The sequence below is a fragment of the Falco cherrug genome, chromosome 15 (genome assembly GCF_023634085.1).
Source record: "Falco cherrug isolate bFalChe1 chromosome 15, bFalChe1.pri, whole genome shotgun sequence".
Classification (NCBI taxonomy): domain Eukaryota; kingdom Metazoa; phylum Chordata; class Aves; order Falconiformes; family Falconidae; genus Falco; species Falco cherrug.
Window position 1 is genome coordinate 6,198,056 of NC_073711.1, and position 72,089 is coordinate 6,270,144.

Consider the following 72,089-nt stretch of genomic DNA (forward strand, 5'->3'; position numbering starts at 1 on the left):
TTTGTCCATTGCCTTTTCACCCAGCGTGGCAAAATTCCCCCAGAATTCTTCACAGCTTTCCCTGAAGTGGATCTGTTATTTGCAAGTACTGCTGCCTCATTGTTCATCCCTGCTGCTGTTAAAAAATATATTAAACATTGGATTGAATATGAAACCTTGAGGCATTTTACTGGTCAATACATTATACTTGTCACAAATGATTAGCTTGTGAAACTATGATGCTCTTGGATCATTAATCCTTTTTAATGTTTGCCTTGTTACTATATTTTATTGACAACAGACGACATTTCTGGTGCTATGCACATATTTTATTAAATACTGGGAAAAACCTCAAGAACAAAAACTGCTTCCTAATCCTTTTTTTGTTAAATCCTTTTTTACTTGGAGCAATGTTGTTAGTTTCATCACAACAAAATAAATTGTTTTTTACATGCTGAAGCGAGAGTGAAAATTTCACTTGAACATGGCAAACATTCAGAATGAAATCATATTTTATGAAGGCACATTAGCATTGCTGTTCCCCTTTCCCTATAAAATGCTACTGATGGTATTAGATAACTCTAGATCCACTGCAAGCTCTTACTCTTTTTTTCCTTTATTCTATTTGGAAGGTTAAGCCCAAATACGAGCCCAGAGGACCTGATCATCACTGCTGGAATCTAATGAGCTTCAGCTAGGTTATGGGTCTCTTAAATTAGCAAACAGCCCCATGGCCTAACAATGCCACCTGTTTCTAAGATGAATTCTGCTGAATCCTGAATTCCCTTGAAACTGGCACCTATATGCACCCTGCGTTCCTGACAGATGGAAACTGAGGGCTCTTGCTCTCTAAAAACGCACTAAGGCAAAAACTTTCTTTGCATACAAACTGTCTTCATGTCTTATAATCACTAGAAAGGACTTGTGGCTTTCCTTCACTTTAAAATTAAACTCGTACCCTTAGATGGCATAAGGAATGACAGGTGAGGCCTCATATGTAATGAAAAAAGTCCTGCATTTTATTCGGAATGAAAGGACAATCCTCCTCCCTGATGGTATCCCTGCATGTCCCCTCAGTAGGGACCTGATGGTCTTCCCACTGCCTTGCCCTAGTCCAGTAAAGTTAGTTAGCTTATCCTGCTAGACTACCACTTGCATACTCAAGGGTGCTTATTGTCCTAAACTCACTGCTGTTTCCAAGTGTAAATTCCTGACAGCCACAGCTGGAAAGAGGGAAGGCAAAAGGAAGTACCAGACATGAAGTGCTCATAGAGCATATGATAGACGTGCCGTTAAGAGAAACGCCATGTGAGGGAACCTTATCTAGCTCCTCCAAGGCAGTGAAAATAAGTGAACCTTGATTCTAAGTGAAATGCAGCAGATTGGTGTTCCTGATTATCTTTTTCTATAATCAAGAGAAGAGGTGACCTGACAAGGTAAAGAAGAAATGTTATTAATTCGCTTGGTGGACTTCACAGTCTCTTTCACGAGGAATGAATGAGCTTAAAACCCTTTGATCCCTGGCATGTAGAGTAAAGCTAAGAGTCACCTGCTAGTCTTTTGCCTTACTAACAAGGCTGCTTCTGATTCTGAAGCCTGGTTGACACCGAAGGACTCTGCTGGCCGCATGAGCCTGTGATGTTACAGTATGGGCTTGTCAGGACAAATGTCAATGCTAAGTTTTTATGTGCTTTTCTGCCCTTTTGTTTTGTTCTGAAATGCAAAATGCATGTTGTCATGGTTTTAGCTGGGACAGAGATAATTTTCTTTCCAGTAGCTGGTGCAGTGCTGTGATTTGGATGTAGTATGAGAATAATGTTGATAACACACTGATGGTTTCAGTTGTTGCTAAGTAGTGCTTGCCCTAAGTCAAGGACTTTGCAGCTTCTCAGGCCGTGCCAGTGAGAAGGGTGGGGGCACAGGAAGCTGGGAGGGGACACAGCCAGGACAGCTGACCCCAACAGGCCAAAGGGATTTTCCATACCATATGATGTCATGCTCTGTATATAAACTGGGGCAAAAGCTGGCCAGGGGCTGCTGCTCAGGAACTGCTTGGGCATCAGTCGGAGAGTGATGAGCAATTGCGCTGTGCATCACTCAGTTGTATTGTGAACTGCTTTTTTTTTTCTCTTGAGTCTTAATTCTCTTCCTCTTTTTGTTATCTCCTTTTCCATTACAACTATTATTAGTAGTATTATATTTTACTTTATTTCAATTATTAAACTGTTCTTGTCTTGACCCATGGGTTTTACCTTTTTTTCTGATTCTCCTCCTCATCCCACTGGGGGTGGGGAGCGAGTGAGCAGCTGTGTGGTATTTAGTAGCTGGCTGGAGTTAACCCACGATACACATGAATAGAAATTCTTGTTAACAGTGTCCTTGTAACCTGCTGTATCTTTTACAAAACAAGTTAAAGAGGAAGGTATTTAGAAATATGGTTACTTCCTTTAGCTGTTCCTTAATGACTGTTTCAAAGATAGCAGTGTCTGAACTCTTGAAATACAATTATTATAAGGTTCCCAATAGTTGTTTTCCTCTCATAAGAACTAGAGGACAAAGTTATATGTCTTTATTTTTCCATCACTCAAATTTCATTTTAATAAACTAATTTTTAAAAGCTACTTTGATGATTGGTATCCTTTAGACATCATCAGGTATCACTTTCTAAACCATTTGAATTAGGCTTTAATATTAACCACTTTTCCTTCTTATCATATACCTTTAAAATATTGGCTTCTAATGATACCTCTATAGAGTTTTTCTTTTACCTTTTTAGGGTAGATACAGTTAGTGCTGCAAAGTAGAATTTTACACCTGTGGCTGCTCGTTACCTTTCCTTTTTTAAGTCCAGCAAGCATTCAACACCTGCTTGCTTTCTTTCTTTCTTTCTTTCTCATTAATAAGATAATGATGCATTTTGTTGTGGCTCTCCCACCCCTCAACAAACACTTTTTTGAACTGGATCATCAACTACACTGAGCTCATTTCTAAATGAAAATTACTTTCCAGGTGTTGAAATTCATTATCTCACCGCAGTGGAAACAAACATAGAGGTAGTTGGGTTATATTTAAGTGTAAAACACAAAAACCTGTGGTGTAATTAGACAATTCCATCCCTACCACTGGGAGTCATCAAGATTTAAGCGTAACCAATTAATTAATAAATTAATAAATAAATTAGAAGTGCAAGTAAAATAAAAGGAATTTGAATGATTTCTAGCCTAAGATAAAGTAAGACAATAAAGATTTTATGGTGCCAGAAGGACACTGCTTCTCCAGGATGTTTTATTTGAATTTTTTTGCGACAAAAACCAGTACTTGGAGGACTACTTCTCAAACAAGGTAGGTCATTCTGATCTTGCAGAACTAAACAAAGTTGAAATGTCTCAACTGTTCTATGTACTTAAGAGCAAATTAACATATCTTTATCACTGTGTCTCCAGTTGTAAAATTTGGATGATTCGGCTTTTGTAAAAGGACTTTACAACACTCAGATGAAAAATATTGGGGTTTCTTTTAACAGATACAACCATTTTAGAGATTATGAAGTGTCCAGATTATGCTTTCTAATGTTTGGTCAACTACACCTACAAGTGCATAAAATTATGGGTTAAAATGTTAATATACACTAAAAAAATATGTTCAGAAAATGGTCCTCATTCAGCTATCCCCAGTTTCTATTGAAGTCTATGTGAATGGAAGACATAACAGCTTTCAGAAACTCTTGGTATTAAGTAGGATCAGATCCAAAGAGTTGAAATAATAAAAATAATAAGGATTACCTACAGCCTGGGGGTGCTTATAAGCAGTAAGTAACATTAATGCCAATACCCCCTCAGGCAGGTGAAAATGGAATTGTAACTGGTGTGATGAGAGTTCTTATTGTTAATAAATTCGTGTCAAGGCACACTCATGACTTTGAGTATCTCATGCAATTTATATGTATATTTTTATTAGTGGCTTCAGATGGAATTCATCTTTCTCAAAAGCAGAGGAAAAGTTTAACACGAGTTTGTAAGGAGACAGCAAAGAAGGGTGAGCCTTGGAGACAGTAGATAGAAAGTTATCTCGGTAACAGTTTCAGCGAGTGATTTTTTTTTTTTTAATGTGCTATATACGTGACATTTAGTTTGTGAGCTGCATGGATGTACTGCTATGGCAGCACTGGATCTTGGATCAGATGGCACTGGCATCCTACATCATTGCTTGGTGCTCTGCATGCACATTTTAATAATACAGGAGTTATTGGGCAATTTTAATGATAGAGATGGTATGAACCTGTGCTTCAGTTCCTCCTCTCTCTTTTCTTCTTTTCTCTCACTCTCACTTTGAATCCCCTTGGTAAACTGAATCTGCAAAAGAGGACAAGTGAATTCAGTGTGTCTGATGAGTGAAGACAGCTTACCAGTAACAACAGGACATCTTTAAATTCTGCAATTGTGAAGTGTCAGGATCTGGATCAGAAAAATGCTTTTTCTTGACTCACTCTGATGTTCTCTTTCAAAGTATGACATGTGAAACTGCAGCTTCTGTTTCTTAAGTTCTCCAAGGCAAAAGGAAATCTGTAAAAATAGAGAGCAGGTACTTGTGATTTTTGCACTGCTTCACATTTAGACCCACACAGATGAGTTTACAGTGATACCTGTAGAACTGTATTTCTGGATTGCTTTAAATAAACATAGCTCTAGGAAATCAATAGAAGTATCTGTACTTTTATCAACTGGGAATGTTTTGTAAACCAAGTGATATTAAACTCAGAAATATAGGGCAGCTGTTGAATTATACAAAGATCTGCATTATTGCAAATGTATGCACTAAAAGTAGTCATCCTTATAGTTTTTAATACTATATATACATATTGCAGATTTTTTTTATTATTTATTTTATTAAGAAAGACTGATGTCTTCTGTGTCTGTCCAGGGCATATACTGTTTCAGTGTCTTCCATTAAGTCCTGCTGCACCACCTTGAAACATGGACAAAAAAACCCCAAAAGTCAAAGAGCATAATGATTTTCCACCAGGATGGGCAAAGCGTGATTACAAGCAGGGAACCTGCAGTAAATGCCTTGCACCTTCTATATGAAGGAAAACACTTTTTTGTCTTTACCACATTTTTTCCAGGAAAAGCCATATTTACAATTCACCAACAGCCTCTCCTGAAATCTGAACTGTATTTAACAGCTGAGCTGAGCTTGTAGAACTCCAGCTCCACCTAAGCACGTGCTGTGGGAATCTCCAGAGCTGGATGCTGCAGAGCAAGGCAGAGCAGAGGTCACCAAATGCCCACCCTCAATGAAACATGTCCAGCATCACCACTGAGGAGGGTGACAGCAGTTTTGCTGTGTGTCTGAACGCTGGCTCTGGCTCGTGTTGTTGCTTCCTCTGAGTACAGGGGGCTATTGCTTCTGCTTTGGGCTGCTCTGTTAAAGCCTACCCTTTCCTCCTATTGTGGAATTTTAAGTCTGGAGAGCAAGGATAATTTAAGAGAACAGTTGACAGCTGTTATTTTAATGTCTTCACTACAACACTTACCTACCACCATGACATTCTCATCAGGTATTCATCATTTACAGATTTGTAACAGTTTGTAGAAAGTCTTTGTCATATGAGAACATGTGCAGATGTGCAAGGGATCTCTAGCCATACCCAGGAAGCCTGCTGGGAACAGCTAGTATTCCCTGTCTTCTGCTTTCATAGGGGGGAAAAATGCCTTGCCCTTACCAGTAGCAGTAAGCCATTATTGCTGTGTTACAGCAGTTGGTGAGATAAGATAATTATGAAGGCATTAACAAAATGCATGCAAAATTAATTGTAGCTCACAGAAGGAAAGAGAATTCGGGAAACTATTCAGGGTATTAATTTGCAGCCAATCCCATCATGACTGCAGAAAGAGTGAAAATACTAATGAAGCATGAATATGTCAAAAAGTTGTAAAAAGAAGAAATGGTCAATTTGCTTGAACACAGTACATATCCAAATAATAAATACTCTAGGCAAATACATCCGAATGTCACAGAGCTGTAAAATAGTTTTGTTTCTGGGTGCACACATGGACATAAATTCCATAGCAAGATGAAATCTGGAAGCAAGTTCAATCACCCATCCTCTCAAAATCTCCAGAATTTACTGATTATAAAATTCACTTTTATTACATAAAGTGAATTAAAAAAATAAGTCCAGAGGTCTTTCTATGAGATTGCACTGTATGCATAGAGGATGAATGCTTGTGGATGTAATACTTCCCACACATTGTAAAGCTGCACAATAAATGGGCCTCTGAACTTGTACTGAATTTTGGCAAGTTAAGATGAGTCACACCCGATGTACTGTAACATTAGGAGCCCCAGCCAAGCCAGGAATTTATGTAAAACCAAGCAGTATTCAATCTACGCAGAAAACTCTGCTATCTTAAAAGATGAGTTTTGGTTGTTTGGGGGTTTTTTTATTTGTTTGGTTTTGGTTGGTTGGTTGGGGGGTTTTTTGAGAATAGCGGAAGTTCTTAGCTTTGTATTTTTAATAGTCAGGATATTTTGATTTAGATTAAAAAGGATAAAATTGTCTAAAGTATGTGGGGTTTGAACCATCTGAACTACTTTGTTATGAATACGTTTTACGTGAATGTAAAACAAATACTCCATTGACTAGGAAACCTGTTTGCTCATTCTAATCCAATGTGAATCTGGTGCCACACGAGAGTTTTTAATTTCAATTAATCATCATACTTGAGAACCTTTTTTTAACTCAACACAGAGGTGCATTCCCAGCTCTTCAGTAAGAAGAAATTGTCAGGTGCCCAGGAACTCACAAATATTTTGCTAAATCTTGGATTTTTTACTAAGGCTTTTATATAACTGCACAAGAGGACTATTACAATTAATTAGATGACTGCTACCTTTATGATTTTAGGCATGGTCTTTGGATAGTGTAATGCTTATAGAAACTTTAATTTGTATGATGCACTGACTTACTGCTCTGTGTAATGAACAGTAACAACATCTTGAGATACTTGATATTTTTGGCCACAGCTCTTCTACTTTCCTTTATTGCACCATTTCATTCCACTTTCAAATATCATAGTGTAGAACGCAACACTTCAGGCAAGCTGTTTATGCAGCATGGAGAGGGTTTGAAGCTGCATTAGTAATTTTGGGCATATGCCCAACTAAGGTTTTTCTGCTTAACAGTCACGGATATCAGATTATGTCTATAATGCAGCTATCAGGTATGACTGCACATTGAGACTGTTAAAAAATGTGAATACACAAACAGCTTACACAAAAAAAAAAAATTGTCATTAATTTACTTTTCAACCCATGGTGAAGTACTGCAAACTCAACTGTTCTGTCTGAAGTTACGACTTTTCTTAGTCTGTGCTGCTTTAATGTTCTCAGACACTGTCCTTAGATTCTTAGCTTTGTGACTTTTACCATGCAACATATATTCCTCAACATTTCTAAAAGTTAGACTGACTTTTTGCCTAGCATCAAACTGATGTTCTGCATATTTGAATAGCTTGTTGGTAGTATGCAGTTTAGGCAGTTTCCCATTTAGCTGAAAGTCCATCTTCATGTAAACCTGACATCCCTAAAACTGGGGATAACTGTAACGCAAGAGAAACTCATGAATTGCCTGTATCAGCTCAGCCTCTGCGTAATTCCTGCTCCTTCTTTATTTTCTGACAAACTAATTAAATATCTCTAAGTGGGCTAGCTTAGTATTTGAGAAATTTAACTTGAATCATGTTAGCATATAATATTTGAATATGTAACACAGATGAGTAAAAATCCATACTGTATAATTAAATCAATAAAGCATGGAAGTTTCTGGATGAGACAAGGACACAGAAGAACAGGGTTGAAATATCCTCTGATTAGTGATTTTGGTGATAACTAAACAAAGACTAACAAAATCAGGGAGAGGTGAGTTTTTTTCTGCTTAGCATACCTAGTCTCAAGATGCTGCACATTCTCTTACTTGTTCTTTAGACAATCTTTTTGTGTCTTACCTCTTGACAATGTTCTCTATTCATAAAATACTCCTCCTACTACTTCTTCAGCAGATGGAATAAGAATATGGGAATAACTGTTAAAATGCTGTATGTCTTATGGAAAGTGAGGGAATGGTACTCGTGAAAATATTGCTTCACTGTGATGAAGAGCAGAGACAGAACGGTTTAAGCAAACCATCACGGCTGGCGTACCACCTTACTGCAGCGCTCTAAAAAAAGTATGTTCTTTACAGAATGGTTAATATGCAGCACAGTTTTGAGAAACATACTTTCTGATGTGCATTTCAGAACTGATAGTCACCCAGCAATCAAGTTCACATGGGACTCCCACATATGCTTGTGCAGGTATGCAGGGAACGTCTTGAAGTTACAGCATAAAGCAGTTCCCTTATCTTTACTTGTGGATTGTGTATGTATAATGTGATGCGTTCTTGAAAATGTGTCTGACACCACTACCTGGCTAACGCCTCAGGACAGAGAAAACAAAGAGCTTAGTGCTATAATGTGTTTGAAAATAAATAAAATTATTTATAAGGAAGATTGAGGACAAATTATTTTCTCCAAGATTTTACCATAAATCATTCTGCTGAAACTACTTTGCTCACATACCTTGAATTTAGCTTAGTGATACTGGCACAATTTCTTTTGTCTTTCTAGTCAGCTGCTCTGTAGCACTTTCTGAATTTTGTTCAGATGAGCCATTTTCAAGTATTGTTTTGAGAGAGATAATAATCTAACAGAAGGGGAAATAAAGGCAGTTGGCTAGACTCTTCTTCAAATAACCATGGCCAAGAAAGTCATTAAAGCAAATTAAAAACCAAATACGGTTTTCTCACTTCTTTACTAAATGCCACAGTTACTCATCTCTGAAAATGGACAAACACAATCTCAGTCAGGCTGTCATTATGAAGAGGAATGGACAACTTATAATTTGAATGCTAATCAAATTCTTATTTATCAGTCTCAGCTGTGCTGGTTTGGTAGGCATATGCCAACAAATTTAACAAACATTTCTTCTTCCAAAGAGCAAAGTCTATGTTTGCTTGTCTTCTCCATAAGTGGTTTTTAATACATGCTATTAATGAAAGACAAAATAAAATACAATGAAATGAAAAGATTGGGTTTGCTGAGGGCACATTTTGTGACACAATATTGACAGAATAGCTGTGTTAAATCTGAACAGAAAAAAATTGATGGTAAAACCAGTCAGTGATGGAGAGGGATGCAGCTGTTTGGCATCTGCCTTAGGTACCTGATGACAGGAAAAGAATGATCACAAGGACAAGTGAGTCAAAAATTTAGTGAATTCCTCCACGATGCATAAAAATGCTTTGAAATCAGAATGTTTTATTGCTTTATTTTCTGTAGTATCACTACAACTACCATCTGAAGATCTGAAACAGCTTGTCAGTTATCTATTACTCTGTCTTGAGATGCCCATGTCTGTCTTGTTTTCCAGTGATGTTCATGTAAAACAGTCTTTAGTTTTTGGTGTAATTCAGTTTTTTGACCATGTGGGAGACCAGTTTGACTTTCTTCAGGTTAAAAGTAATTGATGTGTAATTTGATGTGTAATTGATGTGTAAATTGTCTTGCAATGTGTAAACTTTTTAACAAAACAGAGGGGGGGAAATGGGGGGAGGGGGCAGTGGGGTGGTGCGAGTAGTGGTGGGGTTCTCTTTAGCCTTTGTGGTGTGATAGTGCTGCCTGTTTCCTAGTCCCGCTGCCGCGGTAAGAGTGGGTTGCTTAAGCCTGTACAGAGATTTGAAGCCTTAGTGATGACTTAGCACAGCAGAGCACAGGGGCAGCTGTCTGTGACAGAGGCCAGAGCTGGTTTCCCCATCTCTGCTGTTGCTGTGTTGCAGCAAGGCTAGGGTAGCCCAAGCCTTGGGCTCTAGCCTCCTCCTGTGCACACTTAACTTGGTTTTCAGCACACCCGGACCTTGGGAGCACAAGGTGCTGTATGTATTGCATAATAAGCAAGTAATAACCACATCTCATGTTTTGATTACTTTGTGTCCTTTAAAAATAATCCTTGCTTCAAAGTCCAGACACCACATAACCATAGGCCACGCGTACCCACGTACAGCTGAAGCACTTCTGCCTACATTTTTTGGGTGTTGATGTTTTGACACAGAGAGGAGGCAAGCACAAGGTTGTACAGCAGACTAATAGGAGTCTTAAGAGTATACTGATGAGGTGCTGACTGTACAGCAAACCCAGGTCTGCGTGATGGCAGTCCTGTGTCTCCTGTGCACCTTGCTCACAGTCCCTTAGAAAATATTGTCATTGTCCAGAGTTTAACTGCTTTATTGATGTTAGTATTGAACACTTTTAAAATCCCCCCCTGCTGCTAATGTAGTTGACTTCTTTTTAAAACATTTGCTTTTAGCAAACATGTTAAACATCTTTTCTAATGACCATTTTGTAATCTGAGGTCTTGCTGAGGAGAGGCTGCCTTTTATCTTTGCCTTTCGAAAAAAAAAAAAACCCTGTCCCAGATTGAAAGCAGAGATTTTAAGTGGTAATTTCAGGATATGGCATGTGTGTAAGCATCATTGGTAATTATACAGCATCATCTGTCTTACTGGGTGTCCTGGTTTGGGGCCACGAATACTGTATATTTATGAGAAAAGAAAGCATTGATTTTGTGCATAGTTGATGTTTGCCTTGCTTCTGGAGCTTTAGCCTAACCCAAGTAGGATGAGTGAAGGAATTTACTGTCTTTGGTTATAGTAGGAATTAATGTTTTAAAGTTTACAAGTTCAGTTTCTTATGCAATATCCCCATTGACTTACATGGCAGAGATCAGAATGATTTACAATCACTGTTGCACTTGAGAATGATTCCCAGAAGTCAAAGCCCAGTAGTACTTCAATAAGCCACAGTAATAAGATATTTTATTATTATGGCTTTAAATGTCCTGCAGTGTACGGTAATTCAGATATAAAATAATTAAAGGCAATTAAAGACCATTATAGTAAGGATTACTTTGTGCTAATGACAGACTCTTTGAGTCGAGGAAGAATACCTCCTGAAGTCATTCAGGGAACATGATACCTAGTCAAGGTGGGAAAAGGAGCACATTTCTGAGATTTGAGTGGGAAGAAGCCAAAAGAGATGAGGACTTTTTCCTTCATCACTTTTTCCCTTTTTTAAGTGTCTCCCCAAATTACAATATATCTTATAATTATTTGGTTCAATAAACAAAGATGTTCATAATGTACAACTTTCTTCATGAAGGTCTGTTCCTCGACATGTAGGAGCAGACATTTTCTGGTTTGCTGCCGATTTTCAATAGCATTGCTTTATTAAAGGTATTAAAATCAATAATACTAATTTTACAACTCTGTCAGCAAAACTTTTTAATAAAACAGGTCTTTGGTTTGCTTTAAAATACAATTCAGCAACTCTCAAAAGTCAGTCAGGAGACAAGGCACTCGGCTTAGGCTGCTTGAAAAACTTAATACATACTACAGATATTCCAGGTCTTGAACACTTGGGATTACCATAGCTACTTCTAATTTTCTATTATTATGTTTAAAAGAAAATACTTCATATTGGTGATGTGACATCTGCCCTTGTGCAGAAGAAACAAAACACTCAAAAATTCTGACCTTGTACTACTGTTTTCTCCAAATTAGGCTAGGACACAATGGCTGGCTAAACATGAAAGGCATGTTATAAATTCAGGAAACGGCTAATTTAATTTATACATAGCAGAATAAGGCTTGCCTACTGAGTTACAGCAGTATGACATGTCTCATAGTAGTAGAAAATGTCTAACAGTTACTACATAACTGCTTTTTCTTCCCCCAAGAGCCCCCAAAAAGTACAGTTGGTGCCCAGTATGAGAAAGCTTCCTATCGGTCCGCTTCAAATTATTATCGTACTTACTGCTGGCCACTGCACTGATAGTAACTCTTTCTTGACTGACTTTTTCTTATATTGCAGGAAAGCATGTCTAGAAGAGACATGAACGAATGTAGAATGGGCAAAAAAAATTTTTACATACAGCTGTGTATCAGATATTCCTTGTCAGGCTGTTGTCCTTCTGAGATCCACAGCTCTGTCTCTCATCGCAGATTACCATGCAAGAATCCACTCATAAAGTCTTCCAAATAAGTAATTTTATCTTTTATAGATAAATATGAAAATAAGCAGTCTTGCAAACATCCAGCAGGAGAGTTGTACAAACATCAGTGCATCCAACTGCTTTAATATATCCTCTTTGAGAAGAATTCAGTTTTAGCAGTCTGAACACAAATAACATTGGCAGAACCTCACAATTTAGTGATGCTGGAGTCTTTTAACACAAAAACATTGAAAACTAAGTCAAAAACATTGCTAGTCCATGAAGAATGCAAATGTTAACACAGTTTTTATCTGAGGCATAGAGACAAGCATATCATTTAAATATTACTCTTTATATGAAAATAAGCAGTTTTGCCTGTGTTTTCTTTCTAGAACCCTTAAAATAAAGTGATTGCTTCTCCTCTGAGAAGCTTTTCAAACAAAAATGATAATATCTAATCCGTGCTAGTGGGCAGTAATTGCAAGTTTTAGCAATACTTTTGAAGAGGACCTGTGTATGGGATTTTCTCTGGAATCTTTTTGTGATGTCAAAAGTATGAACTCTAATTTCCAACACTTTGTATAGTATGAATGGCTGACTCCTGTGGAATAAAATCCTTTCAGTGTCCATATTTTCTAAGCTACAAGAGCATGACAGAGAGTAGCAAATTCATAAACTTCCAGAAAGTATTATTTTGAGTTTAGAGATGCAAAGCATCCAGTGCAAGAAAGGTTATCACAGTTTAAAATGTAAGTAAGAAAACTGTGTGCATAAAAAAAATTAAAGCAGTTGAGGATATTTCCAAGACTTCTTAGTGATGCTCTATTTATCAGTTTTGATCACTACGGCAGAAGCTATATCTGCTACATAGTCCTGTACTTCCTTATATCTGTTCAGGATTTAACATTATCTCCAGGTAGGGAACAACAGGATCTAAACATAATAAAACTTACAGTGAGGTGAAAAGAATCAGTTTTTCTAGTTTTATAGATGAAAGAAAGTGAAGCATTATCTTATTGGGTTAAAAGGCAATACATGTAAACCATTTAAATTGCCGCTGTGTCAACACAAAATCTCTGTCCTTAGATCATGATAGTGGTATCCATTTCCTACGGTAATTCTTCAGGCAACCACTGTTCTCAGAAAATCTTTCCCTTATTTTTCAAAGATTCACAAGCCTGGAAACTGATTTTTTCCCTTTAGCTGAAGGAATGGGGTTGGGAAGCAAATGCACGATCCACTGTTGTTCCTGGTAAGAGAATGTGGGCTTATCACTATAATCACAGTTAAGAGGGGGCTACAATAGCTGAAGGGATCTCTTTAGATCTGGTAAATTGTATATCTTGAATTAGATTTTGACCTCCTTACTTTTGATTAGATGCAAAATAATTTATTTTTTTTTTTACTCTTTGATTCAATAATAAAGGGGAAAATATCTTTTAAAGTAATGAGATTTTTGTATTGTAAACCAAACACCATACTGCTGTATTTATTTAATTAATTTAATGCCTATTTGTATTAACATTTTTTTGTACACTGGGTTGCTTTACAGTGTTAAAAGCAAGGCTAAATAAGCTTTGAAAAAGCTTTTTAAATTGATAACTGCAGGGTCTCTAGTGAAACTCTCCAAGTTCTTCTGGCTTATACTTGATTTGCTTTAATAAGGGTTATGGGGAAAGAAAAACTATTGCAACTCCATTTTAAAATGCCTGGCAACAGACAGGTGGAAAAGACTTAGAATTACTATTTTTCATTACTGAGGGCCCCTTAGGACTGCACTGGAAAGAATCCTGTCTGCCCCAGATAAGAGTCTCCCAGCAGTTTAATGTGCCAATCAGTTGCGCTCAGCAGCCCGGAATCATCATATTGCAGCTATTGAATAGTTCCAGACCATATGCTCAGAAGGATGGGAAATATGATATGTGTCACACTTCCAAAGAATGATGATGAAGAGCATTAATATGCTGATGAAGGAAAAGAAAAAAGGGAGAGGGAGAAATCGTGAGGAAGCAAACTCACCTGTGTTACAGAGCCTGACAGATACGCTGTTCTATGTCTTCCAGTTCATATATTTATAAGTTTGAGTTGCCATGGGGTCTACATCATACTGAACTACTTGGTCTTTTCCTCTCTTCTCTTCTGCTAATATGTTCTCTCTTTTGATTTTAAGAGAGAAAAGAATTAAACCAGGTTCAAAATATCTACAAAAGCAGCAATGAACGTTTTATCCAGCTGGAAGCCTGGAAATTATTTGGGTGCATTTGGGGTCTAATTACTTTACAAAAACAACTGAGTGTTGGACCAAATATGGCTCCATTAATTTAAAAATACACAATGCTAGCTTGAAAGAGGAATGCTAAAGAAGGTTCTGAAAAAAATGGGAAAGTAGTAAGGAAGTGCATTTTCATATACATCTTATCCTTTCTAAAACAAATACCTTCATAGCATCATGTAACATACAGCAGGGTAGCAGATGGGTAAACAAAACATGGATCACAAGGAGCTGATCTTCTAGCCAGCTTTTTCCAGATGCCTCACCATTGACTTTCAATGCACAAAACTGTAGAACAAACTAAGAGTTGGTAAAAGCAGCTGAACTGCCAGTGACTTCTGTATTTACCATGGATGATCTTCACACCCCTCCAATTGTTTATGAATTCTACTAAGCTTTATATTGGAGGAGCAGAAATATAATATGGGAAGAATTCCAGATTCATTGTTTAAAACAACCAAACAAAACATCTAGAATTCACTGTGCAAATGAGCTCCTTTAATCTATTAAAGGAATGTGCCCTTTGAGGACACACAGAATTCCAAGTCACCCAAACAATCATTTTTAGTTTAAGCTAGCCATACCAATGTCTTAAAGCATAGGTAGGTATTTAATGATTTTCTCTGATAACTTTATGGCAATAATGTCCCATAACATAGACAAACACACTACATTTCCCACGATTGTGAGGCACAACAGGTTGTAGAGTGTGCTTTACTACGGAGCACTGAAATCACATGCACAGATTCAGACAGCTTTTAAGAGCTGAGTTGTCTGCAGTCTGAATAAAGGTCTTCGTTTGGGAGGATGCTCTCATTTTCCTTTATCCTTGTAACAAAAGTCACTGATTAACAACGCATCGAATTGTTATGAGATAAATGATGGGGTTTTTTACATTTATTCTTATTAACATCATCCCTTTGGCTTTCTGATTACTCATGAATTTTCCTTAGTAATTTTCCGTATTCCAAAATAAAATTTAATGTTATGTATTTTGTTTCAATCCATATGAGGTTAAGTTTCAATGAATATTGGCTCTGGGTGTACAGAGGAGAGTACGAATTATTATTTTTTAAATATAAAATCTTAACATAAGGCAAATTCTTTCAAAGTAGCCCCTCTGTCTGATTTATGATCATTATGATTTGATTATGATTCAGAAAACAGATGGCCAAATGCAGATTTTGGATCAAAAGCTTGCACCAAAAGCCTGCAAAAGAATAAACTTCATGTGTTCTGGGTTTGGTTTTCATTCTCTTCTGAACTGTGTGTGTACCATTTAAGAGAGAGAGTTATGCATGTCCATTCTGTTCCTTAAGCTTTTCAGTGCTGTTTTTAGACCTAAGTTAACTTTAGTGATCAACTAGCTATGGTGGTTTTATTTTTATAGATTCTTACCAGGGTAATTGCTCTGTATTATACTGACAGAAGAAAGGCACCGTAACTTTCTGCGTTATGTACTGCGTACCCAGGACATGCTGCTTGCCCTCGGTATCGCTGAGGAACTATTTTGTCTCTCCAACTTGATGTTTTCTTCTTAGCCTCCAGTAATAGTTTATGAGAGTAACTTTTTAATTTGTATGGGGTGAAACTGTCTATAATTATGAGCAACTGATACAGAAATTAAGCAACAGAGTCTTTTACTTTAGATTTTTTAGAAAAAAAATGGAATTTTTTTCTGCTTAATTCAGTACTGTTTAATGTCCCACTCAAAATTCCTTGTTTTCAGTTGACTTCAAAAATAAACTCTTGAATTCTCTCTTCTACACTAGCAATTTCCAATTTCAAACCAGTGAAGAATACAACTTATTCATTACTGAATGGTTGTGTGTCTTCTGTAGATGCAGATGAGGGGGTCACTGCCTTTCTTGGCTTGTACTTTCCAACCTCTCTTTGTCTCATTGGGTACTTCTCAGAGATGTGAAATATCTAATTCAAAAAAGTAGATGCTTCACCATGAAGTATACATTTGTTTTTCTTACCACAGCTGATACAGCTGGTACATATTCCTGACTTAAAGTTCTCAGAATCTCTTCAGGACACTGGTGAGCCTTCCCTACTTGTGTCATTTTGAGGTTGCAGTGTGCTGCTTTGTGCTCATTTCCACAGAAGAAGGTTGGATTGGTTTTGGCAGACAGTGGTTTCACATCAAAATGCCTGGACTTCAATCTGTATGGCTTAACTTATAGACCATGCAACCAATAGTTAATGCTCTTACCTTCTTTGTCACTTGTTCATTGCAACCAGACAAAGCCTTGTCTTTAGCCAGGCTAAATACAAGTGTCGCTTGCTGTACATAGTTCTTTAAGACTAAAAGAGTGCACAGCTGACTAATAAAAAGTAGAAACTCTGCAGGTAGCTTGTGTGCTGACAGCTTTTTCTGGAACAATGATTAAAGGTATTAAATTCCAGATCTGATAAATATAAAAATTAGTCTGGTTGCTATTGGACCTGGCAAATATTTTCATGAGATTTGGCTTCAATCTGCGCTGAGACATGTTTACAGAAACAATTTCTAAATGCTTTTCTTATCAAAAATAAATTTGTATTCTTTTTGATAAAAAATGCCTATCTCCTTAATTGCATTATTTAAAACTGAAAGAGAAAGCTGGTTTTTTTTCAGCTCCTTTGAAAACACCCTAAGAACATGTCTTTAAATAAAATATATTCTCTTTGATTCAAACAGGCCTGCTTTCTGCACTTAATAAAGTATCATTGTAATAATGCAGGTTTTAATTCTATTTCCATTATCATCTTAATGCTAATCCTACCAGAGCTTCCTGTGTGACCGGTTCCTTTATTAGAAATGTGGCTTTGTCTTAAACAAAAACACTGAACCATAATTTTTAAATTCATTGCACCCTTGTTAAAAACCAGCTGTGTTGCATAGACCCAAATAACAGCTACTGAGCAGGAAGGAATCCAGGCACCAAAACAACAGAGCGGCAGAGAGCCACGTGTGTGAGTTCCTTTAGGGGCTGCAGCCACGCTTTCCTACTCATCTGAGCCAGAGCTACGGCTGCGTTCTGGGGCCGAGAGTAGCAGAAGGACCTCGATTCCCTCTGTTAGAGAAAAGCTTATTGCGTCTGCCCTTTGCACTGCGCAGCTGCACAGAAATGGCAGGCACCGGGCTGCAGATGTAAAGCAGAAAAACAACAATTCAAGGGAGCTGCTCTGCTCCAATCAAAACGTTCAGACCTCGATGTTTGTTCCCTTTTGGTTTGATATCAATCTGTTTGTCCTTACCTTAAAATTGCAACATTCTGCCCTCCTTGCCCCTCAGCTCCCGTTTCTTCTTGCTGCCTGCGTTCCCTTGTAGCAGTCCGTCTTCCTGACCACTTGCTCTCACTTTTGACTTTGTGGCGAATGTGGCCTGGCAAAAGACCAGTCATGCCTTTCTGTAGGTCCTTCTTCAGCTTTATTTCACCAGAGCCAGGTGTCAGTGTGATTAGAGTAAGTGCAGCTATTGATATATTGTCTTTGACATTGGTCTTGAAGCCCGTTGTCTAGCCCAGGCGGTAAACTTTTTGTAGCAAGGATGAGGTTTGTGTTTGAAGGTGCCAAATACATACCAAATAAACGAATAAAATATGAACTGTGTTTTCATTACAAGATGATTCATTATTTAGCCAGAGAATTGAAAGACTTCAACAGGACATGCTAGAACTTTTTTTTAAAAGTTACTGTAGGTCAGCCTAGGTTGGGGTTACTTTATGGATGTGGAATGAGACATTGGAAGAATTAGTGGATTATGTTGTCATTTTATTTCTTCATAAAAAGAGTAGTAAGTGGGTTCGTTCCTTTGTTTATTTAATGTTGATGTAGTATGGCTTGGTGATTTTTCTTCCCACACAGAGACACAAGGGATTGTGACTAACACTGTTACCAGAGCATTAATGCTCAGTGATATGATTCCTTAATCATTCTAATTTGGGAATAAGAGCTGTCAAAGCAGCAGTTTAGTCCACGTATTCAACAGGCACAGAATTGCCCATTTGGCCACTGAAGCATGCATCTCTGGTGTTTTAGGAAATACACCCCTTTGCTTTTCAGTAATCTTGTGCTTATTCTTTATTCTTTTGTACCGATTTAGATTAGATTTTGGGGGTAAACAAGGCTTCAGGGAAAGATCACCATAATAGGCATTGAGTGCTAAATAGATGGGAGTTTTCTGTAAGATGCAATGAGAAGTTGCCCTGCTCTGTTGCCTGCTGTTCACTGTTCTAGCTGCTTACATACTTGCTTACTTCACGAGGTGAGCAAGGTGCTTTTCTTGAAGTCTGAACTGCTCATTCACTTCTTATTATCCAAATAGTTTGATCAGTAATGGATCAAACTGCATACTAGGGACTTACTTGCAGTGGTAAATAAGACCTGCATCCCATTGTTAGTCTTTCAGCCATTTTTTCAGCTGTTTGACCAAATGTGAGACAGGCAGGTGTTTGCAATGTTTATCAAATTGCATAATTGAATGGGCCTCTTTAATCACTGCAAAACAACCGTCTGAAATGTTAATGTTATTTTGTGGGATCCTTGGGAGCGTGGGCAGAAGGAGCAGAGCAGACGTTATCAAAGGTGAGTTTGTTTTCTTATATTTAGTACCGTTTCAAAAACATTTTTTCCTTGCAAGTTAATTCCATATGGGTGATGGGTTATATTATGGTGTGTAAACACTTTCTTCACTCTGCTCAATGCTACACCTGGTAGGAGTGTGTTAAGGAAAGTGATAGCACTTTGTTTTGTCACTCTTTCTCAGAGATATAGTGACTACAGTAGAGTTTATTTGTTTGTAGATAAAATTGTATGTATGTATTTGTCTGTATTGTTATGAAAGTCAACATGAATGGATGTGCTCTGTTCTTGGAACAAAAAGTAATAAGATTTGTCTTCCCCGGGGCTCAGACTGAGTTCTTCAGGCCTGGAGCACTGTGAGAGCACTTTGCCTCCCGCACAGATAAGAAATGTTTAACCCTAAAGAAAATCCCATTGTGTGTGCAGAACAAACTTGCCACTAGGCTTTATCCTGATGATATGGTCATCAGATGGCCTGAGCCCAAGCAACAGGTACTGATAGTAAGGACTGGGGCTTCAACATTAGCTGAATATTGTGTGAAAAACTACTTTAAATGGAAAAATCTTGTGTGTTTCTCTCAGTCAGCTTTAGTGAGGAAGGATCGTGAGATATTTTGAACCAGCTGGAGTTTAAAAACTATGGTAACAGAAGTTTTATTTTGACCAGATCACCAATGCGTGGTATGAAGATGTTCAGTTACATCTTTCCTAATTTAGTCTATGCTTAAATGTGCCATTTGATGTCTGTTGTCTGCTGACATCAGAAATGGAGCTCTCTGTGATGTGCCCGTTCACCACTGTAATATCAGCTCTGTGTGTACACATGCATACCCTAATGTAAGGGTAAATTGGAGGTTTGTTGTTTGGGTTTGTTTTGTTTTTTTAATGCTCTTAGTGTTGGGGTTTTTCTCACAGAATCTGACCTATAAAAATGCGGGGTTTTGAAACAGGAGCAGAGATGAAAGAAATTACGGTTGCCTTTTTATAGAAAAAAATGCCTACTCTATAGCAACTTAGTGAGACTAATTCAGTCCAAGCTCCAGCTGAAAGGGAGACCTTTAAATACCATGTCAGGTTCTGCTGATTTTCTTTAAGAAAGAAAACAAATGAAGGTCAGCAATATTTTGTTACAATTCAAAAAAATTACAAGTGCTTAAGACTATTATCTGTCTTACATAACAGGATACTAAATTATTTTATTTACCTTATAGCATAATTGTAGAGGTAGTTTGTATATCTCATGTAAATACTGTGTCATGATAAAAAATGATTTCAAGGTAAACTGGCCTTAAAAGTTAATAGTTTAGTTAACCCTAGTCAGACAGAGATCACCTTTAAGGTAATGTTACTTTTTTGCTGAAGTTCAAGGCAGAGCTCTAGGCAGAGAGATGTAGGCAGGAACAAAATAAAATGTACAAAACTCTCAAATACATAGCTTACATTATAAAATAGCATAAAAACCTAAAAGGTATTTTAAAATCCTGTTGCACAGGAATTTCTGAAAGTAATTCCATCCATTCTCATTGAGATAAAAATATACTGTGTGGATTACTATAATTAAGCCATATTAGATATAGCTTAGGTCTGTTTTACAAATACGTTTTAATTCTATTAAATATCACTATTCAGTTTCCATATAATTTTTTGTGCCTAGAATCTCATAAATCCAGCTTGATGAACTTGGTTGAGGGTTCAGCAGCCCGGTAACTTTCTGCTCTGTGTCCTGTGTTTTGTAAATTCTCTTTTGGAAATATTTAAGTAGTAGAATAGAGGATATAAAGGCCAAATATTGAAAAGCTGTAGAAACTGAGATAAAAATCAGTAAAAGTGACTAAACTACCATTATTTATATGCCCCACTGCAACAAGAAATGCTCTTTATTTCAACTTAACCCTGACTTTCTTTTTAATGAACATTTATTTTTTCCTTGAGGAAGGCTGAGTATGGGTTTTTTAAAAAAATTCTTTAAGGCTGCTTGGGTGTGGCCAGCACAATTAGTAATGATTGCTAAACCACAAAACCTGTGACTTCTTCAGTATGTGGAAGTTAATTGCTTAGGGCTGTGCACAAGTGCACCACAGCTGTTGAGCAAAGCAGCTGCTACGGATGAGCCAACATCCACCCTACAAGTGTTTCAGGAATTTTCTTACACTCCAGCAGGAGGCTGGCTGGCTTTGCCCTTAGTGGCTGGCGGGGCTTAGATGTAGCCCTGCACTTCCATCGGGGAAGGGTACAGCTCTTGTGCCCTGAAGCGTCTCCTTGGGCTGAACTAAGTGGGGACAACTGGGGGATCCAAAACTAAAGCACTGATGCTGACCTGCCGTAACAACATTATCGAAGCTGGTCCTACGCCAGCCAGAAGGTCTTTCTATGCTGAAGATAGAGAAGTTGAGGTGTCACTGAAGACAAAAAGGGTTCATGTGGACAGAGAAAACTAATTTTTTACAGGGTTAAGGCCCCAAAATTAAGGTTTTGCAAAAACAACTTTTCTGATTTGTTTTATTGAATTTCTAATTCCATTTAAGCCAGGAGGGGTAGGGTTTTTTCAGAGCATTTCCCTGTGATGGCTTTGTGGCTAAGGCTGGTAATATTAGAGATGTAGAACAATTAGAAAAAAGGAGAATGAGCTTGAGGGTGTTAATTCAACTCCAGAAGTGAGCAAATATAATGCAGGAGAAGAATTACAGTGTGTTCTTATAATCTTGGCTGTATTTAAAATTGTTCAGTACAAAAATACATCACTTCCTGGTATATATTAATTTTCCTCCTCCTCAATCTTATTTTTTGAATACAATGTAATCTGAATGGTTCAGCATATTGAAGCTTTTAGTTGATACATTTTTAATTTTGAAATTTAAATTACCACTAATTCAGAAGCCAAAACCTTTCAATGACCTGCCTCTGAGTGAATTAAAACTTTTAGTGTAAATTACTCAAGATGCCATTTACAAGAACTGTAGTACTAGTATAATTTGCTATAACTGGTTTATATGTTGAAATCAAAACTTTCACCTGCCATCTGGTGGAAAAACACTGAAAAGCTGTAACATGTGAACCTCATAACTAAGGGCTACACCTGTTTTCAACTTGCTAGTAATAGAGAAATCTGCAGTGCTGGCTCTATATAAAGAACATTTTGGAGTTATGTTGCTGATTTCCTTACTGTGTATGCTACAAGAATTTTGTGGTCCTTTTTGCTTCAACATCAGTAGGATAAAACAATTGAGCATCTTGTGTTTGGCTTGAGGACTGCAAAATCAAGTTCAGGTTAGTAGAATCAGTAGTTGAATTACTACACACTAAAACTTGGCATCAAAATATGTAAGTAGGAGAAACCCTTTTTTCTTTTTTGTTGCTATTTGTTGTGTCTGTGTGAAAATATTTTTTTTATTAATTTTCTGTTGCAGACAATACTTAAGTATTAATGCTTAATTGCTTTTGCTACATACAGTAACTGTTATCAAAGTGACTGTTAACAGCAGCAACAAAAATCCTTTGTCATTCAATATTACTTTTCCATTTTCCTTATGTACCCTTCTTAATTCCTGCTATTAATGTACACACATTTTAGTGTTTTCCTACAAGAGGTTAAAAAGGTTTCTTTTGCAGTTCACCGAAAGGTAATTATGAAATTATCTGTAGATAAGATGGTCAGTCTTGATACTTAAATAAGTGGTCAAGTCCTACAACTAGTGATGTAAACAGGCAGAAATTCATCTTTAAGAAATGTTCATTTTGCCAGGCAAACTTTTACTTTATGTGGTTACATTCTTCAAATCTACAGTCATGTTTAGGGATTGCTCAAATTGCGGTACATAGTATGCACTCTTGTAAGGTGTTCAATAGAACTTTAGAGAAGTTGCATGTGTGGAAATGAGCTTTTCTTTTGAATTTGACCCTTATGTCAAATTATTCATTATGTATGAACACTACTATTTCTGGGGAAAAGAACTGGAAGACAGAGGGGAAAATATGGATGGTTTGTACTTGGAATTATCCTTCAGTTGCATATATGGTGAACACGTTTATTCACCACAATTATGCCCCAAATCCATTGCTCCTTAAAAAAATATTTGTAACACTGGACCAGTCATCAAAAAATGTTGGTCTTATTGGTATACTCATGTAACTTTTTGCAATTTATTATCTACAACAGTTCTGCTAAATCTTGCCATTTAAAAGATTAATGCAGTGCTTGTGTCTAATTATTTTTTCTTTTCAATTTCAATTTGGAATTTTTAATGAGTTTCACAAAAAATTCCACTCTACCACTGAACTTATAACTTAAGAATGTAGCCTTGCCTGTATTCTTCTTCAATACAAATAAAACTTAAAGGCTTTTTGGGGATAAAAATGAATGAAAATAAAAGCTTTTACAAGTAAATGTATAAGAAATAGACATTATTTTCAGAAAGACAGACAATAACATCACTTGTAATAAGTATTATGTTGTAATTAAGTCTTTGTAGTTCTATATCAACACATTTTCCCAAACTGATCTTCAAAGTATTCTTTGTTGCATTTTCAGTTTTTCAGTATTCAATTAAAATGATATTTCAGTGCATTTAATTGAAGTAAAATAGCTATACTTGTGATTTCCCCTGTGTCATCATTGTTGGCCCCCTCCCTCCTTCGTTGTGGTTTGTGTGTGTTTTGGAGTTTTTTGGTTGGTTGTTTTTTGCTTGTTGAGGGGTGATTTTTTTTTTTTTTTTTTTTTGGCAGGGGAGGGGGTTGGGGCAGGTGTTGTTTGGTTCAGATTTATTTTTTTTTTTTTTTTTGAGTAAGCCTTTCAGATAGACTTTTGCAATTCTGCACCATAGAAAAATACTCCAGTTTCTCTAGGAAAAATCTATTTAAAAAAAAAATAATTCTATTGGAAGGGAATGAAGTGGCTATTTTTAATAGTTTCCTTAATATAATTTGTTACAATGTGCTTTGCATCATAGATGACAAATTAAATTATAAAAATCAGAGGAATTGGGTTCACCAGTTCTCCATATTTGCTTGAATATAAACCATCTACTCCTTATGTGCAGAGCATGCTCAGAGGAAATAAAGCAAGGCAGATATGATAGGAAAACATAAAGATGTATTGATTAAACCCTCTGGGAGCTGTGGTTCTACAGTAATATTCAATCACATGTCACCTGCAGTACACTAAACGAGTTCTAAAAGTTTTTAATACTCCATATCACCAAATAAATCATTGCAAATCACTGACTGCACCACCTCTCTTTTAATCAGGAATGTTACTGTAACAAGTGTTATATTCTTCCATTAGAGTTATGCTCTTGATAATATGGTAGGGAAAAGTTTTTAACTTTGATTTTAGGAGAAAAAAAGGCACTTAAAACCAGCAAATTTGTACTGCTGCCTGCATGTAGTTAAGTTCTAAGTGTGCATTTTGATAAGAAACAAGTAGCTTCTAGTTTCATATCTGTGCTAGTCCCGCAGCAGGGAGAGCAGCGCTGCGTGTGTTTGAGCTGGGTTCTCTGGGCACTTCTGCTAATAAAGGTTCCCATTAAAGAATCAATTCTACTTTCATGTTGGACAAGTGAAAACAAGCAATAAAGCAGTGAGATTAACTTTTACGGTATTACCTGAATTTGTAACCGGCAACTCTGAGAATAAAAGTCCTTTTACTACAAACTGAGCAAATATGTTCTGAATATCTTAAGAGAAGGCAAATGTGAATCAACAGTAATTTTTGCACCCATTTCAAGGTGCCACCTACTTCACAGTATGAAATAACTACACTGGCAGCATTTAATTAGAGTTTATAGATAAACAGGATTAATAAGCAACTTTGAATTTACGGTGTGTTAGCTGCCCACGTTAATTTGCTATGTGAAAACATCTGAAGCTGATTAGTTATCTCCTGTAAAGACTTTCCTTTTAGTCACTAGAAGCGTCCACATGTGGACTTAGCAGGAGTACTAAATACAAAGTAGATACACACTTAATCCACCAAATGGTCCTTAGAATAAATTCTCCCTGTGAGCTTTCAGCCATCAGAGTACATTTCTACTGAGCTATTCCATCTCCTCTGAGAGATGGAAATGGCTAAAATCTATATTGATCCAAATGTTTGTGTAAAGGTTTTATTCGTTAAAATGGTGGTGTAGTTCTAGAAAGTTCAATATTAAAAAGTTTAGGATTTCCCCCCTGCCCTGAAGTGTTGTCCAAATACACAGGTGATTAATTTTGGAGATAACAGATATTAAGCCTGTCAGTCTGCACTGTTTATTAAACCATTTTCAAATGGTTTAATAAATACAGTGTTAAATGTCATCAAGCGTCAATGAAATCTTCCAGACTTGGAAATTATGTAAGCTTTAAACATGCTTAGTTATGATTTCTCCATAATAGAACTGAGGTATCTGTGTACCTTTTGAAGATGCAGGTTGTAGATACAGGATTAGCCTGATTTTATATTATGTACAGTTTAACATTTCTTGTACTGTAATTATTTCAAATAACCTAACATCAATCTCAGCAAACACCATTAACAGGAAAGCAAATAAAAAAAAACAAAACCCTAAAGCCAACAAACAAAAAATAGTGATAGGAAATACACCACCAGGTTAATCCAGAAGATTTATACAGGCAGACAACTCCTGATCTTGGAAAATGGTTTGTGTGTTTGTATCGCTCCCAAAACAAAGATAACTTAATGGAAATGAGTTTGTTGAAACCATTCTTCTGCTTCTTCAAGTTAATATAGTCTACAGCATTGATGCAGTAAGTTATTAACCTAAAGATTTGGCTTGTCCAAATAACGCCTTTTACCTGAAAGAGTTTATCCATTATTAGAAGGAATTTTGCCTGAACTACAGCACAAAAATTAACACAAAATTGGGAAACAAACAAAAATACTGTTACTGCAAAGTTACACTGAAAAAATTAGGCATGAATAAAAAATTTGACACATACATTTGATTTTGATTTGGTTTAGTCATCATGATCATTTCAGATGGCAAGTTAACTGTGCTGTGTAAGAGCTTTTTCGTTGCAGTAAGGCCACATATTTAGGAAAATCATGGAGACTTGCTGCTTCTTAAAGTGTTGCCACTTCAGTTCCCCTCTTCAGACCCATTATATAGCCATTAATTTGTTACATTGCTTCACAGACTGTATCTGGCAATGGATTTTTCTTATTAAATACAGTAGTCTAAAAAATGAAACATCAAAATACTCTAATGCTTTTTCCCTGAAACTCTTTTGTTGTCTGTATGAGTATGTTGGCCTAGTGCATTTAAATACTTAATTAATTTTCTTTTTTCAAGATCTAGTGATAATGTTCTTTGGCAATGAAATTTCCACAGGAAAATTCAATTATTTTCACTCTGAAAGGTGTGTGTTGCATAATATCTTTGGTAATTAACCTGGTGTTCAGCAATATATTAAGTGGTGGTTAAGGACTACAATTCAATTGCTTTTTGTTGGTCTGTGATTGTAACCTTACAGCTGACTGGCTTTTTTGTGTGTTTTGTTTTGCTAGAGGTCCTGAAGAATCTTAAATATAAGGCCAGTTTTCCATAACTGGACAACAAGATTTTGGTATATTCATAGTTTTGCTCACATAATTAGTGAATGTGCATGGTATAAATGATGAATAGCGTAATAATAATATGAAACAAATATTTAGCACTGAGCATAGCACTAAATACTAAGTTTGATCTACCTCTGTGCAGTTACTTGTTGGTTCTAGGAACAAAGATTACTAAATATTGCAATGAGGGATGTATGGACTATCTAAAACTGTTTGGGCTGCAAGGGAAGTGAAATATTAGAAGGAGCTACTGCATTTGAAATATCAGATGTAAAAATATGTTTGGGGAGCTGGGGTTAAGTCTTAAAATACAAGAAAATTGGCAAATTCATTTAAGTAATGGAATTGACGTAGATTCTCGTGACACACTGTATGCTATTACTGCAATTGGAGAAAATTTAGTGGTCTTGTCATCTAAGTAGGGAGCAATATTTCCTTTGGATGTAAAATAGTAAGATCTCGGTAAAACCAATAGCCTGGTATTTCCTAAAAAGTTTTATGCTTACAATGTAAAATAGTGAAAGCCTTTCAACAGTAACTGTACATGGTTGTTGTGGTCAGACTATTTCTGTTAACAGAAATTAGATTTACCAAGTTGTACCTTCTCAATTACTCTAGGAACGTGCTTTCCCTCCTACCCTTAGTCTCAGGCATGCTCCATCCCCCTCTGTTTTCAAAAGCTTAGGAAAAATCTTAGTTCAGAAGCACCACAATTCCTTTTCTATTCACAGACCTAAAAGACTAATTATATAAAATAACTATTGGTAGTGTCTCAGCGTGGAAGAGCATTAATAGGCCTCACTTGAAAGAGCTTTTCCAATATATTGTTAAGCTTCTTGACAGTTGATCCATGTTTCATCTTTACCATACGATATTCTGACTGTGCCTGTGAATACACATCTCCAGAAAAGGATGTTGATGATAGCTATATGGCAGAAGATACAGAACGTGCTTAAGCTCTGTTGTTCCTCCTGAATTTTGTAATATGAACTTGTTTTTGGAAGAAGTAATCATAGATTGATATTAATCTCAGAAATGAATACCAAACCAGGAGGGCAAACATTCTCTGCAACATCTTGTAGATCAGGGCTTCAACTGGCTCTGTTTAACTTCACCCATTCTTCAACGTTAGCTTGGAAGGTTAAACTGCAGAGATTTTAGCTGATCTGTAATGTGAATTTGATATCACAGTGGATTGTAATTCCTGGATGTTTATATTGGAATATTTGCATAAGAGAGCAAGAGAAAGTTTCACCATTCTCCTGAGTTGTCCGCAAGATACAGTTAATGGTTAAGCAAACACACTATTTTTGCACCTTTGTATCTTTCTTCAGATAGTTACTTCCATAGAAGTTCCAAATGTCAGCTTTCTAGGGGGAGAAGATAACTTTCTGTCTTACTGACTCCTGAATCTTTATAAAGCTACTTTAGAGAAACATTTAGAATAGTCTTTATTCACAGAAACTAATGATCTAGCACTCCAATTCTCAACGGTGCTCTTGGGCACAGGAAAGCATGTATGTATTTTTCACTTTATATCTTTCACTTTAATATAAGATAACTCATTTTTAGCCTCATTGGGACGGTCTAAATACTCCTTATATCATTAGAAAATTACTGCTCTCGACTTCTTGAGGAATAAATAACTGACAGTTATTGATAGCATGTATCCCTTTCAGTGAGAGAATAGCAGCCATAATTAAGAAGTATATTATTAAAAAACCCCAACAAAATAATATCAGAAATATCCCTTGTTTGCTCTCTCCAGTTATTTGCTGTTATGTTCTGTTTGGCAATGTATTCTTTCCTTATTTTCTGAAAAATATGACTTTATATTCTAAATAAAAACAAAAACCACACACTTTTTTTTGTGGGATTTGGGGTGGGGGGTAGGTTAGAAAGTTTATGTAGGAAGTAGAGAAAAAAATGTGGCTGTGAAAAAGCAATTATCAAACAGTTTGAAATGTAAAGAAATTGAAGAGTTTTCTTGTTTTCATGAATAACACACAGATTCAATAAGAAAATTTAGGAACAGAGTTAATATATATGTGTTCAGGAAAAAAAAAAATAAAACAAAAAGACACACACCCAAAAAAAACCCCAAAAAAACCCCCAAGAACCCAGAAAATGGGAGGTGTCCAGAAACTTGAACAATGCTTTTGTTCAATATTTTTAAGGTGTTACAAAGAAAAAGGATAAAATGACCCCTGACATGCAATAATAAACAAATAAACACATGTTCTGATTAGGATTAGTCACATACCTGAATGCTTTTTTTTTTGTTTGCTTTGAAATAAGTGAGCAGCACTGAATATTCTTTTTTCTTTTTAACTGAGTAAAATAGAACAAATAAACAGAATCTTGTATTTATTCCTGTGGAATCTTAATTCAAGAAGATCAGTGTAGTTTACAAGATACTAAACTTGTTTCAGCAGGAATTTTGCTCCCGTAATTTTGTTCAGGTAACGTTACTGAAAGTTGAGGCTTAAAACTTGCAGAAATGAGACTCCCTATATCCTAATGAGATAGATTTACTTTATATCTCTCATTTTATGGACAGGAAAGTTGAAAACAAAGAGAGTATAAACAGCTTGCTGAGGACGATACAGAGCCAGCGAGTACCCAGGCTAGGAATATAATTCAGGTGAACAATTAAGATCAGTGATAGCATTTTCATTAATTCCTTGTGGCCAGAGTATCTCACCAGGACCGCTGTCTTCTACTGCTTACTTCCCTGATCAGTGGGCAAGGCCAGATATTGAGGTGACAAATTACCTTAGCAACTGGTGGAGGGGAGGAAATGTGCTTGTATTGTTATTCCCGCAGTGTTGTCAGAGGAACTTCCATTTGCTATTGTCAAATGAAGGCATTTCTCCTAGCTCTGTAATAAAATGGGCAAAGGATATTTGAAATGAGCCAGTTATATGCAATTTAGTAGTGCAAGTCAAAACTCCCTTTCCCAAATTTGGTGGGGTCCCATCCCCCCCTAACATAAATATGTAGCCTATGCAGATTCAGAATTTCTTGCAATTCCAGTAACTTCTATAATGGAAGAATAAGCCTCTTAACAAGATTGAATTTGCTATTGTGCAAGTTACAAGCTGAACAAACAGAGATTGGGCAAGTTTCTCTTCATTCACGTGCCTCCTTTAAAAAACAAATACCAGTTTAATATAAATGGAAATGAGGGCAACGTTAGTGTGAACATAAATCTTGATCTATTGTAACCTAATAATGAAAGCCACACTGTTCAGACTCTAGATTAACAAAATAAAGTCATAGAGTGGCTTTGGGTTTTTAATAAGCATACGACTCATCGCTTTTAGCTAAGATTTTTATCCTTTTATTTCCTTACTGTGATTTTGGAAAATCCATTATTTGTGGAAAAGCATGTATTTGTCTCAAAGGAAAAGCACATCACCCTTTTGAATGATGTATAATTGTTTCTTGGAAAAGATAAAAATAACGCGGCAAGATATTTGAAAAGAAAGTTTCCTAGCTGACTTCATAAACTTTAATATTTATATAACCTTTAAGCAGTCAAGAGACTATGTCTAATGACAGTCAACTAGCAGCTTGACCTTTATTGAATGGAAGAATGGTAGCACGCTTACAGGGGTTTCATTTCAATACCAACCTAATGTTGAATTTCTTTGGGCTATTAATGTACAGTAAGCACACTGAAATCCATCCTGAGCCTGGCAATGCATTATTTGCATTAAAAAAGTCCCACAAAATTTCAGAATAGAGGGTTTAAAAAGCAATTGGCTTCAGATTTCTGAATACTATTTTGATGATCTTGCTTCTAATTAAATGTGAAATGTCTTAAGTTATAAAAAATATTAGAAGGCATACATATGCAAATTGGCTGTTACCACATCCAAAATCTTTATGTTAATCAGTGGTTCGATAATTTGTACATGTATGAAAAGTCTAAACACACTCTGTCATTTTTTCTGCCTTTTATAGAGTAATTAATCATACTGTCATATCAGTTTGAAATAATTATCAAAGTGAGTTTGAAAGATTAAGATTAAACACTTTCAAAGTGCTTAAACAGATGTTTTCCTCAATTGTATAGTAGAAAGACAAATAAGATTTGAATTTCACTGGGTCATTCAAAATTTAGATTTGAAACGTAGTAAAGCAATTATTCCCAGTATGAGGCTAGTTTTAAGCAGCTATTGCTAGTTCAGTGTGCAGTATGGAGGCAAATGTTACGATCTCTGTAGTTTGCTCAAGCTAAGTGTTAAAAATGTGGTGGTGAGGTGTTAGGTGACAGATACAGAAACTCTTCGTACGTTGTGGGTTAATGTTTGGGTTATTTTTTTTTTCCTTGAGACCTTTGTTCAAACAGCCCTGTAGTAGGTGGGTTTAGGAGTTTCAATAGCTTTAACAACTCTGTTTTTCCTGAAATGAATGGGAATTTTATTATTGATGAAGGAGCCTTTTATTTTAAGGTGTAACCTAAAGTTAGGTCCCCCCTCTGAAGAAACATCATTGCAACAACAGGAACATCATATTTTAAATTGTATGTTGCACTGTTTGTGGACACCAGGCAGAATTCTTTTGAACTCTTGGTGTTGCCTAGCACAGTCTGCTGGAATAGACCGCACAGGGACTGGGATCTGTGTTTCTCTGTTGTGGGGGGGATTGGGTGGTACTTTCTATAATACTGGTTTAATTTAAAAAGTAGCTTTTGTCCTTAACTGATTTGGGTCACAAAGAAATCATTGTTTCTTTTGTTTTTAAGACCCAAAAGAAATTTGTCATTTGGACAAACGATTGAAATATAAATCTCATTGGGGTTTTGATTTTTTTTCTCACTTAAGTGAGGAATCAAATCCAGATATTTGCTCTTCCCCTAGCTTTAACACAAACTATTCTAATTCCAAATGGAAATACCCAAGATCCTTTCTTCCCATCAGTTAAACTTTACAGAAGATGTTTGTCACCCATAGAGAACTTAGCTAGTCATGAAAGAAATCCATCATTTTCTCAGCTGGTGGTTTGATGTTCTGAGATCTTCTAGGGAATGACTGTTCATTCATGGGAACTAGTAACCTAGCACATACTTGTTAACAGCTAAATTACTTCAATTTTTCAATATCTTTAATATTTATGTGTGACTATGGTCATCTTTGAATAATGTACTTGTGTTTAACTTCAAACTTGATCTCCATTTCTGTCAGTACTTTTGTTCGCTGCCTGAAAAAAAATTCTCAGATTTTACCTGGTTACCTTTATGAATAAAGAAATAGCATACAGCACTCTTTAATTAAGGAAATATGTCATTTAGCCTGACTGGCTTTTGTGCTTTTGAAGTTCTAGCAGTGCCATGAAACTTCAGCACATCTTCAAAATCTGATCTTATCATTACACATTTTTAAATGCGGCTTTTACCTGTGTATCCAGATGCTCATCTCCCTTCCATCTACCCAATGCATAGTAGGGCTTCCCGAGAAGGACCATTTAATCCATGTACTGGTTTTGAAGACCTGTATCCAGAAAAGTTTTCTCTGTGCTTCTCCACAGCCTAGAAATGGAAAGGTTTTTCTCTCTGTTAGTTCTGCTTTGTAATGATAGCCAACAGGTTTATTTTTGTATAATCTCTTACACAAACTTTGAGAGAAGGTGGTCTTTTAATTACAGAGAAAAGGAGAAGAGTCTTATATATGTAAAAAGTCCTTTTCTAATATTTTTCTTCAAGATGACATAGGCCTTTCCAGAAAAGCCTTTTAAGAATTGTTCATCACACACTTGAATCCAGTGTCAAAATAAATGAGTGAAAATAAAATATTGCATGAATGCTGATACAGCAGTGGTATTTGGAACAAAAAAATAAAGCTTTGTTGCACTGACATCTGGAGTATTGCTCTGGTGTTCCTGGACATGGTTACAGCAGATCAGGTCAGGCGCCTTACAGCGAAAGTCTGAAAAATCTGAAACCCTTCACTTTGGAGGGAAGGGAAGCTGGGAGTACTATGGGATAAAGATCTACCAAATTACAGAGGTGGTTGGTATGCTACATACAGAACAGTTGTTGACTCCTGTAACAGAAGAAATCTGGATACTCGATGCTATGAGGAGAACAGCTTAAAGCAGACAAGGGAGCAGGGGGAGGTTTCCTCAATGATAGGTAGGGTTAGTGGTTCTGGCTTCTGGAACTTGTTGTTCCAGGAGGCTGTGGAGGCAGACAGCACCAGCAGGTTCAAAACTCTAACTAGGTTTATGGACAATGTGTATAAATGCATACTAAAGGAACTGGCCAGGATGATTCCTGATGGCCCTCTTCTATTGCTTGCATCCAGGACAGACTCCTGGGCCAGGGTAGGTAATTTGTGACTCTGAGCATTTCTTATATTCTTGCATATTCCTTTAGTGTGATGATGAAGGTAAAGAAGAAGCTTCTTGCCATTTACTAGAACTTCTTAATCTGTAATGCTCATTGTAAGCCTAGATCAAGTCACTGAAACAAGTATCACAACTGATTCGTAATAGAACTGTTGGAAAACTAACTTTTCAATGATCAGCATTTTCAGTCTTAAAGCTTGTAACTATTCCAAAGGAAACTGCTCTCTATTGGATTTAACTGACTGGAGTATCTTTATAATACCTCACACATCCTCTAGCTTTAATTTCTGGGAAATAAAATGTCATGAAGAGGACAGAATCACATCATATTCTGAAAACGGGGACTCCTGAGTAGGAGAATAAGCCCTTGTGTACCTAGGGACTGTTATGAATGGTATGTTGCCATCTATTTACCATTATGACTTCTGCTGAGAAGTATATCCGCACACACTGAGCAAGCACGTTACTGGTTCTGAAGGTTGGGTGGGGAATGCTGGCTAAGCCACCCACCTGACCCATTTTGGAACTGGCAGTAGTGTCTATTGTGGTACCTCATGCTGCTTCTTGCTCTCACTGAGAAAGGGAGAAGCTAACATCAACTGAAGGTTGTCTGGATAAAAGCAGGCTGGATGTAAAGTGATTCGGTATTTTTTTAATCCCAAATTCTGCTTTCTGAGGATGCATTTGGCTTTTATATAAATCTTTGCAGAAAGCACCTTGAACAGCCTGTAGGAAAGGCATCACTGTCATCTCAGTGGGGCCAAACTTGCTTTCATCAAGATGCTCTGATCTTTTAGGATTAATAACTTTGAGAGAAGCGATGCTGCACTTAATTTGCTTTGTTACTTCATTTCATGCTACCTAGTTCATATAATTTAAAATGTTTAAGAAGTCAGAAGGCCAAAAGAAAATAATACACATTGCTTTTGCAATTGACCTTTCATTATTTTGGCTTATACTTGTAGACCTCCAACATATAGCTAACGTGCAAGTCCTTGAGGGGCTAACAACTACTTATATGAATAAATATTTACTAGGATCAGAAGAAAAAGTTTGTGCCACCATAATCCTGATTAAGATCCTTCAATTTGATTCACACATATTAACCCTATGTTGACCTTGCTGTCTTCTATGAAATGAGTAAATATGATGTCCTATTTACACGTATTATATGCAAAGATAGAAACAGTGGAGGCCATCTATCTACATGTACTTATGTGCTTTAGAATGCTTTCTAAAACTTACAAAAAACAAAACAAAAAAAAAAAACAAAAAAACAACCCCCAAAAAATATTTAAAAAACCCCAACCCCACCCCCCCACCCCCCCCAAATAAATCCACCAAAAACCAGAACAAAAACTCAAAACGTAGAGGTGATTCTGAAAATCCTGTTGCCATTAATATGCATTTTTAAACACCTAATGGTTGTGAAAATCTTGTCCTAAAGCCCCAGCTGACAAAATTCTTAGGCCAGGAACATGCTGTGCAATTTGCTGGTGAAGTGCCAGGAATACTTCTACTGCCAGACAAATAAGAGCAACGAGGAAAACATGTGATGAATAAGTTGCACAGGTAGAGTTCTTGAAAGTTGACATGTCTTTAGTACATATAAAAATATTGAAAAGTGAGCTTTTTTTTGTTCATGATAGTATGATACAAGTCACTGTCGGAACAAAATCACATGCCTGTATCTTGCTTCCCCCTGCCCCGTAAATCTCTATGTACAGCTCAAATGTATATACAGTATTTTTAGTGCTGAACTTCTGGCAGTAAATATTGTTTGCTAGTTTTTCACACATTAGTTTAATGGGTATTTTTAATTTATAAGGGTTTTAATTCATAACTATATTAATACATACAGTACCTTCAATTAGCCTTTGAAGGCTCATCAACAACTGTAATTGCAGTCTGAGATTACGATCCCATGTTTCCCTATGGGAAAATGCAGCTAGAGCTCTTTAAACTTTCTCCATTGCCAATACACGCCTGGAGGAGAGCTGGTCACATCTTGCTAATGCAGTTCTTCTCTATCTATGGATCCTAACATGTCTAGTGCCTACCATGCTCTTCACTGCAGTGATGAAAACTGACTCCTGGAATCAAGAAGTTGGCTTTATCTTTCTCTTGAATAATGCGTATTAAAATGAACTAGAGGTTAGTTCATTGTAAAGGCCTGAAGAAGGATTATTAAGGAGCTGATTAAGTCAATTAGGCTGCTTAGGGAATCCTTTTTGCTGTGTTGTTGTTAGCCAGGAACCTTAATAGGACAATTAGGATTAATTAAAATCAGCCTGATTGATTAGGATATATAAACCTGTGTGTAAGACATAGTTGCATGGTTGCGTCTGTGCAGGGGAGGCAGTGGATGCTGAGGTGTGTGTTTCTGAAAATGTTATCTGTATGCAGATACAAAAGCGTATTGCTCTGAGGGACTAATTGCTTTTGATAGTGATGATTCCACATCAGTGAAATTAAGTTTTCTGGGTGTTCCTTTCAATTGGAATTGAAGGGACATAAGACAGACTGAACAATAAAACAGCAAATGAATTTGCTATGTAAAATAACATGTGCGTGGTAAAATCCTTCGCTTTGCCTGTAGAATGGTGTGCTTTAAACTGGGTGTGATCACTTAGGACCAAGGAACAATATTAGTTTCATGAAAATGGTAAGGTGAGGGAGGAGGGCTTTGAAACTAGGCATGTGGTACTACCTTTTGTAAGACCCTCTGTTTTTCAGTGGACATAAACTGCCAACATAGTGGCTGAGTTGTCATCAGAAATCATGTTCTGCATGTATAATGACTATCAGACTGTGCTTGTGTTTTCTGGGTGTTTTTAAATGGATGATGTCCAAGAAAATTTGAATACTTCTGTAATGGCTGTTTTAAACTGCACCAATACCACAGTGAATAGATGCAACCATATTCCACACAACTCTGGGATCTTAACTTTATTCAATGGAATATAATTGTCTCTATTCAGACACATGATGGGAAAGATTGTGATTAGGAATGGTCACATGGCTTTCCATCCTCTGCTGAAGGTAGCAGGTTGTTAAGCCCCTTGCTCGTTCAAGGACCAAGCAAAATCTCTTTTCATTTAAAAGCATGACACTGCCCTTACCTGCTTTTCATACAGAGATTCATTTTGGTAACTTCTGGAAACTTTTCATAGCTGATGTCTTGCCCTGTCTCTTTGAAATAGCTTTCTTGTAAAGGAAACTGAGCTGCTGTGGCATAATGTGTCCAAGGGATATGCCTTAAAGCTTCCTCTGTTTTAATTGCAACGAACATAAGTAGTTCCAGTATCTGCTCTGTTTCTTTAGCCAAGATTTTCTCAGACGTTCTATGTGGGAAAACAAACAGAACCTTCACTGGACATCAGCAAGTCTTTAATCAGCAACAACATTTTTTAATTCAAAGCAGTTGGTTCCTAGGCAAGTCAGTCAAAATTTCTTTCTTTAAATGCTTCAAAAGAAGCTGTTTTTTTATTAATGACAGAGAAAATTTAACTAATCTTTCAATACAATACTTACAAGCATCTCTTCGCTTACTACACTTCTGAGTGAGGGCATGTCTCAGTACCTGTGCTATCTCAAGTTTTATTATTCCTCTTACTGGAAGGATCTATTTCCAAGACCTCTTATTCAATCTTATTAAAGGAATATCTTCAAATATTATAGCTCAGATGTCAGTCCAGAGCAAAATCAGCTTTTCGCGTTGCTATTTGAAAATGTTCCGGTTCTTTAGAAGATTTTCAATTATCTATTATGTAGATTATATGTCTCATACTGATAGAAAATACCAGAGGAATCCCTGTTTTCATTAAATAACATTTAGCAAAATTTGGTGTTTAACTAAATACCATATTATCCTGTGGCATGTACTGTCTGAAGTGATCAACACAGTCCTGGAGTGTCTCTTAATCTGCAGAATTTCTGCTCTTAAACGGCATTGATAGGTAAGGAGAAAGACAGATAATTAGGAGATAACAGTGTCACTGAAAAAAATCTCATGCTTTTTTAATGCTGAAAAAAAAATGTATGTCAAGGGCTAATACTCAGTAAGACTATCCTAGCTCCATATTCTAGGAAGGCAAAAGTAGTCAGCCACAAGATTATTATTTTTTTTAATTATATCGGAATAGATCTTAGTAGAATCCTCACAGCTGCAAGATATTAAGATGATACTGGATGGAGTCTTTTTTTATTATTTTTTTTTTATGCTTTCTAAAAATCTCATATTATTTTGAGAAGTTCCTGTATATTGTCATGAAATGCCCGAGAAGTCGTAAATCCTTTTCAGGGATTGCAATTGCGGTAGTGTCTGGCAATAAGTAAACTTTTTAAAGTCTTTCTAAACTTTAAATAGATCCAAATAATAAAATAAAAAAAAGCCTAAGAAACCACATGTATATGGTGTCCTGCCCAGCTTTCATTACTGTTGCGCAAAGAGTATAGAAAGGTTTAGTACTTATTTCCCTCAATTTTTATTTAATTTTAACAAGCGACCTATCATTTTTGGGACTTAATTTAGTCTTAAGCGTACTCAGCTTAAACTTTTAGAATAAACAATATCTGCCCTAAACCCTAAAGTATTTACAATTATAAATTTACATAATATAATGCAAATTAATAAAATAAAATTACCTGTTTTCACCAATAGGTGGTGGTGCTAGCTGTTTCTTTATCTGTTGCTTCTTCAAACTTCAACGTAACTAACCATAAAAAAATATCTACATGTTTCTAGCATAAAAATATTCAGCCTAGGTGATTCAAGATACTTGGAGCCAGACTGACTGCCTCGGCAGAAAGGGAGGTGGGGAGGAATGCAGGCACCTTAGAAAAGCCACAGTCTGTTCCATTTTGGCACCCCTCCCTTTGAGAGTTAACGCTAATTGCTTCAAAGCTGCAGCAAGGAACGCTTGGCCCCAGCAGCCTGCTTTCTGCAAGTGCAAACGCAGGCCCTGTGAAAGGATGGATGGTGTTAGCGTGCTGGAGGAAGATACAGAAAATAACATTCACTCTAGCTCTCCAGACTGTTTAGAAAATAGCTCCCTCTGTTTTTAGTTGTTGTTGCAATGTTTTCCATTAAGGAAACGATCTGAAAATGCTATCGTGTCATCTGGCCTCTCCCTTGGTTACCAGTTTGATGTGGGTACAATAGGATTTGTGTGTGTGTGTGAAGTGAATTCTTAAATTCCAAAAACAAATCAGTGGTCTGTGAATGGTTAAAAGACTGGGAAAGACGGGGCTTTGGGGAGGGGGGGATATCAACTTGACAGTAAGCAAATTACAGCGGAGAAAACTTTGGAGTAAAATATACAATATGTTGAGCACAGGAGAAAATGAGAGAGAGACATTGTTCCTCACTTGATTCTTTCTTCGAGGGAGAAGGGGAGCTTAGTTCATGGTTCAGTTTGAAAATCTGTTTGGTCAGGATATATCCTGAAGTTGGTGGTTTCCCAACAAGAAGGCAGTCTGATAGGTGCCACTCAGGCTCAGCTAGAAGACTTGCATTATAATCAGCCATTTCAGTTAGTCATGATCCTCTAAAAGAACAATTAAAAGTTGACACACTTCAGATGAACTGAAGAACAAATTAAAATGTGCCCATAGCAAGGCTCACGTTTTTAATTTTGTATAACCTTCGTTATACACTGTGATAATGTGACACAAGAATTCTCGGTGCTAAATAAGGTATTGAGAGTACAAGTACCACTGCATTCATCAACTGATTGGTTTCTTTGGTTGATTGTTTGGGGTGGTGGTTGTTTGGTTTGTTGTGGGGTTTTTTTTTTCTTTTTAGAAATATTTTATCCAGTCTTTTGCCTGCATCTCTGGTCTATTTCCTTGCCTGCTTTTCTGTGGTCTGCTCTCACTGCAAGGAATAAGATAACTCATGACTGGCAGCCAGCAGCTTGGAGTGAGAATTCTCATTTGTCACATCCTGCTGCCAGCTGCCAAGTGAGATATGCAAAACCTTGTTTCAGAAAGTTCCAGTATTGTCAGATTCTCTTGGTTGCTAATGTCTTTCATTCTGTTATTTTGGAAGGGGAAAAAACATTAAGTAAAATATTTTAGTTTCTTTAGGTTTTTTTCCTTTGAAAGAAAGAAAAAAAAGGAGAGAGAGAAGATGGATTTTTATGAAAGATTAAATGAACACACACACCCTATTATTAGCACTTATACCGGTAGGTAATAAGTCTTCAGTATGCGTGTAGACAGTGTAATTACAGATGAGGTTCAAACACGCAGTCCTCAGTGCCAGAGTATCTGACAACTTGAGCTTGTGCCTGACCGCTCTGAACGGAGCTTATAGAAACGCTTACTTGGACGTACTCTAGCTTTTCAGTGTCACCTTCTCTAAGTGTGTCTTAAAGACCTAAAGACTGACCAGCTTTAAACATTTTTTGGCCTGTTTATACTTTCATATTGAACCACCCAGATTTTGATTCTGTTTTTTTCATGGCTTCAGCTTTCTGAGAGGTTATTTCCTACCTTTAGCACCAACCGTTGCTCTTCTCCAAGTCTTTCTCTCTGAGTGCCGTGCATCTGTCCTGTCTCTCTGACGCAATGTCCTGAAGTAACCACCATGCTGTCAACAACTGCAGCTCCGCTCAAGCTTTTTCAGCATTTGTATGATCCATTTGCTGATCTCAGTTTGCTCTGGAGTGATTCCTGATATCACTTTGTTAATCAGAACTACCTGCTGCTCAAAACTAAGCAATAAATTGAGCTGACAATGATAGTAACGCATCAACTATTAAAGTTGTGAAGGTAAGTAAAAATTGAGTTCCCTTTACTACTTTTTTCCTCTCACGAAACTAAGCATTAAAAGAGTTGTCAAAGAAAGATTTCCAGTAGTTTATTAAATCAGAAGAACCTCTGGATTCAATCCCTGACTAAACCCTTATCAGATGACTTTCTGACGGCCCCCTAATCACAACAAAGTGTTGTTAACACAACAGCATTAAAATAATCTGTTACCAACCCTGTCTTTCACCCATGTAATTCAAGATGGGACATTATCTAGAAATGCTCACGAAAAAGCAGCAGCGAAGGAGAATTTGCAGCATTTAAAGGCAGAATTGAGCAATAGTAGTTGAGAAGATGGCAATCTAGGAACCAGTTGATGGCTTGAAGTGCACAAACCCTAAAGAAGTGTGGTGTCAGCTAAAAAGAAGTAAAATACGGGGTCCTGGCAGCACTTCTGTGGCTATAAGCACTGATAAAGAGCAGTGGATAATATGTCAATTCTATAATGTACCTTAGAAAACATAATGTTTAACAGTTAAAGGATGGTGGTTTTTTTATAACCAGTTAAGTTAAAAATAGCTGTTTTTCCAAGGCAGCTCTCCACGACAAATGTGGAGAGCTGAACAGCATCAATACATGGCTTTTTTGGTTTGTGGGTTTTGATTCTTGGTGTTGGTTTTTTTTTTTTTTAATAGGGAGAGGGATAAGTGTGTTTATATATACAAGGCTTACTTTCATACCAGTGGAGTTGAGGGAGTGTATACACATACGTGGGAATAGGACTGAGTTGTGGGTTTACTTTTTAAGATTAGGAAAAATAAAAATACTTACCTTGAAACTATACAAAGACTTTTATTAAAATATTTCCATGGGAAAAGTTTCTTTTTTGAAATACAACTGCTACTTTTTATTCTGTTCTCTAACACAAATAGAAATGTTTTTCTTTATCAGTTTTGAGCTTCTCTGAATTTAAGATTATTAACTGTAGGACTTAGCTTTGGGCTAGATTCTGGCGCTGGTTTCACTGTGGTGTATCACAATGATACCACCACTGGATCAGGAGGTTCCTGAGCTGCACTGGAGCCTGGGGCACTATACCTGAAGACTCATTATGTAGTTGCCTTATTCTTAACTTCTTTCCCAGATGTAAGTTGTTGGCTGCTGTTGGATTCGAGATACTAGACTAGATGAACTTTGATGTGTCTCAGTATGGTAATTCATTTAATTATCTAATAATATATTCCCAAATATGCTCAGCTGGAAAGAAAGAAGGCACTTACAGGGAGGCTAGCAGTACGTGGGCTGAACAGTTAGAAGGATCAGATCTTCAATATGTAATATAATGCATACATGTTTCAAAAGTAATTAAGAAATTTTGCCATAATTTAGATTGGTTTATGTATTTAAGGCTGTATAATATTACTGGAAGTTACAGTGTGTTAAATTAAACATAATAATGATTGAATTGGCATCTGCTTTATAACTATGCTAATATACTGTTCTTTAAGCTTCACATGAATCTTCTGTGGATATAAAATTCAAGAATGTTATATTTCATTTGTTGTGGTGTGATTTTAATGAAATGCCATTGAAGCTAACGTAAGCACTACTTTTTTTCCTTAAAAAACACATGCAAAAGATAGCTATGCTGCTTCTGTGAATTGGTGCTGGATTTACTCCCAACTTCTGGTATACTCCACGACCCAAAATGAAGACATGCTTTTTAATGTGAGTAAACTCTGAAGGGCAATTGCCTAGATGCCCAAGTGCAAGAGACTGCAAACATGGGACCTTATTGCAGGCATATCACAGCAAGCCAGAGTTTGAAGGAGCTTTGCAAAAACTTTTTTTCCATAAAAATTCTAGAGAGGATTTGTATTTGGTGCTGTGTAAGAGATCTATGAATACAATCTAACATCCCAACCCTTTATTAATCTGTTATTCCCTTCATGAAAGTGAGGCATCACCGCAGTGTTGTTTGTTTATAAATAATGAACCAAAATAAGTGATATGTTACATTATTTTCCCATCATTAATATAATTATTTCATAGTCCAGAATAAGGTAATCTTGGAGCATAAGGTTGTCTTTTGGCCTTTGGTTTTTTTATTGTTTTAGAGTTTAGTTTGGGTTTGGGGGTGAGAGGGAGGTGTTTGTTTCTTGTAAGTGAATTTAGCATTCACAGAAGTCTTTCTAGTTACACTGACTAAATGTACCATGATGAGAATATGGTCCCAAATCTCTATTCTTGTCTGGAATGACCTAGCTTTTGTACCAAAAGATACGTCAAGGATGAAATCCACTGAACAATTACAGTGTGTCATCTGAGGGTCTTGAGCTTCCTTTAGATGCCCATGTAGTCATTTCTCTGCTTTCTGTAGCATTTTCCATTCCTGGGAGCCAACAGAGAGTTGTAGGTGAGAAATACTGCACTCTAAAATGACTTAGACCCAGTTGCTTTCTACCTCATAATTGCAGCACATATTGGTTGGTCACTGGTTTTGGGACTCTTAATTTTCAGCAGTGGGGGTTTTTTTAGCCTTTCGGCTGTCTCAGATCTGAGTTATTTTAATGGCAAAAAAAAAAGTCAATTAAAAAGAACGAGAAGTGATGTTGGCTAATGCTCTTCTGTATGTAATGAACTATTTTGGTGTGTCTATTTAGGCAAGAGTACTCAGCATAATGTTTTGAATAACTACTCACATTCATGTTTAATAGTTGCTTATTTCAAGATCTTGGTAAAATTAGACTGCATTTTCAACAGGGAGGTATAATATACCAAAAAGTGTTCTTGCCCATAATTTCCTTGAAAAATATCTCCTTTTCCCTTCCATATGGTTTCACTCCTGTATTATATACATTTTCTTCTTATTTTTCTTGAATCCTATAATCAGCTTCTCCAGATCTTAGAATATGTTTCATAGAGATATAAAGATATTGGGGATAGCTATTAAAAATAATGAGAGTAACCTTTAGTTGCTGATCTGAAGAGGAAGATCACATTTTGATACACTCATTTCTGGAGATAGAGTGTGTGGATCCTTCTTCACTTACTGAAAGTCTTCTTTTTTCTGTTAGGTGAAAAAAACCCCTCTTGTTGTCTGTGATTTTTTTTTTTTTTTTTTTGAAGGGGTCATCCATGTTAAGGTTGCTAATGTTGCCTTTCTTACATCCATTTCTTAGCATTAATTTAATTTTTCATGTCTCTACAATGGGTTTCTGCACCTGGCACACTTGGTTGGGCTAGTTATAACATTTTTCCCAAGAGGGATTTGCTTTCATGTACATCCCACTTCAGATTTTCTTCTGGTAGTGGCATCTGTCAGAGATCAAAGAGAGGATTAGTTTTCTGTACTTCCTCAGATAAGGATATTTAATGGAGGGAAAATATTTTATTTACTTATGGCCGAAAAGCAGCAAATGATAAAGTTGTAACAGTTTTATTACAATTCTGCCTTTAGGATGAATTATTATTGTTTACCAGTTCATTACCAAATAAGCCATTGCAATGAACAAATAGATTTGGGCTCCCAGAAGTCTTCTGAGTCCTCTCATATTGTTCAGTGGGACTCATTTGCTCTTTCTATTAAAATATTTTCTTGTCTAATTGTTAGGAAGTGATTACAGAGGTGAAAACTAGGACTGAAGAAATTGTTCTTGATTATTTGGAAGAGACTAAGAAGGCAAGGCAGATCTTTCTGTTCAAAACCATACCAGAAGAAAACCAGGTTTGAATGTTCCCTGCCCCCACGCCCCTTGGGGTGTGGGGGGTGGGAAGCAACAGCCTACACATGTATGGGAACAGGTCTTAAGCCCAAATGTGAGAATTTACAAGAGAACTGCAATCTTTTGCAATTTCATTGCACATATGAATCACAATAAGAGTGATGTCAGGAGCATTTTAAATCACTTCAAAGGAAAGTGGTTCAAGTAAAATTAGACAGAGGAAACTGGATTGGTACCTACAATAAAGTGGTGGATTGTAACAGAAATGGATTCAAGAGCCACAGAATTTTGAAGGTAGCTGTAGGCACTGACATACCCAGTTGTTTTGTTCCAGAATCCAGCTTGCTAGGTCATTTGTATTGGGAAATCATGGTATCTTCCCCATGCCTCCCTTCCCCCCTCCTCCCTGTTTTCCTTAAAGCCTCATCTCCTGGCGTACTGTGAGCACCCCTGTAACATTTTAAACTTAAAGCCTAACAAATAACACTGCTATGACAAGCTAATCCCCCTGGTTATGCTAAAAATCTTCTTGAAAACGCAATATGCAAGTAGTGCAAAAGAATTTTTGTTTCTTCTAAAGTCTTGACCTTTTAAATTCTCAGTTTTAGTAAGCCTATTTTACTGCCATCATTGTGACCTGACCTCATAACTTGGCAATATTGGCAGATCTACAGTCTGGAATAGAGTATAATGCTCCTTCTGCTAGAATGGAATAGAAATAATTTTCTCTTCCCAGCAACAGCAAAACCAGCAAAAAGTACCTCTCTTTCAATAATAATGCAATGTGGTAGACTGACTTGGTCCTTCCCCAAGCTGATACAAACATGTAACCTCATTTTAGCAGGAACACTTGAGATGCACCGCTCATCGTGCAGCTAGAGATACCTCATTTTTTACTGTAGCTTGCCCTTAAGGTTTGGGGAGAGGGAGGAAGAGGAAGATTGGTTTCTGGCTTACAATTTAGTCAACGTTCAATGCAGTCTTTGTTTACTGAGTTGGAAGTCTGGTAGTGCCATATAAATGCTACGGAGGTTTGCAGAGATAAAATGTGCAGCTATTTAAATAGAGCCATGGTACAAGCTTACATTGTGAACACTAAGGGATCAGAAATGATCACATCTTAAAGGCTGTGCCAATCTCCTTTTGATGAACACTTCACTGTGATGTGGAATTTATAGCTTTGAATTGTTGCTGAAACACGTTTAGAAAGCCTCTTGATGTTTGTGGTGTTAATAGGTTCTGCCCTGGTGTTCAGTAACTCTGCATTTTAAAATTTGACCCTCTATGTGTCACAAGTCCTTCAAGAATTTTGTACCACTAAATGTCAAAGTTCTGTACGTTCTTCACAGTTCTTGTACAGTTTCCTTGTGGAAAGTATCTAAATCTGGCTGCTGCTGAATGACTTTCAGAGTAGAATGTCATTTTGTACATCTGTTTTCTGTTTAATTGTCATCAAACAAGATAATTGCTGAGCTGTCTTTGGTGCTTTGAAAAATAAGTTGTCTTCAAATCTATTAATGTTGTTCAAACATGCCCTTTTCTGAAAACGTGTTTCCTGTCGTAAGGCTTCATTGGCACAGAGCAAGGAAAGAGTTTATCAGCCTATTATCGTCACAGATGAGAAAACAAAGTGTTACAGATAAGTCTTATGAATGTGACTCTCCTCTTGATCACCATGGAAATTGAGAAGCCTATTTCATTTATGTTCAGGAAATTAAACTAATAGACATAATAGATGAATAGAATGCTATTTTTTTGACCTCTTTCTGAACTTCTTACAGCAGAGCAAACCAAAGGATTTGTTCTCGGGCCCTACTTTACTTGCTTTAAGGCCTTGCTTTGCTTACATTGTCCAGTTACTGAACAATAAAACCCCCAAAAGAGGAGAAAGCAAGAAAAAGATGGTTTCTGTGAGGCTCGGTGACTTGCTTGTTCTGTCCTTTAAGCATCATCTTCTGCAATGAAAGATCGTATTGGGGGAAGATGATGGCTGGATGAAAGCCCGTCTCCTTTTTTTTTCTTCTTGAGAGGCACTTCTTGTTTTATGTAGGAACCAAGTAATTCTGGAAATATGCAGGGAGTTGTTTGTAACTTGCAAAAGCAGATTTGGGTCCATGTGTTCCAAATATTTGGAGGAAGAATGAGTTAGCTCTCTCTAGAACCTCTTTCAACTTCCCTAGCACTCTATAGGATCTCTTAATCTCTTCTTTCCCTCCTGTGTTTTGTGGCACCTTACACATAAGCTTACAGTACCGCTAACAGAAGCAATCTTTTGGCTTTTTCCTGGGTGGACCTGCAATGGTCAGTGCAATTTCTGTAGTTTGGTGCATATCAGACCATGGGATTAGGCTGCAGCTGGGCACACCAAGATTTCTCATGTGGCTTACTTGAGCATGGAACCTCTGGCAGATAGATGCGTATCCCCTGGCCGCTCTGCAGCGTGGCTGGCTGGCTGGCTATGGTGCTGAGCTGAGGAACAGGAGCATGACAGGAAACGGGAGTGGAAACTGTGAGATGCTGACTAATGAAATTGTGCTGAGTCTAGAGAGACTAGTTTTGTTCAGGGGTAGTTTTCTAGCATTTGACTTCACAGGTATCCTAATGAGGTGGAATGCAGCTCTGGAAAAGAAGGCTGTAAGGTTAGAACTCATTATAAAGGAAGAAGTAATACCAAGGTAACTCATCAGAATTACCACCTGGCAATCTTTTCAAATGAGAGAGATACCCTGAATGAAAGGACTGCTAGTAATTTCAGTTGAAATGTAGCTCTATTGTAGCATTGCAGGCCAAACTGCTCAATTAGGAAAGACAGAAGTACCTCACTCTTCTGAAACATGCTAATCTGGCAGACTCCTTTCACAGTTGTTCATGCAATGCAAGAACAATTCTGTAGCTAAATGTTGTCCTAAAGAAATCATTGCAGTGCAGTACTGTAACTTGACTTAAGTATCTATGCTTTCAAGTGTCCTTGATTTTGTTTTTTGCTTCTACATGGTGACACTAATGTGTGCAAGAACTTGTGTTGTAAAAAGAAAGTTTTTATGTGTCAGATTTATAATGCAAGACCCCAATATTTTGAGAACAGGGCTCCATTTCTAAATTATAAATCATATTTGCTGATGGAAAAAGGTGACTAAGTATAAAATATAAATCTTGCATGTTACAGTACTTAGCCATGCAATGATTATCTGAAATTCTCTTTCAGGTCTTTACATTTATATTCATTTGGTTTTCTCAAAATGGACATGGCCAATGCATTATTAAAGGTTTAAAAATTGGAATCCATGCAGTAAATGTTGATGTGTTTTATGGTTCAACAGAAACTGATAAAACAATGAACTTTGTGGTATTAGCCAGCCCACAGGTAAAATGCTCATACTATTTTGATTTGCTTATGAGGGCATTGATATGATTTATTTGGTATAACTGGGTAATTTTCAGCAGGAGAGCAAGCAATAGCACTTCTTAAAAGGAAATGTAATGTAGTATTATAATCATTCTACAACCAAATTTACATCCACAAGCAATGCACGCAATTAACAACGTGAGTTAGGTGTCAAACATCGAGATGCCTGAGCACTCCTCACATTTTCCTCATAAGCCGAAATAATGCACGGCTCTTAAAGAACAGCTCAACAGATGCAAAAGCTGCATCTTGTTCTTATTCTGCTGTTGGACTTGTGGGGCTGTGTCCAGTTAATCAACTCCATTTTTTTAATTCATCCTTTGTAATTTACTTGGACAAGTATGGGGAAAGTGTTGGTATATAAATCTGAATGACCCTCTGATACCTCTTGTAGATCCTGATCATATGAAGGGAACAGTGTGATAATCATTCTAACGGTCTTTCAATGACATCAATATGTATAATTGCATATTTTGGCTATCTTTATGCAGTTTCAAAATACAACTTTACGTAGCTCCAAATTGTTGAACTCTATATGGATTCTTATTAGAGTCAATTGACCTGAGCACCTGATGCTTAAAAAAGTTCCGCTCTGCCATGTGCTTCCTTAGCAGTTTTGATCGGATGTGATGACTTAATACTAAGGTTGTTTGAGAGATGTATTGGAGAGTTTCATAGATTGTTAAAACTTTTAGATAAAGCCTCTTTATCTGTTCCAATGGAAGAGGATAATATTTGGAACACTATATTTGTGTGAAATGTGGTCATAGTACAAACTATGCCAAATAAAGTTTTGCAAAAGCCTGGGACTGGCATAAAAAGTATCTAATCTGAGTTCTTCACATCAAATTAGAAATTATTAAATGTGATCCCTAATTAAGGTTTTTCCAAGCCTTAAATCACTGTAGAACATGGTAAGTATTTTACAATGGTAAACAGAAAAAGGAAATCAATGCCAACATGCTGTCTGCCATGCTTAGCTAAGATTATTTTAGGAGTAGACAATGGGAATATGAGTTTATCATGTCACTTACTCTCTGCAATTCCTGTCTTATTTGTACATTGTGGAAAGAAAAGTGAGTAGAAATAATTAGAAAGCTAGTGAAAGCATTTAAGAAGTCAGGAGATGTATTTTACTGTGGGTGTTTGTGTTGGTGTATTTCTTCCCCTTCTCTGGGCTGTTCTATGACCTCAGGAGCTGCTGGCTAGGTGTCAGTGCCTTGAGTGATGAGTCGGATGGTTCAGCACCCCTTGACCATACCAATAACTCTTACTCGGCTGAGGCAGAGAACAACAATATCTGTACTGGAACTTCTGTTGACTGGTCAAAACAAGGAAGAAGAATGCAAACAAACAGTTTCTCCCTGACAGCCCTGGAATGATCCTGCTGGACCATAGTGCAAGTAGTAACAGAGTGGAGCATTACGCTGTTCTTAAGAATTTCTGAGAAATTACCAACTCAGGTTGTGCTCAGACTAGAAATTTGCTGATGACTAAAGCCAATCATCACACAGCCTTATGAACAGTGGTCCTAAAGTGAGACCTTTTGAACTGTCCTGGACCACAGTGGGATGTGACTAGCATCCCACTCCGTGTGGGATGCAAACTTAGTGGTCTGCAAGCTCTGAATGGCGATATTAGGGGGACCATCACAGAAAGCCAGCAATGGGGCCTGAGCTGATACCCCTGGTACCCGAGGCTCAACCCTTTGCCTGTTGAGCAATGCAAAGGCATAAGGCATAAGCATTTCACTGAACTCAAGACAAATTTTTAGTAGGTATCCCTTTGCTGTAATATATATTGCAAGCTTGGAGTAGTTAGGTTAATTATGTAATTTTGTGATTTAAAATAAATTTTATTGATTTGCTGCTAAAACCTTACGGATAATCTTGAACTGTGAACAACCTTTTTTTTTTCTTTCCAACCTTTAGATCTAATCCCTTGTCCATGTCTGAAACTAGGAATAGATCCAACCACACCTAAAGTCTTGAGAATTTAGAAAGCAAGGGGATCTACTCTGAACCTTGTAACTCAGCGGAAGGGTCTCCTTTATTCTTTACCTCACTTTCTATGTCTTTCTGTTTTAGACATAAACCATTGACCAGGTCTGAGACTAAGATTGGATCCAGCCTCACCTAAACTGTGTGAGAGTTTAGAAAGCAAGGGGGTCTATCCTAAACCTTGTGACTCAGTGGGAGGACCTCCTTTATCCTTTTATACCTATGATCTTTATAAACTGTGTCCGACTCTATTCTGACCTGATTTCAACTTGATTTATCTCTGCGTTTACTCCACGTAATAAGTTACAAACTGAACCTTGCAATTAAATCTTGTGCAGTCGCATTTTCACAAATTCTTATTAATCCTATTTCACTTAAACTGTTTGGTGGCAATTCTTTAAGTAGCCTCACCCAACCACTCCTTTTGCAACAGTGCTCAAATTTCTGGAGCTACTTAAACTTCAAATTTGAGTCTGGACAGATTGTTGAACGATTATGAGTAGATCATAAGACTGTAGTATCCTTTGTGTTTTGGTTTGGTTCTGATATAAGATACAGTGACCGAGCAATAGACCACGTGTTCAGAAAAGATATCCAGATCAATTGCTTGAGATGCAATAGGGCTTTTACAATTATTAATGTAGTTTACTGTCTTGACTTAAATAAAATTTTAAATTTCTTAAAAAGAATGCCAGAATAAAATTGATCACATTTCAAATTTGGAAATTGCTGTAGATTTTTAGTCACTGGGTTTGTATTTCTAAGTCTTTGCTGACACCAACCATTTCTTCAGATAGCATAAACTGGTGTATGCCTGACAATACGTTTTAGTGTGGTGATGTACAAAATTGACACTACCTCTGAATAGTTTCTCATGACCTTTTTGTTCACTGCCTACATCTATACATTTACTTTTGCATTAAGGAAGCGTGTTAAAAAATATGTAATATTAGGGAGTGTAATTTTCTTCATGGTTTTATTAAAAATGAACAAAGTCTGGATTTTCAATGATCCTGAGAGACTTCTGTTGCCCAGAAACTGGCTAAGTCTAAGCCCTGCAAGGCAGATTTCTCCCTCCTCCCCACACAGGAAGGAAAACTTTTCATTTTATTTGGAGATTCTATTGAGCACTTCTTTGTCAAATCTCTACTCAATGGAGGCAGAATAGATATGTAGCCTGTTTTTCACTGATGGCTGATCTTAGGTCACCAGGCTGTATCATTTGCGACCTCAGACTTCCAAAAAGGTCATTGAGGATAAAAGGAAAAGACTTACTTCAAGAAAAGAAGTTTTTCACTTCAGCAGTAATAGATTGGCATGATAAAAACTAGAATCTTCCTTATGCTGAAATGAAGATATAGAACGTATATTTTTCCCTCAAAGGTATTGCATAAGTAGCATTTTTATAATGGATTTTTGTCATCATAACAGTGTTAATAAATCTAAGCAATGATACTGTATTTGAATTTAGTGGTGTGCTATGTAAGGACTTACCTTCAGAACTGACTGTAAAACAGTTGTATTGAAAAGCAATTATTAGAACTTAATTTTTCAGCAACAACTAAATTAATCATCCCATATGAAAAAAATATCAGTCTTTGGTAATGATAGTGCTATTAAAATACGTTCTTTTCATGCATTCTGTGTCCTGATTTAGTGCTTGAGTGAGAAGTTCCGCTGGTGGTTGTGCTTAAACATTTTTGGCACCATTTGTTATTACACATAAACCAATTCATTAAGTGGATATTTGTATGGATTATAAATATGCTATGTCTGTCCAAGACATAAATAATCAATCGTATCTGAAAACAGAATTTCTATTGAAAGCATGTTTCTTGCTTTACTTGAGATTAAAAACATTCTCTGTAGATTTTTTTTTTTTCTGCTTTTGTGACCTAATTAAAGTACCACAGAGCTAGGGATATTACAGTTTGTGAAGACAGACTTCTAATAGGATCTGTGTATAGCAAGCAATTAAAGTGTATTTATTTCATTGCTTCTAAGAGATGCATAGAGGTACTCACAAGGTACAGATTTTATTTTTTTTTTTTATGGCACAAGAATATTAAAATATTTTTATACATGGAAGCAAAACACTGTGGCTGTTGAAGACTGCTTTTTGGTGTGATACATAACTGATACAGTACTATACATAAATTTTTAATTGGCAAACAAAGTATATAGTCACTGAAGAACCTTACCTGTGGTTGGTGCTTTACGTATTTCATGATTTTTGACCAAAATCCACACACAGAAAGTAATCTTCACACCTTGTTTTAAATGAGGTTTCTACAAATTATTAGGATAATTTTTTCCTGTAACTGAGGTTGTGCTGATGTTTTAACTGTGTTTTTCATGAGAGAAACGGTGATGGTAAGAAATTACCTACAATTAAAAAAAAAAAGCATAATTACCATGTCAAGTTGTAAGTTAGTAAAGGTTTGGCGCCTTTAGTCACATGAGGAGAGCTACACTGGAAACCATTGGTGTTCAAGGACAACCAAACAAACACAAATTGAGCTCACTATGCAAAAGAGCTTGGAACTACATCTTATAGGGCAAAAAGGAAAACTGACAGCAATAATGACTCTAGAGCTGGCAATTCCCAAAACTAAGGTCGATAAGTCACCTCATGCAAATTCAGGCATACACCAGCCTATACTTTAACAGTAGCATGTAGTTCTATTTAAATGCAACTAAATAGCTATTAAGCTCATGATAGGTTGTTTGGAGCTAGCGTGTGTGACTGAAGCAGTGAACAAAGTTACTTATAATCCACTCATGAAAACTGACTTCGGGTTTGCTCAAATCCTACACAAATGGGGTTGTGCTTGGGTATCATCTGTGGCTCAAGGTGACATAAGTCTCCGATGTCACATCACAGGAGACACTGCTATATAGCCTCCTGTGATGGCACACCTGCATCCATGTAGGTATCTGGTTCTTACTCTCATGCTGAGTAATGTTTCCTTGCTAAATTGTTGATGCAGTGGTGTCATAGCTAGGGTTTGGTTGTTGTGGGATTTGGGTAGTCGGGCTTCCCTCATGACCTGTACTCTTGCAATGTTTACAGCAGCTTCCTCTTGCTTCAGTTCTGGTGTGCCGTTTAACTTAGCAATTGCTCACATGCTCACTTCTCACCCTTCCCCACCCTGCACCAAACCACCTGTTATTTTATACATTGCATCTGTTTCAGTAACTGTTGCCATTTCTAATGCTGTGAATACAGAGGAGTGATGCTAGTTCTGGAGGTGGAGCTCAGATTTTGTTCTGGGAAGACTTTGGCTGTGGAAGGTGGCCACTTGTGCAGTGCATTTGGGTGCTACCCCAGCATCTGACTTAAAGATCTATATTAGCAATGTGATGAAGGAACTAAAGGGGAAGAAATTAAGTCAGTGTAGAATAAAGCTTTTGGGGAAAAGTTCTTAAGTGGACTCCACTCCCATTTATGGTGTTTCCTGGCCTGTGAGATGAGTTGACCAGGGGGAATGAACTGAACTGCAAAACTTCAGGATGACAAATTTCTGTACAAGAACATGTCAATATTTGGAGTTTTCTTTACCGGAACACAAAATTAGAAACTAAGCCAAGATAATTTTGTAAATAGCAGAAACTCCAAACTACAATGTAAAATGGAATAACTGAGATTGTCAATAAATTTGCCCTATCCGCTGCCTCAAAGCATGTTACAGACATAGATGGCCTTTCTCCCAGCCTGGCAGCCCTAGGCATTTCCCTTTGATTTGCACCTCTTCAAAATTTTCAAATCTTCCCAAGGCTGGCTTTGGGCTGACTCCCTGCTATAGCGAGACCCACTAGCTCTGGCCGCCTCCCTGGGTGCGCTCATGCTTCAGCCACATTTTTGCCCCATTTCTGCCTTCCCTCCCTGCCCCAGTGCCAATGCCTTGGGACGGGCTCCTGCCATGTATGCCCAGCTGGGCCCCACTGAAGGAGAAGCCTTCTCCACTCCATGTTAGAGTTTGCTCTGACCCAAAGTGTAGAAAACAGGACAAAGTAAATAGGCAGATTTTCCTCCTGTTGTCCAGCTGTTTCTTTTGTTGTTGTTGTTTGGTGTTTTGGTTGGGGTTTTTTTTAGACAAACTGTGCAATACTGTCTTTATAGTTTTGTGGTTCCCCTCCCCCCCCACCCCCCATGTCCCACCTACTGGAAACTGGTAAAGACTCACTTTTGCACATGGACTTGGGGACTGGAATCTGGGTTTGAAAATGAATTGCCTAATCATTGGATTTACTTTATAAATCTGCCTACACTTTCTGGCTCAGCCTCCTTGTTGACTGTTTTACAGTACTTTTAAGGTAGTACTGCAAAATACTTGAGGAAATAGATCATTACAGAATCTAATTCCTCGCACTCAGCACTGAATCAGGTCTAAATTTATTTTACATGACAGAAGCAGAGTGAGTATCGCAATGTCCTTGGAATCCAGCACAGTTTTAATTGGATTCTATCTTTTTCTAATGCTACTGTGGAACACCAATTTGAATCCTTGGGATTAAATTTATATGACAGGCTGTCATTCTCACTAAAGTGGTGCATAATTTTAATTTATTTATTTTGCTTTGATGTTTCTTGACAAGTAATAAAGCATCAGGTCCTTATTTGTGAAGGTCTTGTTGCTATTTTCTTCTAGAGAGTCCTTACATTTCAGAGCCCTTTTGCTGACACGCAGCAAAGTGCAACAACATTAATTTTTAAAAAAGAGGGCCAACAGTTCTCAAGCTCAGCAAGAATTCTAGTGAGATACAATTTAAGATAAGGAAAGCTTCATTTATGTAATAAAAAATAACCCCTAGTAAATGAGGTTTGTAATGCATTATCCTTCTTAGCCTTCCACTGGGCCCATAATTATGCAGAATATCTAATGTACTCTAATAATCTGATCTTAACTTGATGGTCTTTTTGCTTTATATACAGACTAAAACACTACAGCCCAATAGATTAGAAAATAGCGACACTGATTACTTAACTGTAATAAATACATGATTCTGTGAAGATGAAGATAAAAGCATGATTTTCGAAGTATGAAAATAAATTAAAATGCTAAGAAACAGGTGTGAAGAGACTTTGAAAATAGGTTCACATTTTTCATTATGGCATTATTGTGGTTCCGTGTCCCAGTCACAGTCACTTCTACAGGCAATAAGGAGGTAGATAAAAGTAAATCATTCCTAGGTTAATGAGCATATTATTAAAAAAAAAAAAAAAAAAAAAAAAAAAAAAACCCAAAAAAAAAACCCACACAAAACTTAAATATGGACACATTTGGAAAAATGGAATTGCTATAAATTAAATTTGAAAAGCTCATTAGCTGGGGAGTATGAGATTTTTAAAATACTATGTTTCAGTCCCTCTGTCATAGGCAGCAAGCCTATTTTAATTTCCAGTGTACAAGACTCTTGCATGCTTGCTAATATCTAGCGATGTACATTAACCTTTATGATTGTCTCAATTGATTTTACTGTTTTATCAGCTAGAACTGAACAAACAGTAAGGACGTGATGAAGCAGTGTGCCATAGATGTATCTACGAGGCATCTCGATTTGAAAGACCTTGTATGGCACAAATAATTTTATGTGTGTATTGACCTTGGAAAGAATGACAAAAAAAATGGGGATTGGCATTTGGAAATAGGCACACAGATTGTGAACAGATGTCTAAACTATCTAATGATAAGGTCAAAAGCCCATATTATCCATGTCTGTGTGGCAGGTTGACCTTGGCTGGCTGCTGGCTGCCCACCCAGCTGCTTGCTTGCTCCCCCTCCTCAGCAGGATGGGGGAGAAAATAATAAGAAAACAGTTCATGGGTTGAAGTAAAGGTGGGGTGATCATTTGCCCATTACTATCATGGGCAAAACAGACAACTTGGGACAAATTAATTTATTGCCAATTAACAACAGGTGTGGATGGCAAGAGAGGCAGGCGAAAGCTAGAGCAGTTGCTCCCTGCTCATGCTTCTGCCCCACTCAACTTCACTCCTGCACTCCTGGCGCCTGCCCAGCCCTGAGCAGTGTGGGGTGGGGGGCTGTGGTTAGCCATGGCGGCTCCTCCCTGCTGCCTCTTCGTGGGCCCCCCACGGCTGCAGCTCCTGTCAGGCGAGCCAGCTCCCCAGGGTCCCCCCATGGCGGCAGGGGGGTCCCCGCTCCCCAGCCCGGGGTGCGGCGGGGCCGTTCCTCACAGGTTTCCCCTCAGCCCCGGGTGCCCTTCCCTCAGCGCCTTCCCCGAGGCACCGCCAGCCCGGCGGGGCTCGGCTGTGCCCGGCGCTGGGGCCGCTGGAACTGGTCGGCACTGGCCGTGCCCGGCATGGGACAGCCCCTCTGCTCCCCTCAGAGGGACCCAGCCACCCCTCACCCAAAATACAATGCTGAAGTAGGTAGTAATTTTGGTCGTAAGTGTGTAACATAGATATATGTGCTTAGTAACTTGAATAAGTTCTGCTTCCCCCGAGACTTCAAAGTTAATTTTTTAAAAATATTGGGTATTAGACTGCAGTTGTGTCACGTCTGGGCAGTACAAAAATGCGCTTTAAGATGTAGTTAAACAAGTATGTGTAAGAACAAGATTAATTTTTTGCAAATGTTTGATGTTATCCCAGATGCGTAATTTAAATGACAGTATTGTGTGGTAGCTGTTTGTGAGATACATCTCAAATCAGTTTTATTCTGGATTTTTTAAATAGCTTTTATTTTAACATTGGACTCCTATTGATAAGTCTTCTGTATTTGTGCATCTGTTCCCTTTTTGTGAAAGTATATCACTCTGCCTGTTTCTGATACCTGAGAATGTCTTTATTTTTTTCAATCCCCTCACCACTCACCCACCCCACTACCAAGTTTATCATAAACCCCCTAGCGCAGTGAAGCCCTCGCTTACCACCACTCGTTTGGCATTTGTAGCACCGCATTGCAAGAGCAGCGCAACCACGGCCGGCTGCTTGGATTGGGGTGTCCTGTGTAAATCGTGTGACCTTTGATGTAACTAATAGTCATGCTGCAGCTCTCCTTTTCTCTGATGACGAGCCATTCAGATTTTGAAGACTTTCAGCTGCAAAATAAGTTGACTGTAAAAGACCTGTAAAAATGATAATGTTTGAAATTATTCCTATTGAGGCTTTTCATTAACTGGGAGTTAAGGAGATGGTGCTCAGAAAAGTGACAGTATAGAGAACTTTGTGCATCCAGGGAATGACTCTTGTCTTCTGCATGGGTGTGGTGTTTGGTTTTCCCATTCTCACACAGATTAGAAGAAGTTTCTTTATCACCAGGTTCAATTCTTTGGTTTTGTGGCTGGCTGGCATCCAGCCTTGCTATTCTGTTTTTCCCATCTGCAGTTGCTACACAAGAGTGAGACCAAAATATTAATGACAGAAGCTTAAAACTTGGAGGGAATTCAGCTGTTTTCAAACCTCAAAGTGCTCCCGAGTGTGTTGCACGTGTAATAGGCATTTTGCCATCCTTTCACTACACCAGTACTCTGCCCACTAGAGAAAACAGTGTATTGCCTTATGAGCCGTGTGGGGAGCAGCCCCTTCCTTTGATTCATGTGGGAAATAACAGCGGTAAATTCAGAAACCAGCACAGCCCCATGACACAGAGGGCTTCTCAAGCAATAGACCTTTGATTTTGACCTGTAGAAATGATTTCTTATCTAACAGATGTTAGAATTTTTTGACAGGTCCCTTTCTGTAGGCCATTGATAATTAGGGCCTAACTGTTTCTATTTTTACTCCTTACAAACTGCATTCACATTTGGTCTCAGCACTCCAAGTTATTAAATTGTACAGTAAAGTCCCTTGCTGTGCTTTTAAATCTGATAAGCCATGAATTTTGAGACCACTAGTGAGTTTGTTCAGACTTGAATTGTCTGTAGATATACCCTTTATGGTGGCTCTAGTTTTATAGTATTTGTCTTCAGCAAACTTCTTCCTTCAATAAAATTTAGACTAGTTGTGGATTACTGTCTTTTCAGGGCCGAGCATGTTTTTGGAAGGCAGGTGCTGGACTAGATTTCAAAACACAACCTGTTATATTCTTTTTGACAGAATTGAGGAGCAAAATCATAACGGGGAATTGTCATAAATATATTGTGAGTTTCATTTTTTATTTCTGACCTCATATCTTATGTTGTTATTGTCTAAGCTCTGAATTCTTTAAAAGGAGGAGACAGGAAAACAGCCTACATTAGCAAGTAATTCACTGCAATCTGCAAAGTTCACTAGATCAAAACAGTTCATGTTGAGACCCCTGTACATGTGCTATATTTGTTTTGCTGGTGCTACTCTGGACTAGATCTAGTCTGGTCCCTGAGATTAAGTGTTTCCACTAGGTGTATTTGAAGCTGTCCAAAGGGCAGCTCACTGCTTTGGACCCTTATGTCTGCCTTAGGGATTGGAGCACGTTTATGCATCCTTGCATGGCACTTCCAGTTCATTTTCCTAAAGATGAAAAGTTTGCATAGGGCAATCCACTCTGCAAACAGCCAGTGTATAGCATGTGGAGATGGTCCAGGTGCACAGCAGAACTCCTGTACAACTCTCACACAAATTTGATACTTTCTCCTTGAGTTGGGCTGCGTAGATATTTATGTTCCTTCTGTAATACAAGGTCTCAAAATCTTTGTGATGGTAAACCTGCTTAGAGAAGCAGCACAAAACTTCCAGCATTTGTTGTGGGAACCAAGGTGATTCTGGGCTGCCTCTGTTTCTGTAGAGCTACTAACTGTAAATGCACTGCTACCAAAGTCTGTGAGACTGTTGGGAAGAGGTGAAGAAGTGAGTTCTCCAAGTTAGGAAAGATTATCTATATGGTCGTATAATCACAGTGTTATTCAGAAACTTTATACTGCTGGGTTCTGGGCTAATCCCTTTGTCAGAGCTTGTAACGTGATGCTTAAAAGGCAGCTTTAGTCTTTAGTAGTGACTGTATTGAAGACTTCAGATGAACCAGAATCAGAGGACTTGTGCGCCTTTACTAGACAAAGTAGCTAGAACTGAGGGTGAAGTTCTCATTTACAAGATTTTATTTCTGTAGTGGCTTCTCAGTCCAGGACGTATGTACGTAATACGCCTGCCTTGCTGGAGAGCATAAGGTCCTTAAATGTTTTGGGCAAGAGAAATCTGCTTTGAATGAGCAATAAAAAAAGGACAGATCACAAAATTCCACAAACTTTATTCTTTGATGCCTGGTCTCTTCATCCCTTCCATGTCCTGGTTATTCTATCCATAGTTAAGACTGTAATTAATAGCAACTGCTGTTAGATATTAGAAACTTAATAGGTATAGGTTACAGTGAATGCAGTGGTGTGAGACTCTCTTGGAACCCTTTGTTTTCATTTGTAATCTGAATTATAACTGAATATTGTAAGTATCCTTTAATGAAATTCCTGTGTTGTCTCCTGCTACTGCTGAATAGACTAGTTCATGCTGAAACAATTATTTTGGTAAGTTGTCTCAAGCTGCCTGAGGATATGGTTTGATCATTCAAGCAGCTGAAGGGATTGATCCTAGTCCTTGTGAACAATCCTTCAGTCTGTGCTTGTTTATTGCATTTCTTGTCTTCCCGCTAACCACTTAAGGCCTGATCAACTTGGTAAAGATCTTCTATATCTGACAAAAATGAATGCAGCATTTTCTGTGGTCCCATCATCAAAATAACTAAACTGTGTGCTGAAGCGATACACATTTAACCATGTCAGTCAAAACGCATCTAAGGCATTTCAAACTCACTTAGAAGGAAAAAGTTTCTGAGCATGTGAAAATTGAAAGGAAAGCCTGGTATTAATATTGGAAGGGTTATATAATTAGGAAAATATTTCTATGACAGAACATGATTGTATGCAGTGACACGTGTTTGAAACTATAGGCAAAATTTCTTTTCTTCTTCCAATACAAATTACATTCAGAATCCTGAAAAGGTTTCTGAAAATGTTCAGCAACTTAATGAATGTCCCTGTTTAAGAGAAGTAGACCCAACTGAAACAAGAGTGGCTTTGACTCCTACTGCTCCATAGCTTGAATGTGTGAAGAATGGAGTATTTTGTCCTACCTTTCTTATCAAGGTTGTTTTAATTTTCTTTGAGGAAGATCAGAGGGTTAATTGTACCCCAGAGAGCAAAGACAGATTTTCCCAAATACTGCTTGAGAGCAAACGAGAAGTCAGAGGGGAAGACTGTTTTGGAAGGAGCAGGCAACCATTCTGCAGAGTTTTGGAAAACATAAGTTTTACTCTGGAATTTGATGATAGCATTGATGATTACTTTGGGATTTTCTTTCCATTTTGTCCTTGAAAGAAAATAGTTTTCACAGTTCTGAAAAGAACTTTGAAGCTTGACTAAGGTTCACCACCATTTAACCCCTAGGATAGAGTAGATGCGTCTGCTATGAGGTAGATGACTAACGTGTGACGGCATGTCTCTCTTTAGTGGTAAAGATGAGAGAAAATCTGAACTGATAAAATTTGAGACTTGAGAACTTTGTTAGATAACGCTTGCAAATACTCTTAGCAAATAAGATGGGTATGGCTGTGTCAACTTTTAAATTTTTTAAATTATTATTATTTTAATGGACTGGGGTTTGTAACTGTAATGGCATGGGTTTACCTGATCTTTAACTGAAGCTGTTGATTGTAGGACAGTCTATGCTAGCTATTAAGGCAGCTTAAATTATAATACTAGTAGTAAAATAGTAAAATTATAAAAATGTTAAATGTTATTGATGATATAGTAGCCTTTAAATCAGCACAATTTGTCACAAGTACACAGAAATGAAAAATTCCATTTGCTTCTGAAACATTCGTGAAATTACCGATATTTGAAGTGAGAAAGATGGAGTGCTAGGTTTTTCATAATATAACCAGTATAATTAAAAGAAATTTCAGTGTTCCTCATTGTTCTGCTCTACAAAGTATGGCAATTTTATGAAGTAAAATACTACTTTCACTCCTAAAATGGCACTGAAGAAGAAAGTGACCATTTGTAGAACAGCACAGCTGAAACAATTTCGTATTTTTTTAGTGTTGACTGTATTACCTATGAATAGTAAGTAGCAGTGAACAGCTACTGCATGAACTGTGTAAAAGATGTATACTACGACTTGTTGGTGTTTGAAGACAAGCAAGAGCACTTAGATGTAAACAAAAAAATATTTTGGTTACTGTTAGGAAAGAACAGTGTTCAAAGTAGCGTAAGCTTTGTTGAAGGAGGTGGAAAAGCCTTTACAAACTCCTAGGGGTTTGTGCATGACTACTTCCTTTCTGTATTATTGTTAGATAACTCTGGGAGGTGGTTTTGGCTCTGTCCAAGTAATGGTTATTCCATAGCTCCTGCTACATCTTGATGTAAAGTAGTTTGAGCTATGACTGGTAAAGTTAGAAAGTCAGATGTACATGCTCACTTAGTGTAAAGGGGTTATTTTCTTCTCTTTAGTGCAAAGGGGCTATTTTCTTCTATTTACACTGCCATTATTACCTGAAAGTCAGTTTGGGTTGATGTAATTGAGAAAACATTTGGTTGTTGTTCAGGATAGCAGTAGAGTTAATGAGGTTACATGGAGCTGAAAGTCGGAGTGTTAATGTCTATATACTTGAGCGATTTCTCCCTGAAGAAGCACCATTTCTTTTTTTGCCCTAAGAAACAAAGAGGTTTGAAGAAACCATATGAGGTCTATTGCCTGTTTTAGCTAATTATACAGAAACTTAAGATTTATGCTGGTATTTTCTCAGGAAATCAGCAAATCCTTCTATGTTCTTGGCTTTGATAGAATTATTTAATATCAGCAACATATTACAGTACAGTAAATATTTTATGCTTCACAGAGAAATTAAATGTATTGTAACTTGTGACATACTAACTCTGCATGACTTCTGTGTCAGACTTTATACTAACATAAAAAATAAACTACTTAACAGATGCTCTATTGCTAATCTCAGGGGTTTACTGCTTCTACACATTTTTATGAAGACATTAATTTTCCAAAAGTATTCTTCCTGGAGTATTCTAAAATATCTTCAGAAATTAGCAGCTATCAGTCTAACACATTGCACCTCCCGGAAAACTGATCTATAGCCCTATATTTCACTTTATTTTATTTGAGGAGTCTTTTTGGTTTGCGTGCACTATCCGTGTACTTTGGGGAATTTGTAAAATAATTTGTATATAACTTAGACATGCATGCTGGGACTGATAATTTGATAATAAACTCTCTAGTTTGTATGTTAGTGTTACAAAGAGATTATAGAAGATTACTCTTGTAAAATTTTAGTGGATTAGGGCAGTCCATTACTTGAAAAAATAAAAATACTTTTTACAATTCTAATTTTAAGGCATTGGATTCCAATTGTAGGGTTTGTAGGAGACTAGTATTATTATTAAGTTACAAAAATTACTTTTGGCATAATAAGAATTTATTTCACAATCCATACGTCAAACTGGTTCATCCGAAAAATTTCATTATGTTGTAATTGGGGCTGTATCTTTACCTGTAGGGACAGATTTGGAAGTTACACAATAGATCAGAAGGCTATAGTCCACATGAATGTCTGCATATAGAAATCTTTAATTTATTTTTTTCTAACAGTATGTGCATGATCTTGAATGCCTTTGTAACGGGAAACTTAAAGTCATGTTGTCAAGGCTGTGAAATCCAAATTTTATTTTGTCTCTTTTGTGTTGGGTTTCTTTCCCCCCTTACCAGTATTTCCTGGAAATTTATCTGTTGTCAACTCAGATATATCCTGTCCTCCTTCTTCATTCTTTAGCTGTTATTTCTAACACGAAAACAAAATTAACGGCTTTGGATAGAAGCATGAATGGCAACCTTGTGATGTGGTGAAAGACTTGACTCCAAGAGCTCAGCTGTCAGGTGTGTGGTTTTTGGGGGTTTTTTGGTGGTTTTTTTTTCTGTTTCAGTTGTAATTTACTCTTGGCAGAAGAATAAAAACATTTTTTAAAATCTATTTTATCTTCAGTTACATGATAAGTGAAGCTTGATATATTGAGCATATGAACTCCTTTTTTGATTCATCTAGACACTGTATTTTTTGAGGAAAGAGCTAGCTCTACTACTGTGTCCTGTATGGGATAAGAACCCAGTCGATGTTAAAATAACAGTGGATTTTTCTCACTGTCCTCCCTGGCTTTCTTCCAGTTTGCCAAAAATGCACTAAGTAGACCTTGTGATTTATATGCTCTGGTTTTGACCCTTGAATGCCAGGCCAGAGTAGGTACCGGTTTATGTCCTCACAGTTTCAAATTGTGAAATCCACAGCCATACTAGAGTGGAAGACCATAAAGCCTCTACCTGGCTATCAAAGGTATGACTGGAGCAGATTTTGGGGATTTTCATGGATGCAAAAACTGATGAAGAATTTTTCTGACACTTCAGCAAGAATTCTGAAAACATCCTGTCAGAAACCTTTGGTGTGTTTTTTCTGTTATGATCATATTTTCAGAAAAGTTGTGGTAGTAAGGGCTTCAGTCCCATAATTCACTCTCCACTACAAAATTTTTCTGCAGCTGACTGCCTGTTGTATTCTTTTAGTAGCTGTAGAAAAGAACAGTATGTTTCTGTAAAACAATTAGCTCACTAATTTTTTTATTACTGCTGTCTTTTTTGTTGGGTTTGTGGGGTTTTTGGGGGTGTTTTTGTTTGTTGTTTTTTTTTTAACAGTAAAGGTAAGAAAATGGTAGGTGGCGGGCCTTGAAATAGATCTTTTCAGGAAAAAAGTATGCATTTGTTACTGGTTTGCTCAATATTTATTTCTGGTGTCCAATAGAGAAAAAGTGGTGTTATACAACTACAAGAAAGGGAGAGCAAGGAGCACGTTATTAGCTCGTGATAGAGTACTGCTTTGAGAGTAAACGCCTACATGGGCATGTGCTTCAGCTTTGTGTCTACCCTGCATCTGCAAGATATGGCATTAAACCTCTTAGGAGTATAGGCTGTCTGGCTGTATAGACTTAACCTGGGACAAGTCCAGTACATTAAAAAAAACAAACAAACAACAACATTATATTTAAATTCTGCAAATCGGTATGGTTTCATTCTATATCATAAACCCTCTAATTAAGCTAAAAGTTACCTTGTGTGGGCTTTGTGAATTGAACTAGAGACCTGGCTTTGTGGGTTGAAAATTTCAGAGCAAATTGGAGTGCCTGTTTCTATAATTTCCTGGTTTGATTCATCACCACTGTTTTAAGAGTTTTGAAAATGTCCGAGTCTTACAACTGAGAATTCTTATTATTCTTCTCACAAACCCCCTCAGTATTATGTACTCATATTCCTCCCCCTCCCCCTGATGTTATTTCTTTGCCCCTGCCCCAATGGTGCAGGGAGTGAAGAAATGATCTTCTATTCCTTCCAGTTCAGATAGTCCCTCAGGATAATGACTTTCTTCCCATATTGGTAATGCAGAGGAACAGTAACTTGTTCCTATACTTGATTTCACCTGTCTTTTGTTAGGGATTATGGTAAAATACCAGTTGTCTGGGCTTGTCCATTAGTACAGGAGATGTTTCCATGAGTAGAAAGTCTTTGCAAACTGTTGAAGAGTGATTTACAAGATGAGAAATGCATAACTAATGGCTTGGCAGAAATGCAGGCTTAAAATATATATTGGATTAGTTTAGTGATATGCATTTTCTGTATTAGCATGAAAGATGATCCTGTGATCTATGTTTAACTCGTAAGTAATTTTACCTGTGCCTGGAAACATAAAAGGATCATATGACCTCAGTGCCAAACAACAATATATACCAAATGCAGGAGAGAAATTCTTCTCACCACCAAAACTGTAACAGACTTTCAAGGAATAACATGATCATACGTATTAATGGCTTGCATGTGCAGCTAGGTGGCTGGCTGTCCTACAGTATTTGTGCATGTGAAATGTCTGATTCTAGAGGTTCATCACACCACAGAAAAAAAGTTAACAGTTAAAACTTCTGCATAAATAATGTGAAACTTTATAGAATCAATAGTTTATACCAAAAAACATAATCTAAAAGTAAAACCTTTTATTTTTACCTTATAGGCTGTATTTGTAAAATAAATACTTAAATAGTAATAGCCTTTTATAGTTGATGCAAAAAATTGCAAGAAAATCATACCAGATTGAAAGATGTGTTTGGCTAATTAGCAATAGTACCATATAATGTATTTCATTTCCATTAGATACTCATGTATTTGTTATATTATACTTAGGTTTCATACTACCTAACCAAACAGATGTTTCAAATACATAGAATAGTAAATCATTGTTGACCTGCATAGTGTTAAGTCTGTCTGCAAGCACTTCCTGGCCTTCATTATTATTCATGCATGTCAGTAGTTCTGTTGTTGTTAAACTCGGATGCAAGTAAAGCTTAAAAGCCCTCTACAAGCATCTCTTGTTTGGGAGTTTTATTCTATGTATCCTATGGTGACAGTTCTTCCAGTGTGTCAGAAGGCCTATGAAAACAAGACACGTACCATTTCATTGTAGAAGTGACACATTAAACTGTCAATTAAACCTAAACCTTTGGAAGTAAGAGGGTAACAGTGTAGGAGTGGCTGTGAAAGAAAACAGTCTCAGACAAATGGTCCCAAAAAACTGATGCTTCAAAACTATGTGCTTTTACATGGAAATTGCCTAGAAGTAAGCCTGACTGTGAAATTAACTTTCACCTCAAATTTTAAACACTGTAAGGTTAATGTGTTATTTTCCTTTTTTTTTTTTTGTAGTTGTTATTCCTTCATTGTAAAATAGTTCAAGACAAATTATAAATAGAAATTTCCATAAACTTTACTTTCTAACTAGTAAGTATGTCCTTAGCATCTTTACAATATTTTCAGCATCCAGATATTGTGAGGGGTATTTTTGAAGCTGCTTTGCCAACATACTGAGACATTGGAGGCTTGGTGGTGTTTGAAGTTCTGGCATACTCTTGGCTTTTGTCAAGTAATGTTCAGGTGTAACTGGGATGAGGGGGAGAGATAGGGACATGGGCATTCCTAGCAGCGATGAATAGGTGACACTATGTCGCAGAGCTTCTTCCTAGCATGTCAGTTGTGCAGCAAACTGGTGTATGGTTTATTGGGGCAATATTCATGCACCTTTACAATCTGCCACTATGCTTGATTAATGTTTCTGCAGAAGCCTATTGTTAGTTTCACAATCAATGTTTTCTCCCCAAAAGCTTGCATGCCACCAAATCTGTTGCAGCAGTCCTCCATCAGTTCTCCATTCTCTCTGAGAAGCAGGGTCTCTTTCTTCCCTTTTCCTTCCATGTCATTAATTTGGTGCCTAGGAAAAGGCCAAGCTTTGATGCAGTCCTTTGTGGTCGTTCAAAATGCCTCTCCCTCTCCTGCTGTGACATATTCTTTCGCTCCTGGAACTGCAATTCTGACATACCCATACATGGAGCATGAAAGGTTTTCTATAATGCTGCCTCCTGTGCATCAGCAAAGTGTCTGTCAGGATCTGCTCTGTAGTAATGGCAGGGGGATTCTTAAAGGTGAAAAAAGCAACCCGAGGTTTTGAAAAATGAGGGTATTTGCTTAGATGCTTCGTTCATTCTAACTCCATGGACGGTTGGACATATCGAGATTTGTCACTAGCTTCCAAAAACAAAGGTAGTGGAACTGAGTCCTGTCTGCAAAGTGGCTAGAAGATAAGCCTGATGACGCTTTTATCTTAAGGTTTTGTGTATAGGGATTTTTAGTTGGTTTGCATATTGATGAAATAATTGTTAAACTGGTAGTTCTCTCTGAAAAAAGAAGCTAAAAATGAATCTGAAACTTTTATGCAAGCTACACTTAAGAAGTTGTTTCACAATGCCATTCTGAGTTACCACTTAGCCTGCTCAAACAGCTTGGGTTGGAAGGGTCCTGCATAAACATTTTTTTCTTTTTTTCTTTTTTTAATCCATTGAACACTGACATGCAACTAGCTGATTTGACATTTTAGGCATCTTCAAAAAGAGCTGACTTCTTAAGTAGGTCTTTTACTACTTAAAGATTCACTTTTGCTCATTTTTTGCTAAGGCAGTATGTGGCTTATGTAGTTTGCTTTATTACACCCACTCTGGCCACTGAATTTGCTTTTTGGTTTTCTTTACTGTTTATAAGCAACAATCCATAAAATATTAATAAATGAGATCCTTTGATTTACTCTACAGTGCATGATGATGGTATTATAAAATCATCTCACTTTCTTCTAGTCTGTCTCGGTGCTTTTTAGCTCATTAGTACTTTAATTCTTGCAGATGGGGTTAGTCTCCACTGGAAAACAATTTCTGAATCAGAAACCCCATGTTATCTTTTGATTCACCTCTCCTTGAACTACAGTAGATGCTGTGGTTTGAGAAACATGGGGTATGGATCAGTACTGTAAACTGGGAGGTGAAAAAGGATGTTTGTTTCATAGAAAAGTAAGAAATGGTTTATATCTCAAAATAATTGAGGGCTTTTATACAGAACCCTACTAGATGTAACCCTGATGTGCTATGTGCATAGCAGAGAAGCAGCATAAAATGCAGTATTTCTTTTAGCTCCAGAAAACGCTTCATTATACCTATGCCACATCAACAACAGAACATTTCCAGTGGTTTCCTTTTGTAATTGGGCTGATGTAATTTACAAGTCACACTTGTAATCTGCTGGCAGTATTGTCCAATAATCTTTTTCTCTGTCCACTCCAGCACTAAATTGTAAAACAAATCTCTCTAACAATGTTATGCTATAGGGGCACATAGATATTTCCCTTAAAGGTACTGCATCATTCATGCACCATGTATTGCCATTTCCCTCCTGCAGTTTCTCAAAAAAAATGTTTTACTCTTATAAATAAAACTGTAAAAATAGTCAGTCCCAGTGTCACTGGCATTTATCTTTTGTTGATAAGGCAGAACTGGAGGTGTAGGCTGACAATTGCAAAATTAATGCCTTTTTTTTTTTTTTCCCAGTATACAATAGCCACCTAGTACATTCAGTGTGTAATGGCTAGAGGTATAACTTGTGACCAATTCACTTGAGATAATTACTTAGGCATATATTCTCGTATTTATTTTTTTCTTGATGCTAGCTTGCAAAGCTTTATTGTCCGTTACCTGTAGCTCCCTATAGTCATATGAAGTTGGAGGTCTTAACTGAGTTCACTGAGGTTAGGGAGAAGGAATGCTAGTGGAAATCTGGTTTTGACATCTTTATCTTAACTGTTGGATCCCTATTTCTAATATATGCGCTTTCATTACTTGTTCTTGTGCTATAGGAATAATAATATTTGTAGAAGAAGAAAATACTACATTTTTATATGAGAATAGGGTTGTTAATAAAGACCTGAAAATTCTCTGGCTCAAGTTAGGGCATGTTTCCCTCCCCACAACCAGAATTTGTCTCTGATGTTATTGCTAATGAAATACTACAGACAAACCAGTCCCATGGAATGGAGGTTTTGCTGCAGAAAAAAAAATGGAAATGCTATTTGGCTCATAATCCAGTTGCTGTGCCTTTTTTCATAATGAACTCTTTCTGTAAATGAATGGATGAACAAACCGGTGTTTAATGCATTCCTTTATCTGGTATGGAAGTAATTGGTTTTTGGAAATGTGGTACTTTGGGGACCTGTGCAACTTCTGTGTATGATTCATAGTGAAAGAGATAAATGCATTAAAATTTGTTGGGAAACTTTATTCATTTCTATTGAATTTTACCTATTTGCACGAGTGATTGTATGAACACTTGGTATAATGTGGGGAATAGTCTAGTGACTTCAATTAAATTATACCTCATATTTTGTTTTCTCTTTGAAACTACCTTTTATGTGCAATATAATTAATTTTTGTTTGCATTCTTTCTTTAACCCCAGTTTTACCAGTTTCAACTTTATTACTGTAAAATTCCGATTCAGTGCTGACTTCCTGGTCAGGTCAAATATCTATTTGCCTTATCTCACGCTATTGACAAGCCTACTCCCTCCTTACTGTGAGAAGTAAATTTATTTCTGGAGTTATCAATGAGAAATTTGAAAGCTTGCTTTAGAGTTTTCAAGTCACTATTTTTAAGAAAAAAAGAATTAGTTGAACTGCTGGGTATTTTGATATTGCGCTGTAATCATCAGGAAGGTGTCAGCCTTTTCAGATGTCTTTTGCTAAGGCCAAGACCACAGATGAGTCCACAGAATATGGGCCACTAACCATAAAGTACAGGATTTCTTCATCTTCTGAATAGTAGGGACACTCCAGCCTCTGTACCCAGTATCTCCTGCTCTTTCTTCTGCCTCAAAAGAGAGCTTTTAATAGTTAGGAGAATAACCACAAGACTATATCAAGTCTTCAAAAATTGTAAGATTTTCCCCTTAAAAAAAGGGCTGCCGATACATTCTAGAAAATAAAAAACTAACCACGAAAGATCTGGAGATTAAAAAATACTGTAATATTGCGATCCTCGCATTAGTGTCAGGTAAATTGTTTAAAAAAGAAAAATCTATAGAAAAGATCTTGAAGAAAAGAGACACTTCTTTTTCTCCTAATATCTTTACATTGGCAATAGGATTACACTTACAGAAGAATAAAAAGTAAGTTGTTGCAAGTGCTATCTACCATGTGGTATCCTACAGGAAAAAGAACTGGGCTAGCAACCTTCCTCAGCCTTCTGTCACTCTGTCTTCACTGAGACCAGCTTTCACTGCATGGGATTCGGGGGCTTCCCAGGGGATCATTCCTCCACAGTGAGAAAAAAGTTTTACAACCCTGAAATTTGCATGTAAAAGATAAGATAGCCAGAGCCTACTATTATTTATTCAGACTAAGCTTTCAGTCTAGCCTTATTTATTTTTGCAGTTCCCCATACACTGGAGAATAGACAGCCTTTCATCCACCTGTGACATACTATTTCCCTAAAGATACTCCATCTGAAGCTATATCCTTTCTACTCACAAGATGAAACGGTCATTTCAGATGGGACACTTGACATATTTTCTTTTAGTCTTAATTACCCCTTTTTTTTTACATAGCAGGAAAAAAAAAGGAGGTAAGAGTTCTGCACACAGAGATGTAAAGAATAAAAGCCTTGGGAAAACCATAAGGGTAGGTGCTACAAATGAAGATGAGAAGAAGGATCAATGTGAGGGTTTTTTAATAGAAGTCCTGTTTTTCTGTTTCAACTCTTACTAATTCTCAGGGCGTAGTTTAATTACCTGAAAATATCAGCTGGCAGGAGTAAAGTGAGGTAAACCAAAAACTACCATAATCATATTACCGGAATTGCAAGCTGAAACTTGAGTAGAAACTCATTGACTGATTAATTCAGAAGAGGCACTCAAAGGCAGACTGTCTTCCTATGTGCATGTTGCGTTTTTTCAAGACCACTGAGTATGAAAATTTTATAATGTAGCTCAGTGTAACAGAGAAGTATGATTTAAGAGAATGAAAGGGAAATAGTAGGTATAATAAGGAGAATGCTGAATTCCTTTGAAAAAAGAAAAAACAACAAAACCAAACCCCCCAAATCCCCACCCTATTTTCTCCAATACTGAGATTTAAAAACAAACAATACTATCTGATAGTTAGGCACTGTAGTTGATTTTTTTTTTCAGAATGCCTTCTTGGAATTGCCATCTGATTTACAACATTGAAAAGTTTACTGAAGGAGGATTTTGATGTCTGAAGGGTTTTTTTTGCTGTTGTTGGTATCTCTTGTGAGAAATTGCTTTGCCTTTAAGTCCTTTCAAAACTTCAAAGTATGGAGTTCTCTACACAGGAAGTGACACCTAAGTGTCCCCAGGCACTTAAATTTTCCTGTAGCTTAGTATGCCCTTGATTTCTTAAAAATGAAGGATTGGGCGTTGGGTTGGTCTTAATATGTGTGTCTGCAGAAATTTTTCCAATAGAGTGTTCTAGGATGATATTTTATAACACTATCCTTACTGAACATATCTTATGTATAAAGTGGTGCATTACTAATATATATTCAAATAAATATAACTGTGATTGTGACATGCCTGGGGGGTACAGAAGATGGGCCAGCAAAGTAATATAGTGACATTATCAGTATTCAGTAAAGTAAGTACATGTCTAATATCAAATATAACCCTGTGAAAGTCAGTTTACCTGTAAGCATATATTCAAGTGATTTGTTGAATTGAATGCTACTTGCAGAATACAGTAGTTTTGAAAAACAGAAAATTAAGGTGGTTTTATTTCAATAGAGAAAAAAATTGCAGTAATTTTAGCAGATAGTAACCTCTATTTGCCATCTAGCTGATATGCAAAAATAATTGTCATTTACATGTCTGTTTTTCAAACTTTACATATTCCAAAAGCATGAAAGTTAACCTTAGTACCATGTAATATTTGTGTTCTCTGTTGTCTGAAAGGAAGAAATCGAGCTGCCAAAACTTCCACTGACAAGTAGGGAGAGAGGCCTGTCTTGCCTGAGCTTAGGCAAGAGCAAGCCAAGAGGAGAATAATTCAGAATGATTGACTGGTCTAACAGAAATATTCTTAGTTTTGGTAGAAATGTTCTGTACTTTGGCACTTGTGGGCAATAGACATTTTTCTTTGATTAGGATTATGCCCTGTATTTTGATATATTTTGATAAACAGGTGGCAGTCTCCAAATTGGCACTATCTTACTGTATATTCTCAAGACTATAATGTCTTCATGGAAAAATAACAATACAGGACACATTTCTTCTTCAAGAATTTGGCTAGAGAGTTATATGTCATTTTTATTAATAAAAATAACAAAACCAATTTCTTCAGCACTTTCCATGTAAAATAGAAGATGTGGGAAAGCTTCAGGAGGTAGGTGTCACATCATAAGTAAAGAACTTTCTCACTCCCTTATGAACTATTTTGATGCTTTTGCACTAAACTTGTCCTCTAATTCAAATACTACGAGAAATTCTGAAGTATGGGCTATTGGATATATCCCTACAGTATCTCCTTTTGGCTTCCTAACTCAGATTTGTAATGGTGAATGGCCTCAACCACAACTTGGCATTAAATGCAGTCAGTGTATGCCCAGTGTTATCAGTGCTGGCCATGATTTTTAGAAGAAAAACATAGAACAGTCTGTGATGCCAATAAGTACATTCACTACTAAGTTGAGTGTATTTATCTGTTACGCACTACCTATGCAACCATTATCTACTTCTGCCGAGTATAAAAAATGCAGACAATGATCTTCTGATAGTTTCTCATTATCTTTGCTTATTGTGAATATACATTTGGAGGCATCCAACCTAATTAATGTCCTATTCCCCTCAGATGTGGTAGCTACAGTTCAGAAATGGAAATATTCCTATATGCTGCCCAGTCACTTAAGCTGTATTACCAAAGCGGTGTTTATAACCTTAAAACTTCACAGATCTGACATCCATTCTGAGTTTAAATTTCTTTTTCTATTTTATTTTGCCCATGCAGCGGGTTTCATTTTGTTTGTTTGTCATTTCAAATATAGGAAAACAGATGTGTGGTTTCCTAGGGAAATCAGTAATTGATTTAATCTGATGGCACTGCAGAGAGGTGTGTCTACCAATGCTTCTGTAGCAGAGTCAGTGTCTCATAGAGGCTATGTAAAAGGGGGTTAATAAAGGGAACAGTAGAGCTCAGAGGAATGTACCCACGTTCCAAACTTCTGCTTGTGTCCATTTATTTTTTTTTTTTAGAGTTCTATTTATCCTGACATGTTTTACCAACCCTTTTTTTGTTACAATGCTCCAGAACGCTGCACTCAGCAGTTCAGTTTTTTTCTCTCTTAATCACATCCTTGTTTATCAGACAGGTATCACTTGAAGAAATGGGGGGGGGGAAGGATGCTAGTGTATTTCATAGTTGGTTTCTTAGTGGATTAAAGAATAGGTAAATACATATGTTGAGTTTGAGAAGCGAGGAACCATGCACGCTTTCTCAGTCACTGGTTTTCCTTATTCTGTATGGACACTTCAGAAAAGATGATGTTACTCAAATAGGAAAAAAAATCAGATTTTTCAGCGTTGCTATTGCCTGGTTAAGGTGACTTGCCATGAAATGTTAATGAAAGTAGATAAACACGGACAGCATTGTGAAGCTGGGGTTTACCTTGCTGTTTTGTTTCTTCGTAAAAGCTCACGGTTTGGTTTTTCTTTTTTTTTACCTGTTTAATACATAGCTATTCATTTGGCTGTTCTTTTTATTTTTTGAAATGTCATTAGTAATTAATAACTGACAAGACTCTTCTAAAATAATTTTAGTCTTGTTAATGTTGTAAAAGCACCATGGGCCAAGCTCAATGGGTATGCAGAACCTCCCCCACAGGCAGAAAACAACCCCAGTCTCTCAAGACCAGTGAGGATTTTTTCTACACAAGACTTTTACTGCTTCCACCAGTATAAAATAGAATATAATTTCAAGG